We start from the raw sequence: 72,089 nt of genomic DNA, 5'->3' as shown, positions 1-72,089 counted from the left end.
GGGTTAGGGTTGAACCGGGATGGGGACATGAAGTTAGGGTGTGGGTTGTGGTTGAGGTTACGGTTTGAACTAGGGCTGTGGAGGTCTCGAAATTTCGTCAGCCGGTGATTGTCAAGCAAATAAATGTCAGTCTCACGGTAATTGACCATTAATTAACATCAACACATTTAGCATCTCCTGGCTTCCACACATAGCCTACACGCCATTTTAAAATGTATAATAAATCTGTGTAATATAGCCTACACAATAAATCCATTATTTATTTTAGACAGGTCGAAAGAAGTATGATATAAAGAAAATGTAGTCTATTTCAGAAGAACAGAATAGCATACTCTGAGTTGTCCTTATGTTGGGTCCTGATGTGGCTATGCAGAATGGATGTGGGCTACACTAGTTCATTTAGTAGACAAGATTTGCTTATAATTCCGTGGCATTATTTTATAGTATGAAGAATAAAATTGAACAAAGCTGAATAAAATATAAATATTTGCACATGCAGATATTCTGTGTTGAGCAGTTAACAAATAAATAGGTACTCCTATATTTTAGAGTTATTAATGTAACTTTAGTTGTTCTACAAACGTTGGGCTATATATTTTGATTTGTAATAAAATGTAAGGCTGCATGATGAGACTAATGATGATTTGAAAAAAGTTGCTCTGCTTAGTTTTTTGCGCAAGCCGTATTTGACAAGCACTTGATAATGCCTCGAAATTCACGGCGGCATCCCCTTTGTGGCCGTAATGCACCCCCCAAAAATCCATGCCTTTTGCGGCCCAGAGTGCTGCGTTGTGCCCTTCTCCCTGAGTGTGCTGCGCAATACAAAGCATCTCTCACTCACACGGCTCTCCGTCACGTGATCGGGTCTTTCTCACAGGCTACAAGTTAAGACAGACACATCGGGTATGGAAAGCAAAAAGGTTCAAGTCGTCTTAACTGGAACACGTCTTAACACTTGTAATTATCATTTTTATTTTTTGTACACATGATTTTTTTCACCTGTCCAGTGTGTTTACAGGTGATTTGAACACATGTTATGATCATTTTTAAGTGTCAAGAGTCATTTTTACATGTGTTCTTTACACCTCTCCAGTGTGCATTTACAGGTGATTAGAACGCTTGTTATGTTCATTACACCTGTCCAGTGTGCATTTACAGGTGATTAGAACGCTTGTCATGGTCATTTTTACACGTGTTCATTACACCTGTCCAGTGTGCATTTACAGGTGATGTTAACACTCTAACCCAAAGACTCTGTCTAGAGTATCGCTCCACAGACTTGGTGGGCCCACCCCCGAGGACGGGGCCTAACACCCACTACATCCAGCCAGCTCCCTTCCCCAGGGATATGGGAAGGGGGAGAGGAGGGGACACTGAGATGATTTCCACTGTTTCTGTTGCCTATGCATCCAGCCAAATAGTCTACAGTAGTTGCTTTGTGTCTTCCAATATCTGGAAATGTTGTTCCAAAACCATACATTAGAGGGATTTATTTGCTTGTATCTACAAATGTCACACCCTGGCCTTAGTTATCTTTGTTTTCTTGATTATTTTAGTTAGGTCAGGGTGTGACATGGGGAATGTTTGTGTTTTGTCTCGTTTCGGGTGGTTTTATGGAAAAGGGGGTGTTGGGTTTAGTGTATGGGTTTGTGTTGAGTGAATGTTTCTAGGTATGTCTATGGTTGACTGAATGTTTCTAGGTATGTCTATGGTTGCCTGAGTGGTTCTCAATCAGAGACAGATGTCTTTCATTTGTCTCTGATTGGGAGCCATATTTTAGGCAGCCATAGGCATCATGTTTTTGTTGGGTCATTGTCTAGGTCTGTGTCTGTGTCTAGGTTGCATGTTTGCATTTTGTTCGGTTATAGCTTCACGGTCGTCTATTTGTTGTTTTGCTTCGTTCGTTCATCTCCTAAATAAAGAGAAGATGTATTTTTTACACTTGGTCCTCTCTCTCTCCCTTTGATGTTCGTGACAGAATGACCCAAACATTCAGGACCAAGCAGTGTGAAAGGAGGGAACCAGAGCCAGTTGTGCGGATATTGGAGGTGAGCAACGGGAATGATACAGAGACTGTTAAGGATTTATTGAGGAGTTTGGAGGAGAGTGAAATGAGGGAGCTGCTGTGTTGGTGCGTGAGGCACGACATCCACCCGACAGAGCGTGTGCGGGATGTGATGTTACCTGAGTCAGTTCTCCATGCTCATCCTGAGTTGCGTGCTAACCGTCTGGGAATGACAGTTCCACGAACTAGGTCTCCTGTGTGCCTCCCTAGTCCTGCTCCTCCTGTAGCACCTTCCCGCTCCAGCCCGGTACCACCAATTCCGGCACCACACACCAGGCTTCCAGTGTGTCTCCAGAGCCCTGTTCTTCCTCCACGCACTCGCCCTATGGTGCGTGTCTCCAGCCCGGTACCACCAGTGCCGGCACCACGCACTAGGCCTAAGGTGCGTCTCCAGAGCCCTGTACGCACTGTTGCTTCTCCCCGCACTCGCCCTGAGGTGCGTGCCCTCAGCCCGGTACCACCTGTGCCGGTACCACGCACTAGACCTATAGTGCGCTTTGAGAGCCCAGTGTGTCCTGTTGCTGTTCCCCGCACTAGCCCTGAGATGCGTGTCCCCAGCCCGGTACCACCAGTTCCGGCACCACGCACTAGGCCTAATGTGCGTATCCAGGGTCCAGTATGCCCTGTTCCTTCTCCCCGCACTAGCCTTCAGGTGCGTGTCCCCAGCCCGGTACCACCAGTTCCGGCACCACGCACCAGGCCTATAGTGCGCCTCAGCCGGCCAGAGCTGCCCGTCTACCCAGCGCCATCTGAGTCATCCGTCTACCCGGCGCCGTCTGAGTCATCCGTCTGCCCGGCGCCGCCTGAGTCGCCCGTCTGCCCGGCGCCGCCTGAGTCGCCCGTCTGCCCGGCGCCGCCTGAGTCGCCCGTCTGCCCGGCGCCGCCTGAGTCGCCCGTCTGCCCGGCGCCGCCTGAGTCGCCCGTCTGCCCGGCGTCGCCCGTCTGCCCGGCGCCGCCTGAGTCGCCCGTCTGCCCGGCGCCGCCTGAGTCGCCCGTCTGCCCGGCGCCGCCTGAGTCGCCCGTCTGCCCGACAGGAGCCGCTAGAGCCTTCCGCCAGACAGGAGCCGCTAGAGCCTTCCGCCAGACAGGAGCCGCTAGAGCCTTCCGCCAGACAGGAGCCGCTAGAGCCTTCCGCCAGACAGGAGCCGCCAGAGCCTTCCGCCAGACCGGATCCGCCAGAGCCTTCCGCCAGACCGGATCCGCCAGAGCTGCCAACCAGACAGGATCTGCCAGAACCGCCAGTGAGCCATGAGCGTCCAGAGCCGCCAGTGAGCCATGAGCGTCCAGAGCCGCCAGTGAGCCATGAGCGTCCAGAGCCGCCAGTGAGCCATGAGCGTCCAGAGCCGTCAGCCAGCCAGGAGCGTCCAGAGCCGTCAGCCAGCCAGGAGCGTCCAGAGCCGTCAGCCAGCCAGGAGCGTCCAGAGCCGTCAGCCAGCCAGGAGCGTCCAGAGCCGTCAGCCAGCCATGAGCGTCCAGAACCGTCAGCCAGCCATGAGCGTCCAGAGCCGTCAGCCAGCCATGAGCGTCCAGAGCCGTCAGCCAGCCATGAGCGTCCAGAGCCGTCAGCCAGCCAGGAGCGTCCAGAGCCGTCAGCCAGCCAGGAGCGTCCAGAGCCGTCAGCCATCCAGAACTGCCCCTCAGTCCAGAGCTGTCTCTCTGTCCGGAGCTGCCCTTCAGTCCGGAGTTGCCCCTCTATCCTGAGCTACCTCTCTATCCTGAGCTACCTCTCTATCCTGAGCTATCCTTCTGTCCTGAGCTACCTTGTCCCGGGGCTGCCCCTTAGTCCGGTGCTGCCCCTTAGTCCGGTGCTGCCCCTTAGTCCGGTGCTGCCCCTTAGTCCGGTGCTGCCCTTTAGTCCGGTGCTGCCCCTTAATCCTGTGGGGTTATGTTGGAGGGTGGTCATTTGGAGGAGGTTACGTAAGCGGGTAGTGACTATGGTGGGGTGGGGACCACGACCTGTGCCAGAGCCGCCACCGTGGACAGACGCCCACCCAGACCTCCCCTAGACGTTATGCTGGTGCGCCCGGAGTTCGCACCTTAAGGGGGGGGTTATGTCACACCCTGGCCTTAGTTATCTTTGTTTTCTTGATTATTTTAGTTAGGTCAGGGTGTGACATGGGGAATGTTTGTGTTTTGTCTCGTTTCGGGTGGTTTTATGGAAAAGGGGGTGTTGGGTTTAGTGTATGGGTTTGTGTTGAGTGAATGTTTCTAGGTATGTCTATGGTTGCCTGAGTGGTTCTCAATCAGAGACAGATGTCTTTCATTTGTCTCTGATTGGGAGCCATATTTTAGGCAGCCATAGGCATCATGTTTTTGTTGGGTCATTGTCTAGGTCTGTGTCTGTGTCTAGGTTGCATATTTGCATTTTGTTCGGTTATAGCTTCACGGTCGTCTATTTGTTGTTTTGCTTCGTTCGTTCATCTCCTAAATAAAGAGAAGATGTATTTTTTACACGCTGCGCCTTGGTCCTCTCTCTCTCCCTTTGACGTTCGTGACAACAAATGTTTGCACACACTGGGAGGTATACACTGGGGATAAATACACTTCTTACACGGAAACAGTTATAGCCTGAGGCACCTGTGGTTGATTATGGGATATGGTGTTAAAACTCACTTTCTTCCGGAAATGCATGTGTCTATTTCAAAAGAGGTTTGAGATTTGATTATCATAGCTGTTTTTGATTCAATATTGAAGGAAACAAGTAACTTGTTAGTTGTTGTACAAATAGCTTTCATTTATTTTTTATTAAAATAGATATAAGACTAGGGACTATTTCATACTTGCTGATAACTATTTCACTTAGTGTGTAAAATAAAAAATGTGTTCAGAGCTAAACATGTGTTGCCAGAATGAATAATATGTGAATACTTGTCCAAATAGGGAAAAAAATGCTCTAAGGAACATTAGCTGTCACGCCCTGATCTGTTTCACCTGTCCTTGTGCTTGTCTCCACCCCCCTCCAGGTGTCGCCCATCTTCCCCATTATCCCCTGGGTACTTATACCTGTGTTTTCTGTCTGTCTGTTTCCAGTTCGTCTTGTTTTTTCAAGCCTACCAGTGGTTTGTCTCAGCTCCTGTTTCCCCTAGTCTCTCTTTTTCCTTGTCCTCCTGGTTTTTGACCTTTGCCTGACCCTGTACCCGCCCACCTGACCACTGCCTGTCTCTGACCCTGCCTGCTGGCCTGTACCTTGGGCTCTGCTCTGGATTATCGACCCCTCGCTGCCTTGACCTGTCGTTTGCCTGCCCCTGTGGTTACAATAAACATTGTTACTTCACACAGTCTGCACTTGGGTCTTACCTTGATAGCTAATAGTACGAACTGGCCATGACTGACCCACCGCTCAAAGAGAGAGTACATTATTATGCTGATGCCCGGGAGGGCACTCACCTGGGCCACGGCGGTGTGGGAGCAACAATCTGCCGTCTGCCTCAGTCTGGAGGTATTCGTGGTGGAGGGAAGGGTTTTTGAAGCTCCGGTGTCCTGGAGAGAGGCTGTCCGGAAGTTACTCCAGCTTCGGCTGAACACCCTCCGTGTGGCAGACTATGCGGTGGTGTTCCGCACGCTGGCAGCGGAGGGCACCTAGAATCCGGAAGCGCTGTTCGACACGTTCCTGCACGGATTATCGGCGGGGGTAAAGGACGACCTTGCAGCCCGGGAACTACCAACGGATCTCGACTCACTCATCGCCTTAACCATTCGGATCGATGGACGGTTACGGGAATGTAGGAGGAAGAGGTCTGATTGCGGTCCCAATCGCTCACTCAAGGATCCCACCTTGCATCTGATGAACTCCGGAAGTCCCCGAGAGGATTTGAGCTTACCCGAGTTCCTCCAAGAGCCTCCGAAGACTGCCGAGTTTCCTCTTCCTGAGTCGATGCAGCTCGGCAGGGCTAGGCTGCCTCTAACCGAACGCATACGCAGACTTAACACCCAGAGTTGTCTGTATTGCGGTACTGCCGGTCATTATGTGTCTACCTGTCCCTTCAAGAGACCCAGCTCATTCGTTGGAGTGAGTACTCTAGTGGGTCTTAAAGCTAATTGTTCTTCTCCACTTACTCGTCCCCCCCTCTCCATGCCACCTTGCTGTGGTGCCACCAGTCCAAATTTCTCCAGGTACTCATCGACTCAGGGACCGATGTGAGTTTCATGGACATTACCCTGGCGTGCGAGCTGGGCATCCCCACTCAACCCCTCTCCCTTCCCATGGGTGTTAGAGCGCTGGACGGGTGCTCTATAGGCCAGGTCACCCACCAGACCACCCTCGTCAACCTACGAGTGTCGGAACCACATGGAGACGATCCAATTCCTGCTGGTTGAGTCTCCGCAGGTTCCTGTGGTATTGGGGTTCTCTTGGCTCCAGCGACACTATCCCTCTGTTGACTGGGCTACTGGTGCCATCGTGGGCTGGACCCCGTCCTGCCACACTCATTGCCTGAAGTCAGCTCTGCCTATCCCGGGACATCTTCCTTGGGGCTTGGAAATTCCCCCGGACCCTCTCCGTAGAGTACCAGGACCTCCGGGAGGGGTTCAGTAAGGCCCGGGCCACTTCGCTTCTGCAGCACCGACCGGTATCCAAGAAGGTCAAGCCTGAGGCGCTTCCCCAGAAGCTGAGACCCTCCGCCGCTCTAAGATCATTAGCCCCTCTGCTGTTCGTCCTCTGTTGCCCCATACCCTCTGTATTTTTCCTACCTTTTCTGTGTCTAGAGTTAAAACCATGTCTGACTGCACCTTGTCTCTTGTTTCCAGGCCCACTCCTCTCCCTCGTCTCATCTATGGCTGACCGGCGTACATGGTGAGACACCACCTGAAGGTTCAACCTAGGGGTAGGGGATACCAGTACCTGGTTGACAGAGGGTTATGGCCCGGAGTAGAGGTGCTGGGTCTCCGCTAGGGACATCTTGGACCCAGGCCTTATCTGAGTTCTAGCGCCGGGACCCCGCTCAACCAGGTATGCACCCAGATAGGACGCCAGGTGGTGGGGGGGGGGGGGGTGTACTGATTCCTGATAATTACCTATTGTCTGCACATTGTCCTAGCCACCAGCCCTTATACCACACGAATACATAATATACACTGTGTACAAAACATTAAGGACACCTTCCTCATATTGTTTTGCTGTATGAGCAACAGCTAATGGTCTTTATAATAAACTGAACTATAATGTATACCTTTAACCACTTATTTCCATATTTGTGTTTACCTGTTTTAATCAAATATTTGCCATGCATTTGCAGAATACACATCGAACACTTAATTCTATAGGTTAGATGCATAATAACAAACAAATTACATTTCCCCGTTATCTATGGGTAATTATGAATTTAAATTATGCAGAAATCACTCACGCCATTTCCTGTTGCAAAAATAATACTTAATAAGTATTAAATAAAAATAATACTAAATAATAAGAACATCTCACTCTCATCTTGAAGAAAACCATGCCTGAGTCTGAGCAAGCTTGGGGCTGTTGTCCGGTCTTCCCCAGCTCCAGCTGTTCTTCCACTTCCTGCAGGCCACCCTTGAGGTTTTTTTCAGCTCTTCATGGGGTAATGCACATTGTGTATGATGGGGAAGAACAGGCGTAAGATGTCAAACAAGTCCACTTCTTCCGTGGGCAGGTCAGTTGGATAGAATTGATCAAATATCCAGTCATAGCCGCTGTGGAAAGACAGCCACTTGACGCCCTCTTACAGAGAACCACACCTAAGTTCATGAGCAATTCAGCTAAGTAGAACGGCTAAATCCCCTCCTCGTCCTTCTTGAGTTAGGGTGATGGTTTCTCCCCCCTCCTCTTCTGGCTCGATGAATGCGTCGCTCCCTACACAAGAAAAATGATAAATGAAGCCACCATTCAGTCAGTGTAAAGTACTAAGTGTTTTTGAGGTACAAAACATTTGATATGTTTTTTGAACACGTCGCTTGCAGTCAATATCTCAATTACAATCATGTGTCGCATGGCTGAGACACAACTCCAAACGATCTCCCAGTCAGATTTGTGTTGTATTAAATATACCTACTCCCTGCCTGGTACCCTGGCCTCACTCAAACCGTGACTGGTCAACTGGAGTGGAATAATAATCCACACACCAGCTATCGTGAAGCCCTCGAAACCCAATCATATCCTTTTAGAAAAGATGGAGGAGCAGATCTGCCTCACATTTTTAAATCCCTGCCTAGTTCCCCAGTTTGTAAACTGTCTTTCTCCAAGCAGACAATAGGTCTCTGGACTGATAACACGCAACAGCCACAAACTGAACACTCCCATAACACGGACAGGCCGCTATCAGAACTCTCCAATCCCATACATCACTAAACTGATCAAAGCACACACCATTTACCACAGGGGTTTAAGAAATGCAGGTAGCCTAGCAGTTAGAGCATTGGGCCAGTAACAGAAAGGTCACAGGTTGGAATCCCTGCACCGACAAGGTGAAAATCTGTGTATGTGCCCTTGAGCAAATCTCCTGTAAATCGCTCTGGATAAGAGCGTCTGCTAAATGACAAAATGTTAGGTAAATGTCTAACCAAGTAATCCTGTATTTTCCAAACCTTGTCTTTGTGATATTGTTTTGTATATATTGCTTATTTTAAACTGTATTATATTAAAGAGATTCATTGCAATTTGCATACTTTTTCGCCAGTAGTTCTGAAGTACCACCCAGGAGCCTAAATGTGTCCCTGGAAAATGCGCACTGTCATATCTGTTCAGATATATGCAGGAAGTCATTGCTCTCTCTATCTCTCTGCTGTGTGTGCATCTTGCTAACTGTTACTCAAATGGCGTGGGGCTGAAGCTCATTGGATGAAACGCGAATTGCTGGGGGCTGGCCCACAATGTCAAAATGTATTAAAAATTGCACAGCTTTCCGAAGGTAGTCCCTTTTAAACTAGGGAATTCATGGCTGACTGAGCTAAAACAATCATTATCCTCATAGATGATACATGTATGGACTACACATTGACACATCCAGCCTAAATCCAGATGTTTAAAAAGTACTTACGTAGTCACAAGTCCAATTAAATTTGTTTACAAGTTTTGTGCTAGTGTACAATTGTACTATTATCTATGATTGTAAATTGGTTTCTAAATTGGTTTCTAATTAAGTTCATGACAGCAAACTTGACAATAAAACCTACTACTTGTAGTAGGATAGGATGGCGCTGGAGAGAATGGCTGCCGTTTTACAGTCTCCTAACCAATTGTGCTGTTGTGTCGGGTTTTTTTGCGTTATTTGTAACTTATTTTGTACATAATGTTACATTTTTATGGTGAAAAATATCTTCCCCAAACGTGAAACTCACGTGCTGCTTATACAGTATATGCCAGTTAGGCTCTACACCCCTTGTATTGTAAAGTGGATTAATGTGCTTAATTTTAAATAGTTATTTGACCACTTTAGTTGTGATACAAACCTTATTAGGACATATAGACCTATGGGCTTGGCTACATGAGGTGTGTGACTATGATTCGGTCAAGTCGCAAAAAAAGGCATTGTTTCTTATGCTGGGCATCATTCACAAGTGATAATATTTAGGTCACAAGTGATAGGCTAATATTGTCACCCATCAGACTATTCTTGATTTAATATTTTATTTACATATACAAAATAATATATGTGTGACATTTGTTAGGATTTAGAATGGACCATTATGATGCACCTGTATGGGAACAGGGACAGCGGGAAAAAAGACATGTAATCTATGCACTTCAATAGCGAATGGAGAACGCTTTTCCCCGTGGTTTATTTTCATGCCAGCCAGGTAGGCTATATTCCTGCTGTAAATATAAGCAATGTGCTTAATATTAGGAAAGTTAACAAATAAATATAGTAGGCCTAGCCTATAGAAAGCTCATGGGATCTGCGTCTTTTTATTAGCGTCCATCACTGTTTTCTTCAGCAATTGCATAGCCTATAGAAATGTTGCGCAACATGAGCTCATGGGCTCTCATGAAGTGTTTGAATACATTTGCATTGTTGTCAGAGTGATTAGAGGGACAATAAAGTGCTGAGTACCAGGCAGTTAGCAAGTTTAATAGGCTACTAATGACCAGCAGCAGCATCAGAGCTTGAAGCCTAATTACCGTGACTAAACGGTCATGTGGAATTTGACTGCCTTCATATTACCGCCGGTGTGGCGGTAATATGGTCACTGCAACAGCCCTAGGTTGAACTGATCCTAACCTTGTGTGCTCTCTAGGTCTCAAGGAACTGCTCGTTGTAAGAATAGGAACACTTGTGTATGTGGTCCTCCACTGTACCAGCCAGGTAGATGTTGGAGTCCTAAATACACAGAACCAATAAATAAACTATTAACAAATAGTATTAACACAGAAGTTAAAGTTGGAAGTTTACATCCACTTAGGTTGGAGTCATTAAAACGCGTTTTTCAACCACTCCACACATTTCTTGTTAACAAACTATAATTTTGGCAAGTCGGATAGGACATCTATTTTGTGCATGACACAAGTAATTGTTTACAGACAGATTATTTCACTTATTCACAATTCCAGTGGGTCAGAGGTTTACTGCCTTTAAACAGCTTGGAAAATTCCAGAACATTATGTCATGGCTTTAGAAGCTTCTGATAGGCTAATTGCCATAATTTGAGTTAATTGGAGGTGTACCTGTGGATGCATTTCAAGGCTTACCTTCAAACTCAGTGCCTCTTTGCTTGACATCAATGGGAAAATCAAAAGAAATCAGCCAAGACCGCTCAGGAAGGATACTCATTCTGTCTCCTAGAGATGAACGTACTTTGGTGCGTAAAGTGCAAATCAATCCCAGAACAGGACCTTATGAATATGCTGGAGGAAACAGGTACAAAAGTATATATCCACAGTAAAACAAGTCCTATATCGACATAGCCTGAAAGGCCGCTCAGCAAGGAAGAAGCCACTGCTCCAATACCGCCATAAAAAAGCCAGACTACGGTTTGCAACTGCACATGGGAACAAATATCGTACTTTTTGGAGAAATGTCCTCTGGTCTGATGAAACAAAAATATAACTGTTTGGCCATAATGACCATCATTATGTTTGGAGGAATAAGGGGGTGGCTTGCAAGCCGAAAAACATCATCCCAACCGTGAAGCACAGGAGTGGCAGCATCATATTGTGGGGGTGCTTTGCTGCAGGATGGACTGGTGCACTTCACAAAATTGATGGCATCATGAGGAAAGAAAATTATGTGGATATATTGAAGCAACATCTCAAGACATTAGTCAGGAAGTTAAAGCTTGGTCGCAAATGGGTCTTCCAAATGGACAATGACCCCAAGCATACTTCCAAAGTTGTGGCAAAATGGTTAAGGACAACAGTCAAGGTATTGGAGTGGCCATCAAAGCCCTAACCTCAATCCTATAGAAAATTTGTGGGCAGAACTGAAAAAGCGTTTGCGAGCAAGGAGGCCTACAAACCTGACTCAGTTACACCAGCTCTGTCAGGAGGAATGGGCCAAAATTCACCCAACTTATTGTGGGAAGCTTGTGGAAGACTACCCGAAACGTTTGACCCAAGTTAAACAATTTAAAGGCAATGCTACCAAACACTCAATTAGTATATGTAAACTTCTGACCCACTGGGAATGTGATGAAAGAAATAAAAGCTGAAATAAATCATTCTCTCTACTATTATTTTGACATTTCACATTCTTAATATAAAGTGGTGAGCATAACTGACCTAAAACAGGGAATCTTTACTAGGATTAAATGTCAGGAATTGTGAAAAACTGAGTTTAAATGTATTCGGCTAAGGTATATGTAAACTTGCGACTTCAACTGTATGTAATACATCTCGAATTAATGACAGAATGGGATGGACACTGTTCGTCGATGGCCTATGTTCCAAAAGGAATTTGAAGGCCTAGCTAAGTAACTAAAGCAATACATGTGTAACTATCCTTTAGGAAAACGTAAACATGAAAACACTCTGGCCGCTCACCGTGGGATGAGCGGCCAGAGCGAGGCGTGATATCATGCCTCGCTCTTCCTCTCTAGCTTGCTTATTGGCTTTCTCATTCCTTGTCCTCTTCAGCTTCATCAGGTCTGGGGAGGCACAGGTTAAAGGACATTACGGTTATGCTTATTACTAGAAGGTTATGCGGGGAAATGTCTTCAAGAGTTGTCTGCAAAAGGGTCTACAAAAATAGGACGAATAGTCTCCAGTGAGTGGATATTTGGAGGGGGCACACTTTTTTGGAAACACTAAGATAAAGGTTTCCCACAACTTTCAGATATAAAAGTAAATCTGTACCTACACAGTCAAGGCATTTCCACAGGAACCACTTGCTGATCCTGCCATCTGCAGACACAGAGTCTCTTCCTTATCCTCCACTGACGGACCCCTCTCATGGTCTATCCACCTCACCTGCCAAACTGGGCTAGAGTGTTTGTAGGCACAGTCACAGTCACTACACAGGGATAAACACACACACACAAATAAGTGCGTCAACTAAGAACCAGCCTAGTTAAATAAAGGTTCAATTGAAAAATAGAAAAATGATTTTAAATGAATATTTTGAGGTTCTTTACAAATGTAGTGAACCTCCCGTGCAGGGTTGGCGTTTTTCTAGGCGCAGTCACTATGCAAGTTTCCTGTAGCACTCTCACAGATGCCAGTTCTACCAGCTTTGTTACGTCTGTGTAAGATGAGATCAGTATATATTTCAGTGTCTACTGGAAATGGGGATGATTAAAAATAGATACAGTAACTCTGTCATCCCAGCTTAGGTAACCAGCCATAACAACAACAGACATACAGATGGATGATGAGAAACGACGGGGAACAAATGTACAGGAGATACTGTAATAATTAATTGTGTTTCAAAGATAAACTCCACTGAGTAATCATAAAGGTATAGCCTATGGATGAAGCAGAAATGTTGGTGGACGTGGGCTATGCTTTGTAAATCATTTAGTCTGTCTGTCTTTGAGTGCCACCTGCTGTATATGAGAAATAAGACATGTAGATTTTGTCTCGCTTTCTCTGAGGACACACAGACCTGCTGTCTTCTCTCTTGTCTCGACGTTGTAGGTGGCTATTCTGCCGTTATGCATCCCCACAGCTAGCTGACTGGCGTTGCTAGCAGAGAAGTCCAAAGCAGTCACTCCACTCTCACAGGTAAAGATCCTCTCAGGCCACTGTAGATCCAAGACACAAGACTTATTAGCTTAGTCACTAGAAAACTATTCTCTAACCTGGCACAGGTACAGTAGTCTGGTTTCAGATCGGTTTGTGAGGTCTTGCCAAATGTTTGTCATTGTAAAGACCATAGGGGTTGGCTATACAGCACACACAGATCTGGGACCAGGTTACAGGCACAGCACTATTGTGGAAGCTAATGATATTAACTGAGATGCAAAAAAAACAGGAATGTGAGAGGTGTCAGTGACATCCCGTGGGTTTCTTCAGAGACCAGCAGTAGACCAGGCCTGATTTCTGGTCTTTGAAATCAAACTGTCCATACCCCACTGCCAGAAGGTCCTGGAGACAGAAAGAGACATTTTAATGAAGTTAAGGTTATTTTACAATTTGATCACACATATCAAAAGACAACACACTAAATAAAATCATTACCATCATTGTCGTCTTCTAGAGCAGGGTTTCCCAAACTTGGTCTTGGGCCCCCCCTTGGGTTGGCCGCCGTGCCTGGACACCGGCGCAGAGCGCTCCGACCATGGAGCGGGACTAGACGCCGTGCCTGGACTCTCCGGACCGCTGACCGTCGCGGGAAGCTCCGGACCGCGAACCGTCGCTGGAAGCTCCGGACCGCGAACCGTCGCTGGAGGTTCCGGGCTGTAGAGGCGCACTGGAGGCCTAGTGCGTGGAGCCGGCACAGGACGTACCAGGCTGGGGAGGCGCACTGGAGGCCTGATGCGTGGAGCCGGCACAGGTGGCACCGGACTGGAGACACGCACTTCAGGGCGAGTGCGGGGAGCAGGCACAGGACGTACCGGACTGGGGAGGCGCACTGGAGGCCTGGTGCGTGGAGCTGGCACAGGACGTACCGGACTGGGGAGGCGCACTGGAGGCCTGGTGTGTGGAGCTGGCACAGGACGTACCGGACTGGGGAGGCGCACTGGAGGCCTGGTGTGTGGATCCGGCACAGGTGTCACCGGACTGGTGACACGCACTTCCGGGAGGATGCGGGGAGCTGGCCCATGATGCACCAGGTCAAATGTTGTGCAGAACACACCTGACCAACATCTCTATCTCCCAACTTCTCCATTGCCTCCCTGACGGTTTCTGGCTCTTCAGGATGAGTGTGGGGATCTGGCACAGGACGTACCGGACTGGGGAGGTGCACTGGAGGCCCGGTGCATGGAGCCGGCACAGGTTTCACCGGACTGATGACACGCTCCTCCAAACGCCTGCGTTGCCGCATACTCCTAGCTAACCCCTCTCTCCGGTATCCTTCCTCACACTGTATCATCGACTCCCAGGCGGGCTCTGGCACTCCCCGCTGCTTAGTCGACCACCCCTCGTGCCCCCCACGCCAAGATTTTTGTGGCCGCGGTCCCCGGCGTCGTCGGTGTCCGTCCTGCGTCCTCTGCGACTCCCGCCAAGGAAGGGTCTCGTGTCCTCCCATGATCTCCTCCCATGTCCAAAACTCCTTTCCCTCATGAACACGCTGCTTGGTCCTTGTGTAGTGGGATATGCTGTCACGTTCTTCAAAAGGACAGGACCAAAGCGCAGCGTGCGTATAGTTCCACATATTTTATTTCAAAGTGAAACTTAACAAAAAAACAAAGACCAAAATGAACGTGCTGTTCATAGCACACAATGCACTAAACAAAACAATATCCCACAAAACACAGGTGGGAAAAAGGCTACCTAAATATGATCCCCAATTAGAGGCAACGATTACCAGCTGCCTCTAATTGGGAACCATACAACTCACCAACATAGAAATACATTGACTAGAACACCCCCCTAGTCACGCTCTGACCTAAACACCATAGAGAACCAAGGGCTCTCTATGGTCAGGGCGTGACACTAGCACTACACAGCTGATTCAAATAACCAACTCATCATCAAGCTTTGATTATTTGAATCAGCTGTGTAGTGCTAGGGTAAAAAACAAAACGTGCGCCAGGACCGGGTTTGGGAAACCCTGTTCTAGTGGACACATAAATAAATCATTGTTGGGGTGCGACTGGTACATACTGGGTTCCCCTTGTTCCAGGCCATGCCGCCGACGTTCCGTCTTGCAGTCAGCTCACGGCTGAAGGACCAGAGTCACTCCGGGGTGGGGGTCGGAGTGCTCTCCTTATCCAGGGAACTCTTCTGCTCACCACCGTAGGAACAGAGTTGGGCACATTGTCAGGGTCTGGATAGCACCCATTGTTGTTTATCAGTCATAAAGCATTCAATATGTAACATTATAAATGTCTCCGACCGCAAACTGAAATTATAATCTCAGAGATGCTGGCCTTGTCTGTGTCTGGGGGCAGCCTCCCCCAGCCCTGTGCTACAGAACGAGTCGTACATGTCCCAAGTGGTGGCTGTGGAGAGGACACAGTACACATTTAAAACATCAGGGGCATCATTTCTGAAAGGGGTTTGCGCACAAAAAAAGATTTATCCATTTTGAACATGATGGGAAAGTGTGCGTACATCCACGCAAATCTTGGACCATGTGTACGCACAACTTCTAGTGGTTTATCAACTGTATTGCAAGCAAATAGTGTTATTTTGGAGGAAATGGAGGTGTTTGATGCACAGGAATTATAATAATGTTTGGCTAATAAAAACATTAAAACGTAGGCCTAGTGATAAAACAGACACATTTGCCGTTGATAAGGAGATTGCATAGCAGCGGGTCGCCTAACATATTTATTTTATTATATTGCAGGACATGTCTCTCTTTTTCTGACATGACTGGTTTATTCCCGCTATGCATTTAACCATCGCTCATTAAATAGCCAACCATGCTCAAAAGTAAATAGGCCGGTAGCCTCTTTACAATATTTGACAGTAGGCTATGGGTAGGCTACAGTATTGCTGTGCGATAGGAGCGCAACATCATAGCCTAATTAATCTCAGAACCTATACCAAGGCAGGAGATAGAAACACAAGTATGTATTTATAAAAAAACATAAAATGCATAAAGATTGCATAGAAGTGTGGACTGTAGCATTTACTTGTAAATTGTTAGATTAGACAATCTTGCAGAATGTGCGGCCAGTTTTTGGCACTCGCTATAGGCAGCATGCGTTTTTGGGAAAAAAAGTAACTGCAAAAGACTAAAATACACTTTGCCCAAACCTCAAATTTGCCATTGCGCTTTCATTTAGAAACTGTCATGGCCCAGTTCCAACATCTTCAAATCATACAGCAAATGAGGCCGTTTTTATTACCATAAATTGTGAATGGAGGGCGTTTTCCAGGCAGGGTTGTAACGCTCGCTCACAAGCGCAGAAATATAGTATGGCTCTAATTGTTGTTTTGAAAGTATTGGAAAGTTCTTAGTAGCTAGCTAACTTTTTAGTTTGGATCCTGCGACGCAGTTGGCATCAGTTGCTGGGACTGCTAGTCTCTATCCAGTGATCCTGCCGACCAAGGACGGGTCAGAGGAGCTATTTGGCGTAGCAGCTAGCAGGGTTTTCTTGAGGGCTTGAATGCAGCCCGCGACACGGTTAGCCATTGTGGCTGGGACCGCGGATTGTCCCGGATCTGTGGCTGTCTAGATCCCTGCTGTCTGTTGTTTTCAATCTTCCCTGTGACCTGCCCTGTCTGGAACTGCGAGGAGTAACAGCGTAACCTACGTTGCTAGCTACCATGACAAAGACCAAAGCCGGTGGGAGTACTGTTGAGGACAGTTGTGTCTCTCTTACACACGTGAAGGATCTTTAAGCAAACAAAAATTGTTCTACAAGTAGTTGTTACATCAACAAGAAAATAGCTTCAAGTGTTTTGTCCAAATACTGGTTGATTCAACTAATAAAAGAATGGATGACCTAACCGAGAGGTCCAAGACCTGAAGAACAGTTTGCAGTTCTCCCAAGGTCAGCTCGATGAGTTGAAACAGGAGAACGGCAAGATGATAGCAATCTGTACGTCATTGAGGGAGGACATTAGTTCTGCGTGTGAATCCATGATAACAATGACGGAAAAAGGAGCCCATGGGTTTGTAGCTTTAACCCCGCAGCACACACACACAAATTGATTAATGGACTGCTGAATAGATATTTTCTTCTCTTGCTTTGTTTGCTATTTTCAGTATTATGTCCATCTCTGAGAAGCTACCCAGGAAAGGGCTGAAAAAAGCCCATATTAATATACAGTTATGTAGTCAATAACTTTCTAACATCAGATAACATTCATATATTAGCCATTCCTGAGACTCACTTAGATAATTAATTTGATGATACAGCATGTAAGCCTTTTCTTTTGGGGTGTTGCTATAGGCAACCAAGTGCTAACAGTCAGTATCTAAATTATGTGTTAAATGCCTGATAGTGTATGTGATGTAAACAGAGAGGTCTACTTTCTTGGGGATCTGAATATTGACAGGTTTTCATCAAGCTGTCCACTCAAGAGGAAGCTTCTCACTGTAACCACTGTCTGTAACCTGGTTCAGGTTATTAATCAACCTACCAGGGTGTTTACAAACACTACAGGAACAAGATCACACACGTATCGATCACATTTTTACTATACTGTAGAACTTTGTTCAAAAGCTGTATCCGTACCCATTGGATGCAGTGATCACAATATAACATGCACCTGTTAAGAAACTGACTGTTAGAACTGTTAAGGCTCCATGGGTTGATGAGGAATTTAAGAACTGTATGGTTGAAAGGCATGGGGCAAAAGGAGTGGCTAATAAGTCAAGAAAAATATGAAGAAACTGTATTATAAAGCCAAGATCAATGATATAAAGAATAATGGAAAAACCTTTAAATTAATTATGGGCAGAATGACAAATTCAACTCCATTTTTCATCGAATCAGATGGCTTATTCATCACAAAACCATTTGATATAGCCAATTACTTTCATGATTACTTCATTGGCAAGGTGGGCACACTTAGGCAGGAAATGCCAACAACGAACAGTGAGCAATCGTATTCATGCATAAAAAGATAAATAATGAAAGAAAAGCATTGCAAGTTTGAATTTTGTAAACTTAAAGTGTGAGAGAGATGGAAAAAATTATGACAAACCTACTGGCATTGACAACTTAAATGGAAAGCTACTGAGGATGGTAGCCACTCGTATGTGTCATCTCTTTCATCTGAGCCTAGATGAAAGTCTTTGTCCTCAGGCCTGGAGGGAACCCAAAGTAATTTCGCTACCCAAGAGTGGTAAAGCGGCCTTTTCTGGTTCTAATAGAAGAACTGTAAGCTTCCTGCCAGCTCTTTGCAAACGGTTGGAACCCAAAGTAATTCCGCTACCCAAGAATGGCAAAGCGGCCTTTACTGGTTCTAACAGAAGACCTATAAGCTTGCTGCCAGCTCTTTGCAAACGGTTGGAAGAAATTGTGTTTGACCAAATACAATACCATTTCTCTGTAAACAAATTAACAACAGACTTTCAGCTTGAGAGAAGGGCACTCAATATGTACTGGACTGACACAAATGACTGATGATTGGTTGAAAGAAATTGATAGTAATAAGATTGTGGGAGCAGTACTGTTAGATTTCAGTGCAGCCTTTGATATTATTGACCATAACCTGTTGTTGAAAAACTTATGAGTTATGGCTTTTCAACCTCAGATTGCCATATCGTGGATTCAGAGCTATCTAATAGATAGCAAAGGGTTTTCTTTAATGGAAGCTCCTCTAATGTCAAACATGTAAAGTGTGGTGTACCGCAGGGCAGCTATCAAGGCCCTCTACTCGTTTCTACCAAAGACCTGCCACTGGCATTAAACAAAGTATGTATGTCTATGTATGCTGATGATTCAACCATATACGCATCAACAACCACGGCTAATGAAGTCACTGAAACCCTTAACAAAGAGTTTCAGTCCGTTTTGGAATGGGTAGCCAGTAATAAACTGGCCCTGAACATCTCTAAAACTAAGAGATTTGTATTTGGTACAAATCATTCCCTAAGTTCTAGACCTCAGCTGAATCTGGTAATGAATGTTGTGGCTGTTGAACAAGTCGACGAGACGAAATGACTTGCCGTTACGTTAGATTATAAACTGTCATGGTCAAAACATATACAGTACCAGTCAAAAGTTTGGACACACCCACTCATTCCAGGGTGTTTCTTAATTTTTACGTTGTAGAATAATAGTGAAGACATCGAAACTAGGGACCAAAAAAGTTTTAAACAAATAAAAACATATTTGAGATTTGAGATTCTTCAAAGCAGCCACCCTTTGCCTTGATGACAGCTTTGCACACTCTTGGCATTCTCTCAACCAGCTTCATGAGGAATGCTTTTCCAACAGTCTTGAAGGACTTCCCACATATGCTGAGCACTTGTTGGCTGCTTCTCTTCCACTCTGCAGTCCGAATAATCCCAACCCATCTCAATTGGGTTGAGGTCGGGTGTTTGTGGAGGCCAGGTCATCTGATGCAGCACACCATCACTCTCCTTCTTGGTCAAATAGCCCTTACACAGCCTGGTGGTGTGTTGGGTCATTGTCCTGTTGAAAAACAAATGATAGTCCCACTAAGCGCAAACCAGATGGGATGGCGTATCGCTGCAGAATGCTGTGGTAGCCATGCTGGTTAAGAGTGCCTTGAATTCTAAAGAAATCACTGACAGTGTCACCAGCAAAGCACCCCCACATGCTTGCTTCCTCCATGCTTCATGGTGGGAATCACACATGCGGAGATCATCCGTTAACCTACTCTGCGTCTCACAAAGACAAGGTGGTTGGAACCAAAAATCTCAAATTTGGACTCATCAGACCAAAAACCAGATTACCACCTGTCGAATGTCCATTGCTCGTGTTTCTTGGCCCAAGCAAGTCTTTTCTTATTATTGGTGTCCTTTAGTATTGGTTTCTTTACAGCAATTCGACCCTGAAGACCTGATTCACGCAGTCTCCCCTGAACAGTTGATGTTGAGATGTGTCTGTTACTTGAACTCTGTGAAGCATTTAACTCTAATGAACGTATCCTCTACAGCAGAGGTAACTCTGGGTCTTCCTTTCCTGTGGCAGTCCTCATGAGAGCAAGTTTCATCATAGCGCTTGATGGTTTTTGCGACTGCAATTGAAGAAACTTTCAAAGTTCTTGAAATATTCCGGATTGACTGACCGTCATGTCTTGAAGGACTGTCGTCTCTCTTTGCTTATTTGAGCTGTTCTTGCCATAATATGGACTTGGTCTTTTACCAAATAGGGCTATCTTCTGTATACCACCCTACCTTGTCACAACACAACTGATTGGCTCAAACGCATTAAGAATGAAAGAAACAAGGCACACCTGTTAATTGAAATGCATTCCAGGTGACTACCTCATGAAGCTGGTTGAGAGAATTCCAGGAGTGTGTAAAACTGTCATCAAGGCAAAGGATGGCTGCTTTGAAGATTCTAAAATATAATTTGATTCAACACTTTTTGGGTTAGTACATGATTCCATGTGTTATTTCATAGTTTTGATGTCTTCACTATTATTCTACAATGTAGAAAATAGTAAAAATACAGAAGAATCCTGGAATGAGTAGGTGTGTCCAAACTTTTGACTGTAGATTCAATGGTTGTAAAGATGGGGAGAGGTCAGTCCGTAATAAAGAGATGCTCTGCTTTTTTGACACCACACTCCAAAAAGCAAGTCCTGCAGGCTCTAGTTTTGTCTTATCTTGATTATTGTCCAGTTGTGTGGTCGAGTGCTGCAAGGAAAGACCTTGTTAAGCTGCAGCTGGCCCAGAACAGAGCGGCACGTCTTGCTCTTCATTGTAATCAGAGGACTGATATAAATACTATGCATGCCAGTCTCTCTCGGCTAAGAGTTGATAAGAGACTGACTGCATCACTTCTTTTTATAAGAAACATTAATGTGTTTAAAATCCCAAATTGTTTGCATAGTCAACTTAAACACAGCTCTGACACACACACTTACCCCAACAAACATGCCACCAGGGGTCTTTTCACAGTCCACAAATCCAGAACAAATTCAACAAAGTGTACAGTATTATAAAGAGAGATTATTGCATGGAACTCCGTTCCATCTCACATTGCTCAAATAAACAGCAAACCTGGTTTCAAAAAACAGATAAAGCAACACCTCACGGCACAATGCCTCTCACCTTTGACCTACGGTATATTGTTTATGTGCATGTATTGATATGTAGGCTATGTGTGCCTTTAAAAAAAATGTAGTTCTGTCCTTGAGTTGTTCTTGTCTATTAATGTTCTGTATTATGTCATGTTTTGTGTGGACCCCAGGAAGAGTTGCTGTTGCTTTTGCAACCTAACAAAATTGCAAATACCAAATGTATCAATGAAAACATGCGTATATGTTGTGTGCAACAGTTTGATAAATCACAATAATTTGTTGTGCATGCAAATCCTATGTGTATGTGACCAATAAAATTAGATTTCATTTGAAATCGTAGAATTTCCACGTACGCCAGAACTTAATGAGAAATTTACACACAGTTGATAAATAAGGCACCTGGTATAGAGGCATGAGAGGCTACTGCCCTCTCAAGCTAGAGAGGATTAGCTGCTCTCCATTTTATTCTTCAGCTAGAGCTTCTTCGGGCTAGGCGTCCCACTAGTGGGACAACTTCCGGTGAAAGTGGAGGGCGCGCAATTCAAATAAATAATCATAAAAATGATGGATATTAAACATGTAGGTACATACAAGTGTCTTATATCGGTTGAAAGCTTAAATTATTGTTAGTCTAACTGCACTGTCCGATTTACAGTAGGCTTTTCAGCAAAAGCATGCCATGCAATTGTTTGAGGCTGGCGCCCCACATCAAAATATTTCTTCACCGGCACAGTTTTCATAAATTCACAAATAGCGATTAAATATTCACACACTTTTTGAAAATCTTCCTCTGATTTGTCATCCAAAGGGTCCCAGCTATAACATGTAGTGTTGTTTTGTTAGATAAAATCCTTCTTTATATCCCAAAAAGTCAGTTTAGTTGGCGCCATTGATTTGAGTTATCGACTCGTTCAACATGCCATGATAGGAATCCAAAAATGTACCCCTAAACTTTGCTTCAACAAGTCAAAATAATTTTCTATTTAATCCTCAGATATCCTAAAATGTAATCAAACTATAATATTTCATACGGAAAGAAGTATGTTCAATAGGAAACCAATATTAGCAGGTGCGCGTTGTCTTCATGGCGCTCGCACAAATTAATTTCTAAGACTGTGTCCCTGTAGTAAAACTCATTATGCTTACTCGTTTTGGAAGAAACAAGCCTGAAACCTTGAACATTGAGTGCTGACACCCAGTGAAAGCCATAGGAATTGCATACTGGGAGCTAGATTTAATTATTTCCCTATACGTTCTATTGTAATAGCATGGGCTCTAAAAATAAAAATTCTGGTTGGTTTTTCTTTGGATTTTCTCCTACCATATCTATTGTGTTATATTCTCCTACGTGATTTTAACATTTCTACAAACTTCAAAATGTCTTCTTTCCAATCGTACCAATTATATGCATATCCTGGCTTCAGAGCCTGAGCAACAGACCGTTTACTTTGGCCACGTCAGTCAGGCGGAAATTAAGAAAAAAGGACCCTAGCCTGAAGAAGGTGAGATTTTCCAGGAGCAGCCAGGCACTCTGAAGCTAGAGATAATTATTTGCTCTCCATTTTTTTCTTCAGCTAGCTAACTGTTATTTACTTTTTCCTGTATACTGCAATTTAGCTTTTAGCATTGAATGTGTCCAAGACAGCCTAACCAAAAATAAATATATTGGTATAAGAACAACAGACATAGCAAGGAGAGTTGAGGAGGAAGTACAAAGTGCATTCTGACCTGCCTTGGGCTTGGGCGCTCCATTAAACGTCTGCATGGAATGCTCCATGTACTTATCATTCCCCATTCTGTTCTTACAGAACTTCATGTACAGATTTGTCCTCTTTCTATCAGACAGGGTGAAGGAAACAAGTTGCATGCAAAGTTATCAAAACAACATTTCAAGCGTGGATCTATTTTACATTATGCGTTACTGAGGCCTGAGCCTGGAATCTACAGTGGCTTGCGAAATTATTCACCACTAATGGCATTTTTCTTATTTTGTTGCCTTACACCCTGGAATTAAAATGGATTTTTGGGGGGTTTGTATCATTTGATTTACACAACATGCCTACCACTTTGAAGATGCAAAATATTTTCTATTGTGAAACAAACAAGAAATAAGACAAAAAAACGGAAAACTTGATAACTATTCACCCCCCCAAAGTCAATACTTTGTAGAGCCACCTTTTGCAGTAATTACACCTGCAAGTCTCTTGGGGTATGTCTCTATAAGCGTGGCACATCTAGCCACTGGGATTTTAGCCCATTCTTCAAGGCAAAACTGCTCCAGCTTCTTCAAGTTGAATGGGTTCCGTGGGTGTACAGCAATCTGTAAATCATACCACAGATTATCAATTGGATTGAGGTCTGGGCTTTGACTAGGCCATTCCAAGACATTGAAATGTTTCCCCATAAAGCACTCAAGTGTTGCTCAAGTGTTGCAGTATGCTTAGGGTCAATGTCCTGCTGGAAGGTGAACCTCCGTCCCAGTCTCAAATCTCTGGAAGACTGAAACAGGTTTCCCTCAACAATTTCCCTGTATTTAGCGCCATCCATCATTCCTTCAACTCTGACCAGTTTCCCAGTCCCTGCCGATGAAAAACATCCCCACAGCATGATGCTGCCACCACCATGGCATTGGTGGTGGCAGTTGGCGTTCTCGGGGTGATGAGAGGTGTTGGGTTTGCGCAAGACATAGCATTTTCCTTGATGGCCAAAAAGCTACATTTTAGTCTCATCTGACCAGAGTACCTTCTTCCATATGTTTGGGGAGTATCCCACATGCCTTTTGGTGAACAGCAAACATGTTTGCTTATTTTCTGGCCACTCTTCCGTAAGCCCAGCTCTGTGGAGTGTATGGCTTAAAGTGTTCCTATGGACAGATACTCCAATCTCCACTGCAGAGCTTTGCAGCTCCTTCAGGGTTATCTTTGGTCTCTTTGTTGCTTCAGGGTTATCTTTGCTTCTCTGATTAATGCCATTACTATTCCCTCTGCTAAAATGTACTGGAATGCAGCCCTAGGACAAGTGAACTGGAACAAAGTTTTGTTGTTGTCTGGTAAATATTGTATATCTAATAAGGTGAAAGAAGTATCATACAAACTCATTCATAGAATCTATCCTGTAAAGACCTTTATACACAGATTTAAACCCAGTCTCTTTCACTCCTTATATTCTATGCTTCGGATCTATCATGTCTTTAATATCTCAATGTTCAACGTTTACCCCGAATCCAACAGGCCTATATTATTATAATAATTTTTTTCGTTCTTTGAATTAGTTAATTCTATTCATTTAAATATTTTGATTATTCATATCTTAATTTTTTCATATTTTTATAAATAGATTCGTCACTTCTGATATGTGAGCCGGCTCCAAACGTTCACCTGCAAGAGCCGGCTCTTAGAGCCTACTCGTTCGCGAACGACCAATCACTATTTCAGAGTGGGTTTCTTTAGTTTTGCTGTGGTGGTGGACATTTTGGTGGTCTTACGTCGTCATAAGTACAGACGAAATAGTGGTGTTTATACGGTGTTGTTTTACTTCGTTAGTAAGCTAGCTAGCTATGTTTACACATTTAAAGGCGCAAGAAAGCTCGCTTCAGTCTCTTATTTCATATTACCATAGAAACATACTCCTCCCATAACCTTTTACATTTTAACATCCATTGAAACGGATAAGATCCTGATTGGACATTTTTAGCTAACGATAGCTACTCCAGCACAGTAGGTGGCAGTACACTGTGAATAGTTATCCAGGGAGATCTACATTTCTCATAAGAGGAAGCATGGCTAGCATTGAATCAAAATACTAGCTCATCGTTTCACTTTCTTACACAAGGTGAGTTGCCCGAATTGCTGTAGAGAGCTTAGCTAGCTAAATTGCCTGTTAACTAGCTTTACAGACAGCAACTGTTACACCTGCCTGGCTAACGTTAAGGTTGAATCAAAGATAACGTTACTGGTTTGTGGTTTCCCCTTTTATTTGAACGCATCTAGCTAGCAACCTGGTACTGGCAATGGTTAAATATTTTACCATTGGAGGATGTAATGTTGTTATGGTATTGCATTGCCCAACAAAAGAAGTGTCATGATGTAACTGGGTGGGTATAATTTGTGGTGCGTTCCAACAGGAATCTGTTCCAAAAACTTCGTAAAGCACAAGGTTGCTAACAAACAATGCATACAAAGTAACATGATCAAGTCACCTAGTTAACTAGCTGCCGAATAGGCATCAACTCAACCCGTAGCTTATTATTAATGTTTGTCCATATGCTACCAGAGAAATTTTTCGGAATAAACGTGGTGAGTGAAAACTTAATGAAATAGCCCACTCCCTACTCGGTATCTTATTCGGCCACTATACAACTTTGTATGCGTTGTTTGTTGGCAACCTTGTTATTTACGACGTTTTTGGAACATATTCCTGTTGGAACGTTCCGCAAATTATACCCACCCTATGTAACTTGGCTGACCTTCGGTTTATTTTCTCATAACATCTAAAGGTACTTTTTAAGAGAAATGTCACATCTGTCAAGCAATTATATGTATTTTTCTTAATTCAAGGATATTGACACCAGTCTGCTACAATGGAAGTGCTTACGCATCGCCTTTGGCAGAGAGTATTGCCCCGCCTACCCAGAGCCATGAGCACTCCCTGTAAAAGCAAGTTGAGCTGTGCTGCTGGACATGCCCCAAAGCCAACCCCCACTGACTCCATCTCCCGACCTAGCACACACCTTCCCCTAGTCTCCCGTCTCTTCCAGCCCTCCAACCTGCGTGATGTGGACCAGGAGAAGCGTGCTAAGGGGGATATGACCTGCAAGAGCCAGAGACTGATGCAGCAGGCAGGTCTCATCCACCCCTCCAACCCTGGCTGCTACTACTACCTCCCGGCCACCGTGCGCTCCATGGAGAAGCTGGTGAGGCTGATCGACCAGGAGATGCAGGGAATCGGTGGGCAGAAGCTGGACATGCCCAGCCTGTGTTCGGCAGAGCTGTGGAGACGCAGTGAGCGCTGGGACCTGATGGGGAAAGAGCTGTTCCGCCTGAGGGACCGCCACGGGGCGGAATACTGCCTGGGCCCCACCCATGAGGAGGCTGTGACAGAACTGCTGGCCTCTCAGGGAACCCTGTCCTACAGACAGCTGCCTCTGCTACTCTACCAGGTATAGGATACAGTATGGCACCCAATTAAGCCTGATTAATTAGTTTATTCAGAGTGTGGCTTCTTTCTTCTCTTCATACACTTGGGTTGATATTATAATGGTAATAAACTGATGTGTGTTTCATTTGTATATGCAGATCACCCGCAAGTTCCGTGATGAGCCAAAGCCTCGGTTTGGGCTTCTACGCGGGCGGGAGTTCTACATGAAGGACATGTACACATTTGACATGAGCGAAGAAGCTGCATACCACACATATGAATCTGTGTGTCAGGCTTACACCCGACTTTTCTCTCGGTTAGGCCTGTGCATTGTCCAGGTCCACGCTGATACAGGGAACATCAGAGGTAAACTCTCCCATGAGTTCCAGCTCCCCGCAGACATCGGAGAGGACAGACTACTGGTCTGTGGTAGCTGCTCCTTCTCTGCCAATGTGGAGACCATGGAACCAGGCCGGACAGACTGCCCACAGTGCCAGGAGGGAACGCTGGTGGAGTCTAAGGGCATAGAGGTAGGCCATACGTTCTACCTAGGCACCAAGTACTCCCACATATTCAACGCCGCCTTTAACAACACCCAGAACAAGCCTGCTGTCACTGAGATGGGCTGCTTCGGGCTGGGTGTGACCCGGATCCTCGCTGCTGCCATCGAGGTGATGTCCACGGAGGAGGCTATCCGCTGGCCTGGGCTGCTTGCCCCCTATCAGGTCTGTGTTCTTCCCCCTAAAAGGGGCAGTAAGGTGGATGAGGTGACTGGTTTAGCTGAGGAGCTGGCCCTCACTCTGGGGGAGGCTCTGCCTAGGTTAAGAGGTGAGGTGGTTCTGGATGACCGGACACAGATGACCATTGGTAAGAGGCTGAAGGACGCCAGTCGGCTTGGATACCCGTACGTGGTGGTAGTGGGGCAGAAGGCTGCCGAGGAGACGCCCAGGTTTGAGGTGATCTGTCAGCAGACTGGTGAGACAACGTTCCTCAGTAGGGATGGGCTGGTAGACCTACTCAGATGTGTGGAGACCGTCTGAGTTGGACTGATCTTGACATGGAACTGGACTACTGAGGGCATGACAAAATCTATTCCCCTCAGGAGGCTGAAAAGATTTGGCATGGGTCCTCAGATCCTCAAAAGGTTCTACAGCTGCACAATGGAGAGCATCCTGACCGGTTGCATCACCGCCTGGTATGGCAACTGCTCGGCATCTGACCGTAAGGCGCTACAAAGGGTAGTGCGAACGGCCCAGTACATCACTGGGGCCAAGCTTCCTGCCATCCAGGACCTATATAATAGGCGGTGTCAGAGAAAAGCCCATAAAATTGTCAGAATCCAGTCACCCAAGTTATAGACTGTTTTCTCTGCTACCGCACAGCAAGTGGTACTGGAGCGCCAAGTCTAGGACCGAAGGGCTCCTCAATAGCTTCTACCCCCAAGCCACAAGACTGCTGAACAAGTCATAAAAATCGCCACCGGACAATTTACATTGACCCCCCCCCCCTGTACACTGCTGCTACGCGCTGTTTGTTTGTTACCTATGCATAGTCACATCGTTCCCACCTACATGTACAGATTACCTCAACTAGCCTGTACCCCTGCACACTGACTCGGTACCGGTGCCCCCTGTATATAGCCTCGTTATTCTTATTGTGTTACTTTTTATTTTAGCCTACTTGGTAAATATTTTCTTCTTGAATGGCACTATTGGTTACGGACTTGTAAGTAAGCATTTCACGGTTAAGTCTACACTTGTTGTATTCGGCGCATGTGGCAAATTAAAGTTTGATTTGACTAAACTATTGAACTACGTGGAACTCTATTGCACCTCTGAAATGGGCATTCTTGTGGTTGGGTGGGATGATGACATGTAGCAAGAAGGCTAGTGTTCAACAGGCCTATACCTACTAACACCAATCTTTGTCTGATATGGACTGAAATTAAATCTATTGTTACACTGAGATGGACATGCAGGTGGTTGGGTAGGTTGGAATAGGAGACAATAAATATATGGTTCAGTAGCCATATAGTTGTCTGTCGTGAAAAATATAGTTTATTGATCTCTCCACTCGAGTCAGATGCACACGTTGCTACAGAACAATCTCAATCAAATTTCTGTTCCCTCTACGGAAGCATTTTGATGTGGCACCGCAACATTCACGTGTAAGCAACTTGTATGATTTTGTTCTGCATCTTTTCATACGTGTCGCTTCAGTAGTCAATACTAAGAAACTGTAATTCAACAACTAGTTTAATCTAAACACATCCACCTTATTTTGGAACAAATATGGCTTCACTAGCACAACAGCGCGATGATAGCGACGATGGCATGGATGACTTTATGAAGAAATGATATACCATTATGTGCATTGCTACTAAGTAAACCTCCAATTGGTCCTCACTATTCCACCCGCTAAAACTCCCAGTGACCGGCAGACTACCCCCGACCACCCCGGATCCCATGGCCCCCGAGAGCACGGGACCCATCCTTTGAAAAGAGCACATAGCTAGTGCCACCCACAGAATAGAAGCAGATCAGCCGCCAAAAGCATTTCCATCGCCCTCATTTAACAATTCATATTTGTAATAACGTAGGTAGTTTATGCAAAGGATTGTTACTACTTACCAGTATTGCCGTTCCAAAAATTACATTTTGGCAAGCAATTATTATTTTAGCGAACAATTGTTGTTTCATCCTATATTGTCCTTAACATCTTTACTCCCTAGCAACAGTTGTGGGATGCACACACACACACATACAAAAAAACACACTCAACCCCTTTCCTCCACAAACAACCATACACTCAGATGCTCAACAGTTGTTCCATCCTAGAGCCCAACTCAAGAAAGGCCTAGATTTACGAATGCATATACAGTTGCAGCTGTATGAGAAGGCATGAGAGTCTTGGCAAAGAGCCCTTTGACTTGGCACATACGCTGAGATGAGGAACAGTGTGCAGATCCTCCAAATGTCAATAAACTTGATAATCTATCTCTCAACACTGATAATATTTTTTTGTTGTATTACGATCTGTACAGTATAGATTGGGAGTATTTTTTTTTATTCTTATGATAACACCAGTTGTTTTCTCAACCATTTAAGTGTGAGTCCTCTTCTCACCACCAGAGGGTGAACATGCATTAACATACTGTTTGACAAACTCAGATTGACTGTGTTCTGTGTTGACACAATAATGTTGATGTAAAACGGAAACATCTGACTATAGCGATGAATTAATGTTAAATGTGATAAAATAGTTTCGAATATATTTTGGAAGTTCTCTTTTATCCTCTAATTGCTTCAAGAGCAGGAATTGTGATCTTTGCGAACCCTTTGAGACAATAGTACCATTTCTAAGAGGCCAAGGTTGTAAAGTGTGTTAACAGACATCACATCAGAGCCCTTTCTCTCCTGGTCAGACAATTTATCTTTAGTCAGACTCCCTCCACCTCTACTGCCAAATAGATATTATGCTTACTTCAGCTGGAAAATCTGAGTCTATTGTGTTTTTTCCATCTTATTTTTGCCTTCCTTTTTCTGTTCTTTTTCCCTCATAAATTACTTTAACAGGAGGGAACCCACCATTGTGCTGTCTGCAGCTGCTTGGTGATGTCACCAGCCCAGAACAAGGACCAGGGAGAACACCAAGGTTAGTGTTGATGGAGAGAAAATCTCAATTGCATACTCGTGTCCTCTCTCCTCGCCTCCATCTCAAAACCCATTGGATGAGAAAGTCCCCTCCAATGGTTTTGACAAGGAGGCGAGGACTCAAGGTGTATGCCATTGAGATTCAGAGAGAAGGAGGGAAGAGGGAAAGAAGGGATGGGGAAGGAGGGGAACACACGTCCCACTGGGCACAGACGTCTATTCCACATTGGTTCAATGTAATTTCTTTGAAATTACGTGGAAATAACGTTGTTCAACCAGTGTTTGCCCAGAGGGATGTGTGCATGAAGTCATTCTGAAGTCAGTTTGATCCTTAGTCTGTCATGTAACTGGAGTCAGGGTTTCATGGGGATCGTTTGTGTACTGTAGCGATCTGCTGTAAATTACCTGTTATTAGTCTGTTGAACAGATGTGCATGAAGTCATTTCTGTTCCTTACTTAGTCATGTAATCTGACAGAGTCAGTTTTCTTGGGTTTCTAAATGTATGTCTGTGTTATACAGTTGTAAAACCTCAAAGGTACAGTTTTTTGGTGGGCAGATTTGTAACTGTGACGGTGTGGGGTTGAATTATACACTTTTACATTTTCTAATTTCTTTGTACTTTCCATTTGTATTCACCCATCAAGTGCCAGTGCAATTACTAAAATTGCACATTATAGTTTTTGAGTAATCAGTACAGTTTTAACATGAGATTTTCTACTTCATCAGCCCCAAAGAGGCCTCCTACAAACCTAGACAAATGGGAATGGCGGAGGATAGGAGAGATGTTAACCCAGCGTTTCCTAAACTCGGTCCTCGGGATCCCAAGGGGTGCACGTTTTGGATTTTGCCCTAGCACTACACAGCTGATTCAAATAGTCAACGCTTGATGATTAGTTGATTCTTTCAATCAGCTGTTTAGTCCTAGGGCAATAACCAAATCGTCCACCCATTGGAGTCCAGAGGACCGAGTTTGGGAAACCCTGTGTTGACCCCTAATAATCCCAAGAGACTTTCCCAGTATTGGAGGATTATGACACGTGTCCAACATACTGTAAATGTTAAAGGCCGGTGTTGGGAAACTAAGGCCCAGTTATCAATCGTATTAATAACTAGGTCTGTCCTGACTCCTGACACACACACAGCTCTCCAGAGGCACTGTTTGACTGCAGATTAGAGATCTAAAGGTCTCTCTAGTGCCAACTGGCTTTCTGCCTGTTAGTGGACTGGACCTTTAAGTATGAGACTACCTAAACATGTCCATTAAGAAAGGCGTGTTATCACTTTCCATTGCAAAACATTTTGCTATGGTGTGCTCTAATGAATACGACCCTGTTGAGTGTGTAGGCACTAAACTGCCTAAACACCTCACCCATAAAATGTTGGACAGTGGGTGTTGTAGGAAGATATGTAGCTATAGCTAGTGGCATGAAGTCATCTGGCCAGCAGCTGTCTGTGTGTGTTTACACAAATACTGTACATTTGTGTGAGTGCACACATTCTTGTGATTGTGAGATAGATGTGATTTGATGGTCCAATTTAGCAGAATGGCATATCAGATGGTGAAGAGAAAGATCAAGATAAACCAGATGAATGACTGAGTCAGTCTTAAATTACATTGACATACTGTATGTCCCACTAGATTAGACCCAGATCACCCTCTCTCCCACACTGCATCAAATTGCTGTACATTTTCAATAAAACAATTACAGTTAGCTACTGTAATTTGTTTGTTAACATATTTTGAGGTGTGCCTTGTAAATGGCTAGCTATATTTGTTTCACCCGTTAGTGAGAATGCTGTACCAATTTAACTGATATGTGATAGTAGTGCCTAATCAGGTTAATGTGTAAATGCGACAGATCAGTGTGGCAGCAAGTCTTAAATCTTTACTGGTTGAGTATTTTGCCAAGTCCATTTGGTGAGCTTTGCCTTGTAATCACGGCCAGTTTGGAAGCCTTTGTTTAGGCCTGTAGCAGTACAATTGATATAAAACACCCAATATTCATAAATATGCTGTAATATACAAATACCTAGCAGCCAACCTGCTTGCACCAATCCCATGTATTAAAGTAAAATAGCAATATTACGATTACAGTAGCATTTACTTTCTTACAGTATAGTAGTCAAATTTTGCGATATTATACTGTGTCTTTGCTCTGATATTACAGTAACAGCAAGCTGGTGGTAAGTTACCGTGAATATTGCAGTAACATACTTTGCACTAGCCAGAGATGTATCAAAAGGTATCTTGTTACAAACACAAAATGCCTTGAAGACCAATGTGTCCTTAACGACAACAACATTCTCTATGTTGTTATGTTGCAAATAAAAAAGTCATTTTTCAACTAGTTTGTGACCAGAATAAGAAGTCATACTGATGTCTTTTCAACCAGGTTTTGCCCGCTGGGATGTATTTGATGAAGGTATTTCAATAGTTTCAATACCCTATTTTGTCATTTGTATTTCATTGGCCTGAAGTACAATTAATGTATTTTGTAATAATAAAATAAAATTGCAAGTAGCCTGTTTAACTACAACAACATTCTCAGTAACGGTTACATAAACGTTCTAGTTGCTTTGACTGTGATATTTTTCTTTTTTGTGACTATGTGTCATGAAAAGCCAGAAAACTCATTAGAATAATACCCAGCAGTGTGATTTGCAAGTGATCATTTTTACATTTCGGTCATTTAGCTTGTCCAGAATGACTTAAATGTAAAAATGAACACTTGCAAATCACACTGCTGGGTATTATTCTAATGAGTTTTCTGGCTTTTCATGACACATACTGGAAGCATAAAAAGAGAAGAAAATAAATTAACAATTGGCATAATGTGGGCATGCAGGACACGACAGAACATTAACATATATTTGATGGTCAGAATCTACTAAAAATGTCTCATTGTCTATGTCAAATGTCTCAACTGCTCAGATTTACTTACCAACTACAACGGAGCACACGAGTGGTAGCAAAGGCATGTTTGCTCCTCTGTCCCTTATATTACAGTGGGACATTAACTAATTGGTCATCAATCTCAAACATTTTAAGAAAGAGGATATCAAAATTAGACAGTAGTTGGATAATGTTTTTTTTTTTTTTAATTCATCTCTAAATGGTAAAGTTTTGCTTAATCCTAATAAATGTGGTAATATTCAAACAACATTTTTATAATCAGCACCGTCCATAATCCTGAGAAGATTGACCCGGACAGAGGTTCCTCCAATTGAGGACAGCTTGGCAGTCTTAAAAGAAAAGTAAATGCAAAAATGTAAGTGTAAAGAGGCAATAAAGAGACAATAAAATTAGATATTTTTAAAAAGTTGTCTGTCATATCATTCCTGCAACAAACATTGTTAGAAAACTGTTTTTGTCAAATCTCTTCCTCTTCTCTGCAACTGCACACGTGTTTGAGGGACATGGAGAATGAGCAAGAGAGAAATGATTCACCAAGGGAGGTGTCTGTTGAATGGGTTTGAACCTGGAAAAAAAAGGCGAGTTAAAATCCTTTTTTATTTGCTTTACAAACGTATATTATTTAAAGTGGTGCTGTTTCAATTGGATCTAGTTACACTACACTCTTAGAAAAAATGGTTCCAAAATGGTTATTCGGCTGTCCCCATAGTTCTACCCAGAACCAAAAAGGGTTCTCCTATGCGGACAGCGGATGAACCTTTTTAGGTTCTTGATAGCAAGAAAGGTGCTAAGAGTGTAAGATCAGGCAATCATGGGCAGCTGAATATCATGTATCTTGAGGAATCCAGTCTGTGACCTGATGCAGAGAAAAAACATTAATGATCATCAGCATAGCTAGTACAAACCTAGCTCTTACAAAGCTAGTTAGAAGGAATCAATACACATTGAAGATAAAAAAAAACAACATTTTGCACACTAAACTTAGTCAATACTATGGATTTAAGGAGGGATGGTTATGCTCTCTCCTTTCCCTGCGATATGGCGGAATAGGTCACTGGTAACTTGGCCAAGTACTGCTATAGAGGCCATGCATGAGGTCATTGACATGTTTCAAGAACTGTAAGGAAAGAAACAAATCATGATTAACCATTACCTAAGGTCTTTACTAAGTCAGACGTAGCATAGCAAGGACATTGACTATGCTGCCCCTCAGCAATCTGGTAGTCAGGCTGACATTCAGAGAGATATAGACAGCAAAATATAGGCTATTTACATTTCTTAGTCAGCAGGCTGGATAACTACTGTACTCCTTCCATTTGTTCCCTCCTCCCATTTGTTCCCTCCTCCAATCTTACATCCAAGCTAGAAGATCCCTGGGGAAAAAAGAATTGAAATTGAAAAAAGCAGTTGAGAGTTGTAACGTTAGAATGAATGTTGATGGGGAGCAGGGACAGGCAAAATGTATTAGATTATCAAATACAAAATACACAAAAGTATAAGGATCCAACCATCTCCCTCTCTCTCTCTCTCTCTCGCTTGCTCATTTACACACAAAACTAATAAATCCAAATCAATGAATCAATGTTTTTCTCTCCATCCAGCCATATTTATCTCTCTCTCTCACACACACATACACATTTACTGTCATTAACTAAACAGATATCAACATTTCAAAACGTTAGCTAGCTAGCTACAACCAATGACTACAACAGGTAAAATTGAAAACGTACTATGTCCATGGAGGATTAGCCAGTGGGCTAACGTTAGCTAGCTAAAATTAGCCAGCTAAGTTAGCTAGCTAGAAACATTTTCCTTGACGTTCTTCTCCCCAACAAACCACCGCTTTACGTACAAAAGTAAAACAAGAATGAAGGAGAACAGGGACTACCACTTAGCAGTCAAATCTTTTCGAAGTTTAGAGAAATTGTCATTGTTTTCCAGCACTGTTGTTGTGTAGCCTACTGGGCGCTCTGTCCAAACTGTTGTATGGTGTTTTGACCGGTGCACTTGAACAAGCAGGCTGCCTGCACACAGAGATCTAATTGCTCCGTGTGAAGAACCGATTCCAATCCAAGTTTTAGCTGGAGCTGATATGCCTACCTCCTTATTTAGCTACCGAAATAAAAATACAATTACTACACACATTATGTTAGTTGCTAAAAGTTTTAAGGGAAAATATAATGGTAATATTTAATGTAAAATTCAGGTGTAATAATTTTTCAATAATTATTGATGGAAATACATGCGATTAAAAATTGGGTTCTGTAAATCCTGGTGGACTGTAATAGGATATTGAAATAAATTACATACTGAAGGCCTACGTGTTATTTGTCAAATTCTCAAAACAAATTGAGTTAGTCATAATAGAACATCAAACAAGCATTCAGTGGAACAGAAGAAAATGTGCAGCACAATAAACAGTGCAGTTAGCTAACACAGACGCAAGATTACCATGAGAAGCAAACACACACAGCAAGCTACCAGATACCATTAACTAAACAACCATTATTTCATTGTCCTGCAGTTTTATTGTGTATGTTTATCTTACATGCTGGTAGCCTCGAACAAATGTTATGCAAGTGAATGTGCACTTTGCAATTGGGTGGACTGCAACTACGAAAAACACTGCCATAGCCTGTAGTAAAAGCAAAAGCATTTATAGCATCGGAGAGACTCTAAATTAGGGACCATCTCTGATCACTATAGGACCTCAGAGACTGTCACAGATTTGAGCTTTTATTGACCTAGCAAATTCGATGACTTGGAGGTGAAATATATCAAATTCATTCATTTTTTGAAATTGGTATTTCATCACCTGCCGAATAAAAACCTCAAATGGCCCTACTCCTGAAAAAGTTAAACAGCCAGACAGGGCCGGTTCTAGCCTTTAGGGGACCCTAAGTGAGATTTGGTTGGGAGGCCTGTCATGCCAAATAACGTCCCCCTCTAAGTCACAATGGGATTCAATGAGTTCTACCTTCTGTTGCTAGGGCTGTTGCTAGAACTTGCAACATTCTGACCGGATTACATAATGAACCAAAGTGTCCGTTGCTATGCTGGTTGCTTGGCTCTATTTTACCTCATAGCGGTTGCAAAGGAAGGAGGATGCGGGCAGTTCTAGTTCTATTTCACCACATAAACGCTCGCTCAGTCCGCGCAAAATTATTACCTCAGAATTGCTCTCCAAGGACGGTGTTTTCGACAGTGACAACCTGCCTACTACCTGCTGCTTCAGAGGGCTGAAACGACTGGAAAGATAACACTTTCTTTACCATGTATTTGTCTTTATATAAGTCCATATTGTTAAATAGGAATAAATAATTGAACCTATATGGGATCGGTTTTTGACCAGGTTAAAATGATTGCCCGCTGTTCATTTATTTTCTTGCCCTCCAAGAGATATGTAAGAAATGTATTTGTAACATGACATATAATTGCATGTATTCCTGTCATCAATCAAGATGAGACTGAACATGGACAAGGCGCAGGAGAAACAAAAGGAGAGCTACCGGAGCAGAATCAAGAAGGGGACCAAGTGCTACGACATCCGAGCGAATGAATGGTTTGGAAGGAGGACGAAAGGAAGGCGACACCTGGGAAACACTGCTGCTTTTTCTCTCCTAGCTGAGGTCACCATCTGTTAAAGTGAATATAAAAGATCTTGATAAAAACTATTTGCATTTGCACACAAAATAACCTGGAGCTAGTTTTAGTTTCCCTAACACTGATATTTTTCTCTTTGTCTTCCTACAGTTCTACAGTTGGAGCAGTGGGACGGTCGACCACTGGAAGCACTGACGCCCTACACTTCGGTGAAGCCCAATAGACAAAGTATGTTAAGCTTTGGTTGACATTTGAGAAAGCAAGAAATGGTAGTTATGTTAAGCTTATAAAAATGTACCTCTTCAATGTACCTCTCCAAATGACTTTAGGACCATCGACTGTCCGAGCCCCCCAGGAGGTAACCCATCCACCAGAACCAGTGAGTTTGGATCAGTCTGATTCTCTGTGCTCTGAGTCGGAGGGGGGACCAGCTTGAGGTAGGCTATACCTTCCAAATGTGTTGAAAAGTACATATCTACCATTTATAACACTGCACTAATCCATCACATTTTCTCACAGTAAAGTGTAACCTGTGTGTTTGCTTGTTTACGTATCTGTTTCCTACCCTGTTCCATTTAACTCTGCTCCTGTTCTCCAGGACCTAGGGGTTCTGCCCAACACCCAGACGTGAATCCACCTGATGTCCTCCATTACCAACCACCCTCCAACTTTTCATTACATCATCTACAGCTACTGTTGTTGTCATTATCTGCTAAGAAAGAGCAAGAAAACTATCATACTGGGCACATAAAATGTGAGATACACAAATGAACTAAAAACACTAGCACTGCAAACACTCAGAACAAAGAGAGCAGCCGTGCCTGGACTTTGCAGTCTCCCTCTTCAAGTCCCCCTTCTGAGACTGACTGCCTGTGGAGAACAAGTGACAGGCAGAACCTCCCACCCACACAGCAACCACCTCCTCTATATTCCACACAGCAGAATTCAGTATTTTAGTCCACGATTGCCATGTGAGTGCACAGCAAATCTGTGAAAAAATATTAATGACATAACTGCACCAAAAACAATCAAAGTTTATGTATTAAATATTTTAAATATTGCCAGGTTGGTTCTCACAGCTGTTTCACAAGGTGTTCATTATTGTAAGTTGTAAAGTATCCTTTGATGGTATTTATTTGTTCCACATTATTCCTTGTTGTAGCCTAGAACCTACAATAGATACATACTGTATATATTCAACCACAAGGGTCTAATAATGAGCTATGCCAGACAGGAAAAAATGATCATAATAGAGGACTACTGAAATGATAGTATTTCAGTGTAGATAAGGGAAGGACAGGTTAAAATAAAAACATGACAGCCAGACAAGCCAATGTATGAATCAAATGGATTTGCATATGAATGGAGTGGAAATTAGCTGACTTCCTGATCTGTAAGGTAAGTAACTTTAATATATCAAAAAGATTACACATATTCTTTGCCATTTCTGAAACGTAGCAATGTTTAAGATATGGATTTCATGTTGTAAGGTTAACAAGGAACCCAAAAGTTGTTCGAATTAATGTTTTCATTTTGTTAGCTCAACAAAACTTGTTAAACAGTGAAATTGTTGCGGAAATCAGCCTTGTTTGCATAGCGATGATGAAAAGAACGTAATTTAGGCTGAAATGATCTCCAAAATTCTAATCATTAGGTCATCCCACAACGGACGCTGAACAGTTTATCCAATCCCATTGTGACGTAGAGGGGGACACTATTTGGCCGGGGGACATTATTTGGCATGACAGGCCCCCCACCTCGCTACAAAACATTTTACTGGCCCCCCTCTTGACAGTGGAGAGAAAATGTCATGTTTTAAAATACATTTCCTGCAATTCTACACATTTTGCCGTGGGGCGTAGAGAATGTTACAGTTTTAAAGGTACAGTGCAGTCAAAAACTATTTATTTCCACACTATGAGGTTAGAATAATACTGTGAAATTGTGAACATGATAATGCCATCTTAGTGTAAAAGCTGTTTGAAAAGGCCGCCTAAAATGTCATCCTGTTTTGGAGTGATGGAGTTTTGGCCTTCCGTGGTGACATCACCATGCGGTAAAGTAGTTCATAGACCAATAAGAAAGAGAGTTCCAAACCTTTCTGCAATAACAGCTAATTATTTGTTTTCCCCTGCCCACTCAGACCACTCCCAGACAGTCCTAGCAAAATTATTGCTTGAGGAATTGCTCTTTGCTAAGAAGTGTTATTTGTTTATTTTTGAATTATTTTAATTGAAAACAATCACAGTAAGGTACTTAATTGAGTAACAGTGACTAACGAAATCAATGGGGGGGCCACTGGAGGTCAGGGCCCCTGTGCACGTGCCCGGTCGGTATTCCACCACGACTACTAATCTAAAAATTGTTAGCTGACATGGCTAATTGAATCACTGTCAGTGTATGACATAACAAGAGAAAAACTGCTAATGCACAACCAAACTTCGAAAATTGCACCTGGTGCATTCTAGTAGTATTATTCTCAATAGTAAATTGAGATCCCGACAGTTCCCAAAAAATAGGCCCGCGTTCAGCGTGTTGACTGGGTACAGTATGCCACAAGACCCTAAACCGCTTTGGTGTGCTCTGCCAGGTGTTGTTTGCCAAGTGTGCTAAGCTGAATCATGCAAACCCTGCTGAAAAAAGAACATTACTCCAATTTGTATTATTGTAATGGTTTTATTGTCTTTACATGCAATGGGTGGATTGCCAACAAACACTATGCACATGTTTATATAGATTGGCGTCTATTAATTGATTAGCACTTAGATAACTGGTCAGTAGTTCAATCAGATTTCAACCCAAAAAACTGATATCAACCAATGTCAAAAAGACTAACTGAAAAATATATCATAATATGGTTGTAATCTGGTTATAAGACGTCCCGACCAGATTTCATCCGATAAAATACGTCTTTATCACATCGTATGCCTACTGGGATGTAACAAAAACAGGGGTGCAACTTTCACTGGGGATAGGGGGATCATGACAGAAATGATCTGTTAATATGAAACCCATCCAATTGCCTAGCTAGAGCTTCACTGGTGCTGCTGCCACTGAACAGATAAATCTCTTCTAGAAAAGTAGGCTATCAACATCAGCCATGTAAGAAGGCTTTTAAGTAGGCTATTACGTCCAACCAGCTCTCACAGTCTCACGTCAGAATTAGACGTTCATCCATGTTTCTCAAACATCAAAAATATACGTATTTCTAAATGTTTAATTCTAGGCAATAACTCAAAATGTTCAAGGTTAGGCATAACCTCCGAATTGATAAGGAGTGAGATGGGCTTAAAATATTAAAATAACTTTCTATTGCTGGATTTGAATTTGCAACCTTTGGAATCAAAGGTAGATACTGATGCCCAACCGTATTCCCTATCCTCAACATCCTAGCAAAACCAAAACCAACTTGAAGGTAACATTGCTCATTGTTGCCCCTAGTGGCCGGTTTTCACGTCATCTCACGACGTTCTCAGACATGGATGGACGTCGAATACTGTCTTGTATCACGGGTGAACTGGCTAATTACGTCGGTGTTAAAGTGTTCTATTACTGTAGGCATATTGTCCGGCACAATGGAAGCTTCATAATACCTATAACACCTAGCAGTAAAACCTGGTAACGGTTCCAATCGTTTTTTCTCCATTAATTTTTGCATCTGGGATTTTAGAACTACTTCATATTAGGTCTGTGTTTAGTGTAGGAGAGAAGACCTCCGCAAGACTACAAATTCCTGCAGGAAGCTCCTTCATGTCATCTCTAGCCAACACTGACAGCTGCCATTCACCAGTGCGGTCGGAGGCCGTGTCCAATCCATGAACTCCAGTTTGGTCAGAGCCAACATGAGGGATAAAGTTTATCCTGTGTTGGTGAGTTTAGCTATTAAGTTTGAGCATTTTAGCAATACAATGTTCTATACAGCTGTCAACATTCTACAAGGAAAAAGCCACTTAATCAATTATATAATCATTAACCAGATTACCCCGGATACCAGACTTAGATGAGTGATAACTCAGTTGTAGAATGTTGTCATTGAGGAGAATTAATCAAAAAATCTATTGACATTCGGACTCGGCCTGGAATCAAAATGAATGACTGCCCATTATTGGCCCAAGTACATCGGGTCGTTTCCGTCTACTGGAATTCAGCCGACTCCCCCCAGAAGCCGAATCCCCCCAGAAGCGGCCAGATGCAATTTTAAATACATTTATACAAAATTACCCGATTTAGTAATTTTAAATATTACTATTATACATTTTATACATAGACATTTTTTACCCCCTTTTCATCATATCCAATTGTCTTGTCTCATCGCTGCAACTCACGTACGGCCTCGGGAGAGGCGAAGGTTGAGAACCGTGCGTCCTCTGAAACCCAACCCTACCAAGTCGCACTGCTTCTTGACACAATGCACGCTGAACCCGGAAGCCAACCGCACCAATGTGTTGGAGGAAACACTGTACACCTGGTGACCGTGTCAGCGTGCATGTGCCTGACCCGCCACAGGAGTCGCTACAGCGCGATGGGACAAGTACATCATGGCCGGCCAAACCCTCCCCTAACCCGAACGGCGCTGGGCTAATTGTGCATCACCTCATGGGTCTCCTTGTCGCGGCCGGCACGGGTATCGAACCAGCATCTGTAGCAATGCAGTTTGCACTGCGATGCAGTGTCTTAGACCACCGTGCCACTCAGGAGGCCCCATCCACAAAGTTTTTAATGCTTATCAATTTGCCTTGCACAAAGTATCAAAATACTAAACTACTACTTAAACAGGACTCTTAAACAATTTAATTTAAATGTTAATTTTTATCACGGAAACAATGAGAAAATATGGATAAATAAATAAATAATGAAATGTTAATTATATAAAGCAGCCCGTGTAATCATCTGCCAGAGAGTAGCCACAATCGGCCGAGGCCCAAGTAATACATTAGGGCCAGATAACTTACACCAGAATCGGCCCGAGCTCAATCCCCGCATCCTAGCCATAGGTAATACTGCCGACGGTGGCCAAGACTCGGGCCACATGACGTCGGCCGAGTCTGACTCTCAGCCGAGTGCCCCGACTCTCAGCCGGAATCGGCCCAGATCCAGATGTGCTAGCTGGGTTCAGATCTACGGAGAGACCTAAGGTTAGCTAGTTCGGCTACACGGCCAGATGGTAATTCTAGTAATTAAATGTTTTTAAGGTAGCTAGCTAGGTAATTTGAAAAATTCTAAACAAGAATACACAAAAGAAATACACGATATCAAACTAAAAAGGCTATAAAAGCTACTTGACAGGTTACTGCATGGTGAAGCTTGCGACAGGATGTGTAGTTCTGTATGATAGCCACATTAGTGGCTAATTAGTGTTTCATTTTTGTGGGACAATTACAGACAAATATATTGATATAAGTTACCTTGTCCGAGAGAGATTTGCACGGTTATCAATACGTCACTCCAGGGTAAGCCTATACGAAACACAGACCTTATATGAAGTAGTTACAAATTCCAGACGCAAAAATGAATGGTGAAAAAACGATTGGAACCACTTCCGGGTTTTACCGCTAGGTTTTATGGATATTAGGACTCATACTGTGGTACTCAATAAAGATGTTTTACAGTAGGCTACTTATGGCAGTTAACTTGTGCGCTCCCTTCCCTCTGCGGCTGTCTCTGTCATCATGCAGGTGGAATCTGGACTCCTGGATTCAGCTCTCCGTTGCATATTTCATGAATAGCCTAACTAATTACTAGCCTTACCTATAAAGGACTATTCCTTAATGAGAACTGAAGCAAAACCAATCGTCTGGACTCCAGATAAATGTATGCTATTATTTCATAGGTTTATGCGACTGTTTTTTCTGAGGAAGCTTCACATTATTATAGATATACCTCCACCGAGAAGCAATGTACTTTTTGATCAATTCCAGTGGGAATTTAACATAATACAGTCCAGTGAAAGTGTATTTATTTCAGCTGATGGGCACATCAATTCAACCCACTAAGCAATTGACTTCAGGCAACGTCTTTTGGCCGTATTTTTGGGTGTGATTAGGACCGGCCTTGATTTAGGCCAAATATATATGTCTGTGTTTCACAAGTTTGGACAGCACAGTACAGTACAGTAGAGAACAGCAGATTACAGTACATTAAAGAAAAGTATAGAGTATAGTACAGTAGAGCACAGAGTACCGTAAAGAAACGTAAAGTAGACTGTACTGTACTCTTCTGAACTAAACTGTACTGTACTAAATTAAACTCTACTATACTGTACCATACTGTGCTCTAATGAATAAAACTACTGTCCTGTACCGTATCATACAGTGGTTCTTCCTGTAAAAGTTGCGTCATACTGCATCACACTTTGCGGGCTGCCGCAGAATTCTATGGCACATTATTTAATTGTCAGCCATCGTTGCCATTAATGCTAGTTTGTGCTAGTGTGACCATCAGAGGGCATCTTTGAGAATCATTTAATCGTCTTCAATATTGGCTGTACTAGAAAATGTAAGACCTTTTTTTGTAAGAATGGGATTGATTTTAAGGGATTGATTTTAAGAAATGTAGCTTAATTAATTAGATTAATATTATGGTGTTTCTATTCCACGAAAAACGAACCCCTCAGGGTTTCCGTTAGGAAAATATGGCGCTGTATAACGTGACGGTAGGGGGTAGGCTACAGTACTAAGAGCATAACATTTCCACACCCTAATTGTAGTCTAACCAAAACCCAAACGGAGATTCAGTGAAAATAAAATATCATTGATTTATCAAGACCAGTCCCCATGCTTGTCTCAGAGCAGCACGAAACGGTGCTGAAATAGTTGACCACACGCAGGTAGGCTATTGCTTCAAATCATATTGCTTCTAACTTCAATATGCTTTTTAAATAAATAAGACCTACACCACTTTTAACAGCATATTACTCAACACTAGTGAGACTCATGTCGCCTACGGTAGGCCTACAGTATATGTACAAATATTTTTTTCAAGGGCGTGACTCTCCGCCAATAATTACGTTTAGAGAATGGAGGATTCTAAATTAATATCTAAGGGGAATTATTCCTAAGGGCAAATCTGATCTGTGACAACATCTGAGGCGCTTTTATATCATTCTAAATGAATTACTAATAATAATCACTTTGTTTAAAAAATGACGATATTTTGGAGATGATTTCATTTTCAAATAACCGAAAGTGAGCGATTGTAATCTGAATAAAGGCCAAAATAATATTTATAAAAGCCAAAATATTTATTTCTGTTTTTAGAGGGAGAGAAACCAAAGCCCACCGTGCCTATTTTTTGGAAAAGGACATCCCTGCCGGCCAAACCCTCCCCTAACCTGGACAATTGTGCACTGCCCTATGGGACTCCCAAACATGGTCAGATATAACACAGCCTGGATTCAAACCAGGAACTGTAGTGACGCCTCTTGCACTGAGATGCAGTGCTTAGACCACTGCACCAATCAGGAGCCATGACTAATATGACCAGTATATATTGTCCTGCTAACAGCACCTCCTAGCAATGTTTTTTTCAGAATTCACAGCCTGCTATGCTTGTGAAAAACAGGGTTAATAATAATAATAATACTTTTCCCCCCTTCCACTTGTTAAAGGTTCCAATTGATAAAGTTTTTTTAATCAACTAGTATATTTGAGTTTAACCACAATATTTGTTTATTATTTGTTCTGTCTTTTCTAGTGGATTAAACTGAAATTGCAACCAACTTTCTATGGCTTGTTTAAAAAATAACGATATTTTGGAGATGATTTCGTTTTCAAATAACCGAAAGTGAGCGAGAAAAAGGCCATTCTTAAACATGAGGTGAGACATTCTTACTAATAGTGTAAATAAAGCCAGTTTGTTATTTAGAATTATTTCTGTTTTTAGAAGGAGAGAAACCAAAAGCCCGTCGCCACATAAACCTTTTTTGTAAGAACATAGTATATGGGATTGATTTGAAGAAATGTAGCTTCATTAATTTGGTTAATATTATGGTGTTTCTATTCCAAGAAAAACTTAAAACGAAACCCTCAGGTTTCCGTTAGGAAAATATAACGCTGTACAACGTGACCTTTAGGCAAGTCAGTTAAGAAAAAAATCTTATTTACAATGATGGACTACACTGGCCAAACCTGGACAATGCTGGGCCAATTGTGCCGCCCTAAGGGACTCCCAATCATGCCCGGTTGTGATACAGCCAACCTAACTAAGACATACATTTTACGATACAATTCTCCCCATACGCTCCTTCTTGGCAAGAGTCCATTGTCCTGCTAATAGCCCATTATGGCGCTGTACAACGTGACCGGTCGGGAGTAGGCTACAGTACTACAGTAAGACCAAAATAATCCTAACATTTCCACACCCTAATTGTAGTCAAAACCTTTACCCAAACGGAGATTCAGTGAAAATAAAAATCTGGTTGATTTATCAAGACCAGTCCCCATGCTTGTCTCAGAACAGCGCTGTCTTGACCTCTGAATGCTGTCTGTTCCTCCTTCCACTTGCCTCTTCCAATTATTTTGAAAGAGTATTTTCCAGTAAGCAACAATTTGTTTACCTTCATTAGCCTACTTTGTTCCAATATTTCTGTCATTCAGGGATATTTATTCCCATAGTAATTCGTTATGGATCCATATGGAAAATGACATTCGCAAGAGACGGTGGTAATATTTTTCCTTTCAGAGACATGGTGTCCAAGTCAGGATAACCAAAACATTTCTTTATTAAAGACTATCGGAAAGAGTCTTTGTCCTTATTTATTTTGATCCAAAGCAATGAATGAGTGAGTCACTCAGCTTTATGTAAGTGCCAAGGCTATTACTGCACCATCAACTTGATTATTTAGCAGACATCACTTGCTTATATTCAGTCAACACATAAGAATATCGTGGAATATAATTGAACATTTTAGTTTCTCTTAGTATAAAAACCTAAGTGTTACAACAGTTTTAGTAAGTAATACTGATGAGTAGAAACAAAAAGAAATGTGTATTTTTCCTGGGGTGCGCGTGCAGGACAGAGGAATAGCAATTCTTACACTATTGTTCTAAATTCAATCACCTTATTCATCCTCATCATTCAGTTCATTGAAATTACATTTTGAAGTTGTGCACAATTATCAGTTTCCATTTGGTTTATGTCGCCCATTCATTGTCAGTTAGTGACATATTATTTGGGACCCAAAAACATAATCAGTGCTCTAACTCCCCCTTGCGGTGGTCTGGAGCAATGAAGCAGTGACGCAGGGTACCGTACTAAACCACAAATTACCTCTGAATCCCGCAGCATAATCTCAAAACTTTTAGTTGAGCAACCACTGTACCGTATTGTACTGTACATTGTCTTCTGTGTTCTACTATGCTCTACTGTACTAAACTGTGCCGTACTGTACAGTGATGTTCCAACTTGTGAAACATAGCCGAGGTCTATGATTAGTTCAGATTTGGATCTGGTCCGCAACAACCAAATTTGTACTTGTTTGGAGGCGGAACTCATTAGAATAATACCCAGCATGCTTTGCAAGCAACAACAAAAACACATTTAGATTTTTGTCATTCAGCAGACACTCTTGTCCAGAGTGCCTTACAGTCAGTGCATTCAACTAAGCTAAATAAGTATCAACATTTCAGCCATAGCAAGAAAAAAAATATCTGTAACCGTTACTCAGAATATTATAATATTATTGTAGTTGAAATGGTCTGTTAGGTTTACTGTGTTGTTTGGACTATTTTGAACATCATTGCTGCATGTTTCAAAGGTTTTGAAAAAGCTAACATAAGTGCATGCAATAGATGGTAGCAATCTTCAATTGGATTCTCTTTGCTATTAAGTATAGAAAATTATTGTTGTGATAATTGAGAATGTATAGTAGTTCAAATTTGGCCATACGATCAATAATGGAAAAATACTATTTTCAATATCCTGTAGATGACATATTTTCGACGTCTGGAAAATATGTATTTTTGACATCCATATAAGATGTATTTTCGACATCTGGAAAATAGGTCTTCTAGCCTTTAATTCAGCATCTGAAATGCACTTGATGTCAAAGTTCTGGAACGTCATTTTGCATACTGGGAATAGGCTATAACAGCGCACTAACTTCACCATATCGACGTGTTTGCAATGGTAATAGGTTATGTTCTACATCCATGAGCTCAACAGCAGAATAGTCTATTAATGTTTCCCAGTGTTCGGCATATTTGAAAAAAACTATAAAAGGACCTGGTGCATTATTTATCCTATTATCTCTCTGGCGCATTGATTGTGGAGGAGTTGTGTAGGTCATAGGATGCCAGACATTACAATTAGAGATTTCTGTTATTGCAGTTTAACAGACAAGGATATCCAAGAAACACAGCTGAGGACGTAGTGTACTTTTGATTTGACAAAGAACGGAAGATTATGGATGAAGGCACAGTTTCCAACGACTCTATTCCAGATTTAAAAGATTTGGAGGTGAAAATCGGACGGAAGACACCGGAGGGTTTGCTAAAGTGGATGCGGGAAGAGGCGTCAACGCAACGCGGAGATGCCAAGTTGAACTCGCTGGAGACCAAAGACGGAGACATCACAGAGAGGAAGAGCCTAGATGAGAAGATTCGAAAATTAAAAGTCGATATGGTAAGAATTTGTATTGGGGCTATGACTTTTGTAGGCCTATCTATATAGTTATTTACCTGTTGTTTTATTTTTCTGTTAGATAGATTATGAGGAGGCTACAACAGTTGCTCTGCTTTTGGCATGTAAGATTAAATATCCCCTAATAACGCAGAAGTATATTGTTCGTGGTCCGTAGGCATACGGTGAACAATATATTTATTATTGTTAATCTTAGTCCTAAATCCTCTTCCTGAAAATAAGGCATCCATCCAATCAATAATTCAGCTGATCTTTAACCTAACGTCGCCTGAGTAGAGACCCCAAATACGTTTTCAGGGTAAACGGAAGTTAGGTTGTAAATACTGTATCCCTGAAAACCGGAAACAATCAGCTTTATTACGACTGAGGAGAGTGGCCCTTCACCATGCTAACAGCGGCAGTTGGCTGAAGTTGCGAGGAAACAAAGCGACAACTTGGCCCTTGGGCTACAGACCTACGTACTGCTATGAAACATGAAGTTGTGGTTCTATTCATTCTTGCTGGCAGGTCATGATTGTTTGAGACCTGGCCTGTTAATAGGTCCAAGGATGGAGTTTTATTCCTGGTGAATTACTATTCTATTAGATAATGGCAACCATCTGTCAGTCTATTTAATTTACAATCTAACTATCGTTCATTTAGCCTATTACTCCCAAGCCTATTACAGGCCTGGCCAGCCATCTTTCATTGATAGGATACATTCCTGGTTTACCATACCAGATGCCATCACAGCTCTCCCCTTGGTGCAAAAACAGGACTCTAGCGGAGAATTTTGGGCTTGCTGTTGTTTTCCCCTGTCTCGCATTCCTATGGTAAGGGGCCAGGGTTCCGGTCCTATAGTTTTGCTTCGGTACTGCAGGTTATCTGACGCCCGGTCCAAAAATACAATTTCCACACAAGGCCACATGGAGAAGGCAGATTTGGAAATTCCTAATAAGACATTTTGGTCATCACTTTTGTGCGTAAAATATAAATTGAACTATTCAAATAATTGTCCCTGAGGCCGATTTGTTTTTCTTCATCACTTACAGCTGAAGATATTTTAAATTAATCGTTTTTGGATGACGTGATGACGTCGTCGTTGCTCGCGCTTCTCCCTGTGCGCAGTGAGTGCAAGTGCGCATGTGATGTTGGCCTGTATAAACCGGATGCAAACCGGATATAGACGGTCCATGGATCAGCGTATGCGATCGTGAGTAGATTACCTTGAAAACAACAATCGGATATCTTGGACCGGTCTCCTCTGCTATGTATTGGCCAATGACAGGCTTTGAAGCAATTGGTCGGCCATATTGGCACCCCTCAGAGAATCAGTCCTCCATAGGAATTAATGGAATTCTACAGTATTTCAATTAAATGTTTCAAAGACAAAATTACATGTAACATTAGTCCTTAGTACTTTCAAAAATATATATACTTTCAGGATTTAAAAAAATATATATCATTTTTGTTTTATTTGTATGTTTAGCTCCCATAATGTAATGTAAAAATATTCTGTATCCAGAAGAAAAGTGGCAAAAACAAATGTAGAAATTATACTGAACAAAAATATAAACTCAACATGCAACAACTTCAACAATTTTACAGTTCATTTTAGGAAATCAGTCAATTAAAATAAATTCAAAAGGCCCTGATCTATGGATTTCACATGACTAGATAGGGGCGCAGCCGTGGGGAGCCAGGCCTAGCCAATCAGAATGAGTTTTTCCCCACAAAGGGATTTATTACAGACAGAAATGCTCCTCAGTTTCATCAGCTGTCCGGGTGACTGCCAGGTGAAGAAGCCAGATGTGGAGGTCCTGGTCTGGCTTGGTTACACGTGGTCTGTGGTGGTGAGGCCGGTTGGACGTACCTCCAAATGATCTAAAACGATGTTGGAGGTGGCTTATGGTAGAGAAATTAACAATAAATTCATTGGCAACAGCTCTGGTGGACATTTATGCAGTCAGCATGCCAATTGAACACTCCCTCAAAACTTGAGACATCTGTGGCATGGTGTTGTGTAACAAAACTACATATTTTAGAGTGGCCTTTTATTGTCCCCAGCACAAGGTGCACCAGCTTCTTGATATGCCACACCTGTCAGGTAGATGGATTATCTTGGTGAATAAGAAATGCTCACTAACAGGGATTATAAGAACATTTGTGCACAACATTTGAGAGAAATAAGTATTTTGTGCATATGGAACATTTCTGGGATATTTTATTTCAGCTCATGAAACATGGGACCAACACTTTACATGTTGCGTTTTGATTTTTGTTCAGTGTGTATATACAGTACCAGTCAAAAGTTTGGACGCACCTACTCATTCAAGGGTTTTTCTTTATTTTACATTGTAGAGTAATAGTGAAGACATTAAAACTATGAAATAACACATATGGAATCACATAGTAACCAAAAAAGTGTTAAACAAATAAAAATATATTTTAGAATTCAGACTCTTCAAAGTAGCCACCCTTTGCCTTGATGACAACTTTGCACACTATTGGCATTCACTCAACCAGCTTCATGAGGAATGCATAGTCACTTTAACTCTACATGTACATATTACCTCAATTACCTCGACTAACCGGTGCCCCTGCACATTGACTGTACCGGTACCCCCTGTATATAGCCTCGCTATTGTTATTTTACTGCTGCTCTTTAATTATTTCTTACTTTTATTTTTTTACTTAACACTTTTTTTCTTAAAACTGCATTGTTGGTTAAAAGGGCTTGTAAGGACAAAAAAATTGATAGCCGTGCCATATAGATTGCAAAATAGTTGGGAAGAGATTTTTGACTTACCGATTCCATGGCACATGGTTTATGAACTGATACGCAAAAGACACCTGATTCAAAACGTAGGATTTATACATTTAAATTATTATACAATATTTTTGCAACCAACAGAATGTTATTTATATGGGGGATACTATTATGACACAAGGCGAGACCCAGATGCAGATGGTTGGAGTCTTACAATATTTATTCATCCAATAGGGTAAGGCAAGAGAATGGTCGTGGACAGGCAAAAGGGTCAAAACCAGTTCAGAGTCCAAAAGGTACCAAAGGGCAGGCAGAATCAAGGTCAGGGCAGTACCCCTACTTCCCCTCAGTACCCCTACTTCCCACGGCTGTGCTCTTTCGTGACCCTGCTGCTCATTCTGAATAGTATAATCTAATCTGTTTTAAACCAGTGGCAGCATGTGCAGCAGTGGTCATTCGGTTTTTGACATGCAAATGTGAAATGGGTGTATTTATGCTGTTGTTCAAATGCACAGATTGCTTTATATATGTTCTCAGAGAAACTACCGGTAGTTCGAAAATGTGGTGTCATATTTCTGTCATGCTGCTTTGTTGACAACTCCAACCACCCTGCGCCCCAGGTATTCAACCAATTAGAGGCCATCACTGGTTCTGACAGCACATCAATGTGGCATTGGAAAGTTTTTACACAAAAGGCCCCGATGGATGTGTCCTTCTAAAAACCAAAACAAGACACGTTTGGTGCCTTGGTTTGAATTGAAAACACACAAAGCAGTTTATATATACAAAGGATCTTAATTTGATCAATCTTTCGTTGCCGAGAGTTTTCCTGCACCACAGGAAAAGCAGAGCGGAGCTTCGTGATTTACATAAATTCACTGAAAATTTGCATTTACACAAGGCTATATTAAGAGTGTTGCACTTTTCATGTGGCCAGATTTTTGGCAGCTAATAGCCAAACCAAAGATCAAGCAACATTATGGACTAAACGTTCAAATGTTGCTCCAACAATACTGGTCAAATTAACATCTGTACCACCCATGAACAGACTGGTCTTCCCTCAGGTGTCATTTTGTCATCTGCTCTGACTGGCCTGACAATGATCACAGACTACCGCCAAGATACTTGCAAAAAAAACTTCATAAAATGCCATATGTTGTAGGAAATGTACCCATAACAATCCAGTCTATAATGTTAATCCAAACTTTCTTGCTTTGCCAGCAATATAGTCAATAGGCCTACCTAAAGGGAATAGACAGCCATTGTATGATTTGAGTGCTGATGGTACTTTACACAGTGCTGACATGGTGGACCAATAGTGAGTGATTTGATCAAACTAAATAGGGAGGGTTTGGAGGTTAGAGGGCATGAAGGGGGTCATAAATCTATGGGCCGCCAGCATCACATAACAACCCCTTGATTTCATCAGCCCTGCTGAGCCAGAGGATGCAGACAGAGGCTATGTCCTAAATGGCATCCTTTCCCTATATAGTGTACTATTTCTAACCAGAGCTCTGGTCAAAAGTAGTGCACAATATAGGGAAAGGATGCCATTTGGGATGCAGCCAGAGGCTCGAGTGATTAAGAGCTAGCGTACCTCTTAGCCAGTACAGGGCTGGGCTGCTCGGTGTTGGACCAGTATTTCATCTCTCTGAGCGGGGATGGGTAGCAGGAGAACAGAGGGGTACCGGACATTGCACTCTCATCAGAATTCTGCATACACAGAATAGGCTACACAGATGCACATACATGTCTGCTTGCACATGCTCGTGCACGCTCTCACCTTCTCACTGGCGACGGTGTCCTTTGTCCTTTGCCATTTTTCACCTATGTTCCTGCCCGCTGATGGTCTTTTCACACAGATCATGCACGCACGCACGCACGCACGCACGCACGCACGCACGCACGCACGCACGCACGCGCACACACACACACACACACACACACACACACACACACACACACACACACACACACACACACACACACACACACACACACACACACACAGGGCGGTGGCGCCGTCCTTTGTAACTTTTTCTCACCTTCTCTAACTGCCCTCTGATTATGTGCCCAGATTTAATGCAGGGAGCTAGCTGTCACTGAATCTCACCTGTCTCACTGCATGTGTGCGTGCCTGCTCGGGCATGTGTGTGGACAGAACACATGGATGGATGGACAATCAATGAGGACTCACAAGATACTACCACCAGAGCAGTAAGAACTGCTAACACTTTAACACAGGGCTCTGTTATGAGCAGACAGTTAGGGAATCTTTCCTTAATAAAGACTATTCTGTTTATTTCACCCAAGTATCAGAGAGACTCCTAAAAGTCTCTCCATGATGGAGCATCATTCAATACAGACTGATTTCACAGATGGATTTCAGTTAAACACTCTGAAATGGCCTGTTTTCCACGATAGGATTATAAATACGGTGCATGTGTGTCCGTCCGTCCGTCCGTGTGACCCTCTGCCGCAGAGATGAAGCGTCTGTCTGTTTCGTTTGGAGGTCATAGGGAGGCTAGCTAGGACAGTTAGAGAATACCACTCCATAAATATTTACATTCCTATGTGGGAACTTTCTGTTATGTCTCAATAAATTAGACACAACACGAGGGATCTATTACCATGCGAGTCTTTTGCCCCCCTCCACTTCAGTCGAATAGTTATTTTGAACGTACGTCATCAGTTGATCATATTGTTCAGACACAAATGGCTTTGTTGAGACAGACTGCGACACACTGGAAGGTGAAGACAGACCGAGACACAGATCATTCTCAGAGTCTGGTCTGAGACTGTTATGTGCTCAGTGTCAGGCTGTCTGATTACTGTCGGACTACTTTCCCTCCAGAAGTCCACAGCTGCTGCCGAATCTCAGCTGTCTTTCTGAACAGCTTTATTGAGTTAAAGTTAACGGACAGCTCCCTGTCATAGGGATTAAGACACATAGACGAGCCTCTTGTCTATTTATCAGACAGCTACATAGCTGCCTGTTTGGCTTCGACTGTATTTTCAGTCTGGAGCTCAACTGTAATGAAATAAAAATAATTATTTCGACGTTTATGTCCACGTATAGGCTACTGTCTGCCAACTGTACCTGTGTGTGTCCTATTAAAAGGACAAGTCCTGTGAATGTTAACGCTACAAAGCGTTGTAGCCCAGTGGATGACTCACTCCTTCTCCCTCCCTCTCACTGACTGCTGCTGTGCTGCACAGATGGAAGTCACTGGGGAGAGACGGTCTGCAGGCAAAATAAAACAGGACAGGAGGAGGGCTCTTTCAATTCAAAGGGCTTTGTTGGCATGGGAACCATATGTTTATATTGCCAAAGCAAGTGAAATTGACAATAAACAAGGGAAATAAACAATCAGATATTAACAGTAAACATTACACTCACATTTTTGATATTTTTTAAGTATTTAGACATTTCAAATGTTATTTTATTGGATAAATATAGGTTGTGTTGTAACAATGGGCAAGTAGTTGAAGTAGGAAAGGGGAAATAAAGTAACAGATCCACTGGTCTGCTCCAGTGGTAGCCCTTTTCTTGTGGCAACAGGAAATGCATCTTGCTGCTGTGGTGGCGCATTCTGGTATTTCACCTAATAGATATGGGAGTTTATCAAGATGGGATTTGTTTTCATTTTTTGATGTTGTGGATCTGTGTATTCTAAGGGAAATGTGTGCCTCTAATATGGTTGTACATTTGGCAGGAGGTTAGGAAGTGCAGGTCGATTCCCATTTCATTTTGTGGGCAGTGGGCACATAGCTTTGTCTTCTCTTAAGAGCCAGGTCTGCCTATGAGCCGCTCTCCATGACAAGGCCATGCTCACTGAGTCCGTATATAGTCAAAGCTTTCCTTCATTTTGGGTCAGTCACAGTGGTCAGGTATTCTGCTACTGTGTATTCTCTGTTTAGGGACAAATGACATTCCAGTTTGCTCTTTTTTGTTGTTGATTCTATCCAATGTGTCAAGTAATTATCTTTTTGTCTTCTCATAATTTGGTTGGGTCTAATTGTGTTGCTGTGCTGGGGCTCTGTGGGGTCTGTTTGTGTTTGTGAACAGAGTCCCAGTACCAGTTGGCTGAGGGGACTCTTCTCCAGGTTCATCTCTGTTGGTGAGGGCTTTGTTATGGAGGATTTGAGAATCACTTCCTTTTTAGGTGGCTGAAAGAATTGAATTGCTCTTTTCTGTATTTTGATCATTAGTGGGAATCTTCCAAATTCTGCTCTGCATGCATTATTTTGTGTTTTAAGTTGTACACGTAGGATGTTTTTGCAGAATTCTGCATGTAGAGTCTCAATTTGGTGTCTGTTCCATTTTGTGAACTCTTGGTTGGTGAGTGGACCCTAGACCTCACAACCATAGGGGGAAATGGGTTCTAGAACTGATTCAAGTATTTTTGGCCAGATCCTAATTGGGATGTCAAATTTTATGTTCCTTTTGATGGCGTAGAAGGCCCTTCTTGCCTTGTCTCTCAGATCGTTCACAGCTTTGTGGATGTTACCTGTGGTGCTGATGTTTAGGCCGAGGTAGGTATACTGTAGTTTTTCTCTTCCCTTTGTCTGTCTGAGAGAGCGAGAGAGAGATGGAAAAATAGGATGACATTGTGCAGACCAGAAGGTTGGCTGTGGAGAGAGGCCTGTTCAGTCTCTAAGAGCCACTGGTTTTCACAGAGATGGAGCGAAAGAATGCGATAGAGTGATGGCAGGACAGACAGACTCAGAGGAAGCCCGAGTGTTTAGAAGGGAGAGAGTCAATGTATATTGAGTGGTGCAAGTCTGTTGAGACTGACTTGTACTTTTCCATGTCAGAGAGAAAGTGGGAGGTATCGATAGAGGGAGAGAAAGAAACAGAGCGGAAGGGAGTATGCAAACAGATGGAACAGCGGGAGGGCTGGGTTGAGAGGTCACCCTTCTGCTGTATCTGAACGTGCTCTTATTAGAAAGAAATAGAGGGAGAGAGGTGGATGGAGTTAGATAGAGATAGTATCCCCCTGCTCAAGGATGTGTTCACTTCACTCTGTTTGCAGGACAATAGAGAAAGAGAGAGAGAGAGGATGTTTTTGCAGAATTCTGCATGCAGAGTCTCAATTTGGTGTTTGTTCCATTTTGTGAACAATCCCCACCTTCTTCAACATATATATATATATAAACGAATTGGCAAGAGAGTGAAAGAGCCCACCCTCTTCAACATATATATCCATGAATTGGCGAGGGTACTAGAACAGTCTGCAGCACCCGGCCTCACCTTACTAGAATCAGAAGTCAAATGTTTACTGTTTGCTGATGATCTGGTGCTTCTGTCCCCAACCAAGGAATGCCTACAGCAGCACCTAGATCTTCTGCACAGATTATGTCAAGACTTGGGCCCTGATAGTTCATCTCAGTAAGACAAAAATAATGGTCCACTTGCCAGGAACGTAATTACAAATTCCACATAGACCATAATTATGTTTACATGCACAGTAATAATTTCATATTAAACTGCTTATGGCAGCAGGCAGATTATGCAATAGTCATGTAAACACCTTACTCTGCTTATCTTAATTGGCATAAGGTCAAAATCGAAGCAAGCATACGCCAATTAAAACACCATAATTATCTGAGCAATCTTTCTAGTTATTAGGACATGTAAACACCTTAATCGGCGTTCCAGCACATGTGCTAGCACCAACCGAGCGAGCTTCCTCTCTAGCGTGAGTGAAGTGAGTTCAGGACATCTAAATGTATGCGTCTTAGAAGCGGTTTTCACACACAAACTTTATATGTCCGAACTCAGAATCGCTGTGGTAGAACATTTATTTTGATTGGCCATTTTCTGCATTTATCAGCGTGCCATCAGGTTGCCTTATTTCAGAGGTGTCCATGTAAACAGGATTATTAGGGAAGTCATTCGTCTTGCAAAGCATGTAAACGTTTTAATGAAACTATTATATTCATCTGATTATCCACAATAATCACATCATTGTGTGCATTTAACCATACTCACTGTTGCATAGAGCACATAATAAGCTATACCTACCTCGGCCTAAACATCAGCACCACAGGTAACTTCCACAAAGCTGTACATTTTTATTTTACTAGGCAAGTCAGTTAAGAACAATTTCTTATTTACAATGACGGCCTTGGAACAGGGAGTTAACTGCCTTGCCCAGGGGCAGAACGACAGATGTTTACCTTGTCAGCTTGGGGATTCGATCTTGCAACCTTTCGGTTACTGGCTCTAACCACTAGGCTACCTGCCGCTACAAGATAAGGCAAGAAGGGCCTATGTCATCAAAAGGAACATACAATTTGATACTCCAATTAGGATCTGGCTAAAAATACTTGAGTAGGTTATAGAACCCATTGCCCTCTATGGTTGTGATTTCTGGGGTCCACTCACCAACCACGAACTCACAAAATGGGACAAACGCCAAATTGAGACTGTATGCAGAATTCTGCAAAAACATCCTCCGTATACAACGTAAAACACCAAATAATAATACATGCGGAGCAGAATTAGGATGATTCCCATTAATTATCCAAATCCCTTCAGTCAGCTGGTATTGGGACTCTGTTCACAAAAACAAACAGACTCCACAGAGCCCCAGGACAGCAATACAATTAGACCCAACCAAAAGAAAAATAGAATCATTTGTAACATTGGAAAGAATCAACAACACAAAAACAGCGCAAAGTGGAATGTTATTTGGTCCTAAACAGAGAATACACAGTAGCAAAATACCTGAGCACTGTGACTGACACAAAATGAAGGAAAGCTTTGACTATGTACAGACTCAGTGAGCATGGCTATTGAGAGAGGCCGCCATTGGCACTCCTGTTTCTTAAGAGAAGACAGGCTATGTGCACACTGCCCACAAAATGAGGAGGAAACTGAGTTGCACTTTCTTACCTCCTGCCAAATGTATAACCATATTAGAGACACATATTTCCATCAGATTACACAGACCCACAAAGAAAACAAGGTTTGATTGAAAACAAATCAAATCTTGAGAAACTCCCATATCTATTGGGTGAAATACCACAGTGTGCCACCACAGCAGCAAGATGTGTGACCTGTTGCAACAACAAAAGGGCAACCAGTTGAGCACAAAAGCCATTGTAAATACAACCTATATTTATCTGTTTATTTATCTTCCCTGTCATACTTAAGCTATTTGAACATTATTACACTGTACATAGCCAATAATATAACATTTGGAATGTCTAAATTCTTTTTAAAACCTTTGTTTAAACTTTTTTTAGTTCAATGTCTACTGTTAATTTCTGATTGTTTATTTCCATATTTGTTTATTGACATTTCACTTGCTTTGGCAATGTAAACATATTTTTCCCATGCCAATAAAGCCTGAGAGAGTGAGAGATTGAGTTTGTTGTTTTATTCCCCTGCAAGGCTACAGCAGTGCGTCACGGTGCCTGTTTGCAGTGTGACATTGCCAGACTGGTCTCAGCATTGGAGCGTGTCTATGGCTCACTGGTCTGTAGGGTCAGCTGTGTGCGCATTCAAACTAAATCATAACACCGTGTGTGTTTGTGTGTGCGTGGGAGTGGCGTGCGCGTCTAGATTTCTGCTTGTTGAAATGGCACATCAAGCCTGGAAATCTGATTTTCCCCTCGAGTAAGAGGTTCTATCCCTGGCCCTGTCGATAAAGTTACATCTCAAGAAGCATCGAGCGCTAGCTTGTCATTTTGTGATGAAGGCTGAGGATACTAGACTGCTATAAAAGTGCTGCGCGCGTACACACACACACACACACACACACACACACACACACACACACACACACACACACACACACACACACACACACACACACACACACACACACACACACACACACACACACACACACACACACACACACACACACACACACACACACACAGAGTGCTGTTTATTCGGTGTGAGTTCAGCTGAGCACGGCATGGTGCATGAAATACAAGCCAAATGCCGGTGAAAGAATTTCCAGAATCCTGTGGATTAGCCGGGAGCTGTCTGGCCCAGCGCCTCCTTCGGAAAACTGGAGTCTTTTTGGCTGTGAAAACAGCTCTACCATCCTCAAGGCCGCTGAGGGCTAAACTCCAAAGGCAATAAACTCCCTTCTCCCCATCCTACTGCAGACTGTCCGTAAGACAGGCCTATAGGAAGGTTGGCGTTGATACTGGCACACAGACTGGCATTGAGAGAGCATACAGATGGACACTCAGCCAGACCTGAGCCTCTTCAGCGACATAGCATGGTGTGCCTGCCACCGCAAATCAAATCAAAAGTGTATTTCAGATTTGCAGACGTTATTGCAGGTGCAGCGAAATGCTTGTGTTTCTAGCTTCAACAGTGCACTAAAACCTAGCAATAGAAAACAATGCACACATAATCCAAAAAGTAAAAAGAAAGAAATTAAGAAATGTCGGAACGAATATAAATAATATACACTGTATGTATGTGAATAGAAAATGTGTGTATAGCGGTAGTTATATAGGATGAGTCAAGACTAAAATACTCTATATAGAAATAAAGTGGGGGAAACAGTATGTAATCATTATTAAAGTGACCAGTGTTCTATGACTCTATGTTCATAGAGCAGCGGTCTCGAAGGAGGCCTGGAGACAGAAGCTATTCATTAGCCTCTCGGTCCCAGCTTTAATGCACCTGTACAGTCTCCGCCTTCTAGATGGTAGCGGGGTGACTAAAGCGGGGGGGGGGGGGGAGACACACAGGCCGTGGCTCAGGTGGCTGGGGTCTTTGAGGATCTTCTTGGTCTTCCTGTGGCACCAGGTCCTGTAGATGTCCTGGAGGGCCTCAGTGCCGAGCCATGAGAATAATATTTACAGCTATGCTCAGCAGTTTATCACTCAGCTTCTCGAGAAACCGCCGGCTAAAACCCCAAACCTCAATAACCTCGATCCTGAACAAAACCCAGCCCTGCTGTCTACACTTACAAAAAAGTGAACCATAGCTGGCAGGAGTACATACATTTTATATTGGAAAGTATAGGGCCAAAGAAGTTGACTCTAAGGCAATGTTATCCCACTTCCAATCCCTTTGTTTCCCTGGATGGAGAATAGTTCACTGAAAGGGCACTCAGTCAGTCACTCAGTGGACGGTTGATTGATGAAACAATATCCATTGTGTTTTATATTATCGCCAGAGACGAGACGTATGTGGCAGGGTCTACAGACAATCACGGATTACAAAAAGAACATCGACGTCTTGCTCCCAGACAAATTAAACAACTTGTTTGCGCGCTTTGAGGGTAATAGAGTGCCACCGACACAGCCCGCTACCAAAGACAGTGGGCTCTCTTTCTCCGTGGCTGACATGAGTAAAACATTTAAACGTGTTAACCTTCGCTAGGCATCCCCAGCCGTGTCCTCAGAGCATGCGCAGACCAGCTGGTGTGTTTAAGGACGTATTCAATCAATCCCTATCCCAGTCCCTATCCCAGTCTGCTGTCCCCACATGCTTCAAGATGGCCACCATTGTTCCTGTTCCCAAGAAAGGTAACTGAACTAAATGACTATCGCCACGTAGCACTCACTTCTGTCATCATGAAGTCCTTTGAGAGACTAGGATCAAGGATCATATCACTTCCACCCTACCCGTCACCGTAGACCCACTTCAATTTGCTTACCGCCCCAATAGATCCACAGACGATGCAATCGCCATCACACTGCCTGCCCTATCCCATCTGGACAAGAGGAATACCTATGTAAGAACTCTGTTCATTGACAACAGCTCAGCATTCAACACCATAGTACCCTCCAAACTCATCATTAAGCTTAAGGCCCTGGGTCTCGACCCCGCCCTGTGCAACTGGGTCCTGGACTTCCTGACGGGCCGCCCCCAGGTGGTGAAGGTAGGAAACAACATCTCCACTCCGCTGATCCTCAACACTGGGGCACCACAAGGATGCGTTCTCAGCCCTCTCGTGTACTCCCTGTTCACCCACAACTGCGTGGCCATGCATGCCTCCAACTCAATCATCAAGTTTGCAGACGACACTACAGTGGTAGGCTTGATTACCAACAACGACGAGACAGGTAAGAGGTGAGGGCCCTCAGAATGTGGTGTCAGGAAAACAACCACTCACTCAATGTCAGAAAAACAAAAGAGATGATCGTGGACTTCAGGAAACAGCAAAGGGAGAAGGCCCCTATCCACATCGATGGGACAGCAATGGAGAAGTTGGAAAGTTTTAAGTTCCTCGGTGTACAAATCACAGACAAACTGAAATGGTCCACGCACACAGACAGTGTGGTGAAGAAGGCGCAATAGCGCCTCGTCAACCTCAGGAGGCTGAAAATGTTTTGCTTGTCACTGAACACCCTCACTAACTTTTACAGGTGCACAATTGAGAGCATCCTGTCGGGCTGTATCACCGCCTGGTACGGCAACTGCACCGCCCACAACCGCAGAGCTCTCCAGAGGGTGGTGCGGTCTGCACAACGCATCACCAGGGGCAAACTACCTGCCCTCCAGGAAACCTATAACACCCGATGTCACAGGAAGGCAAAAAAGATCATCAAGGACAATAACCACCCGAGCCACTGCCTGTTCACCCTGCTTCCATCCAGAAGGCGAGGTCAGTACAGGGTCATCAAAGCTGGGACCGAGAGACTGAAAAACAGCTATCTCAAGCACACCAGATTGTTAAACAGCCACCACTAGCACAGAGAGGCGGCTGCATACCTACAGACTTGATATCATTGGCCACTTTAATAAATGGAACACTAGTCACTTTAATAATGGCACTTTAAGAATGTTTACATATCTCGCATTACTCATCCCATTTGCATATACTGTATACTGTATGTCCTTCACTATCTATTCTTTACTATCTATTGCATCTTAGCCATTCTGTCACTGCTCATCCATATATTTTATACTTATATATTCTCATCCCATTCCTTTACTAGATTGTGTGTATTAGGTTTTATTGTGGAATTTGTTAGATATTAGGTTCTGTTGTGGAATTGTTAGATATTAACTGTTAGATACTGCTGCACTGTCAGATCTAGAAGCACAAGCATTTCGCTACACTCGCAATAACGTCTCTTAACCATGTGTATGTGAGCAAAGAAATTGGATTTGATTTGATAAACAACATTGTCCTCTATTACGTCCGTGCTTCCCATATTACTCATATGATCACATTTCTCTCGTTTCCAAATGAGTGTTTTGTGGTTGTAGTTATGATGATGCAGCCTGACCGAGATGAATGGCTGATCTATATCCACACGAGTGATGTACTGCTCTACCTAAGGGATGCAGAGACCTGAAGGTACAGCCATTTATACTATGCAGTGACCATGTTTTAAGGCTGTAGAAATCCATCAATAGGCTTTTTCATTGACTTGACCTGCAGGGTCATGGTGGGGGGTACACAAAGACTGCAAAAGATCAGAGATCTTGTGTGCTTTAGGTGTACGCGCTTAATCCACTGTACTGGAACTGTGGACTTTAGGCAATGAGACTCACAGTTGCATTCTAAGAGTGTGATGTATTCAGTTGGCAGTTGGTTCTGCTATCCCTGGGGCCAGTCCAGAAAGCAGAGTATACTTTGGAGGGTCTGCAAAGACAGGGAGGCACTCATTACTACAGCAAAGCGTACAGTCAGTGTGACTTTGCCATCAGCAGAACAACTCTTATACATGTAACTCATTGAGAGCGAGAGAGAGAGAGAGAGAGAGGCCCTAGCTCCTGACTGGACTGGAGCACATCTCTGCTATTGTGTTCTGTTGGATTTCCCATCATGCACTGCTTTTTCTCTTCTCTCTCCATTTAGCTTATTCAACATCCCTCCTACACACATTAAAAAAGCAGTGGTGCCTACTTATTTCCATAAGTAGACTCGTAAAATAAACACTTTAAAAAAAGAAAGTAATTTACTGCTGTTGGCAACTTCTTTTGTCTGTGAGGAATGAAACTTACCCCTAATTATATTTTCTCTTCTTGCTCCCATCACCCTGCTACTACATTCATCTTCCACCCTTCACTTTATACCTTTTTCCCTCTTTCACATTATTTTAATTAAAAAAAAAGTATATCTCCCCCAGAGGAGGCTGGTGAGCTTTAGGAGGAAGGGCTCGTTATAATGGCTGGAATGGAATAAATAGAACGGTATCAAACAGAAGTGTTTTCAAAGTTGAGAGAAGAGGGGAGGAGGAACAGATGAAGCCAGGAGAGTAGATCAGATGAGGCTGGTGGGAGGAGCGTCTTTGACTCCTTTCCATTGATTCCATTCCAGCCATTACAATGGGCCCGTCCTCCTATAGCTCCTCCCACCAGCCTTTTTCACGTCTTTCCATAGATTTTCAAGCCGATTTAAGTTAAATCTGTAACTAGGCCACTCAGGAACATTCAATGTCTTCTTGGTAAGCAACTCAAGTGGATACATGGCCTTTTGTTTTAGGTTATTGTCCTGCTGAAAGGTGAATTTGTCTCCCAGTGTCTATTAGAAACCAGACTGAACCAGGTTTTCTCTTGGATTTAGCCCATGCTTTGCTCTATTCCATTTTTTTTATCCTAAAAAACTCCCTAGTCCTTGCTGATGACAAGCATTCCCATAACATGATGCAGCCATGACCATGCTTGTAAATATGAAAGTGGTACTCAGGGATGTGTTGCATTTGTCCTAAAGATAACTCTTTGTATTCAGGACACAAAGTTCATTTCTTTGCCAAATTCTTTGCTGTTTTTCTTTTGTGCCTTATTGTAAACAGAATGCATGTTTTGGAATATTTGTATTCTGTACAAGCTTCCTTCTTTTCACTATGTAACTGTTTTGGCCTCATGGGGAAATCCCTGAGCGGTTACATTCCACTCTGGCAACAGAGTTAAGGAGGAAGGACGCCTGTATCTTTGTGGCTGGGTGTATTGATAGACCATCCAAAGTGTAATTACTAACTTAACCATGCTCAAAGGGATATTCAATGTCTGCTTTTTTTACCAATAGGTGCCCTTCTTTGTGAGGTATTGGAAAACCTCCCTGGTATTTGTGGTTGAATCTGTGTTTGGAATTCCCTGCTTGACTGAAGGAATTTACCGATAATTGTATGGGGTAAAGAGATGAGGTGTCATTAAAAAATCATGTTAGACACTATTATTGCACACAGAGTTCATGTAACGTATTATGTGACTTGTTAAGCACATTTCTACTACTGAACTTATTTAGGCTTGCCATAAAAAAGTGGTTTAATATTTATTTTCTCAAGACATTTCAGTTTTTCATGTTTTATTAATTTGTAAAAATGTTGAAAAACCTAATTTCGACAAAAAATCTCAATATAATACTTTTTTAAATCAGGCAACAACAATAACATTTGGAAAAAGTCAAAGGGTGTGAATACTTTCTGAAGGCATTGTATATATCCCGACACTTTAATCTCTACTCTCTTCATCCTCTTCTCCCTCTGTTATTCTCTCACCTCTCTCTTCCCTCACCTTGCTCCTCTCCTTGTCTTCCTCTTACCCCTCCATCCTAACCCATACCTACCCCTTCTATCTCTCCCCTAACTCTCACACCTCCCTCACTCCAAAAATTAGGGGTTCAACAACGGTTCTTCTAAAATCCTCAAACTTCCTTGTAGAACCTTAGTTTTTGGCACTGAAAAATGCCCCCAAAAGGTTCTTCCAAGAACCCCAGAGGAGGTGGGGTTCATCAAGGAACTTCTTTAGTTCTTGGGGATTCTTGCTGGAACCTAACTGCCCATCTGAAGGACAGCAGGTGCAGGCACTTAACAGAAGCATTTTAAGATCTCCTCAATTTCAGGTAAGGTTCCTCCCTTTACGATCTACATTTATATTGTTTTATGATGATACCATCTATCTTTTTATATTTGTGCAGATGGTTGTGTTATTTGAGACTTTCTCCCTTAAAAAAAATAAATTCTAAACCAGAAAATGAACACAATTCAATGGATATGAATCAACAAAGAGGTAAGAATATGTTGAAGGCTATAGCTGCAATGGGCACAGATAAGTGAACTGCTCACTTATTTGTGTGTCTGTGTTTGCAGGTATACTGACGAGGAAGCACACAAAGGTATGAACAATTGGTATTGGTTTGTCTGATAATGTTATGCACATGTATCATCTACAATTCATTTCAAATAATGGTTTCTCTAAAACCTTATAGGACTCAGTCACAGCAGCCATCTTCCTCCTCCGTTACCTTTTCAGTGAAGATCCCAGAGGCCTTTACATCATGGACAAGGTATGTGTATGAAAACCGTTGTCAAAAGTGAAGTTTTTTAATTCACATCATTTCTGACTACAAAAATCAAGATATTAATACTGTCATGTGCACATTTTGTTAATCGTCTGTGTAATTATATATATTTTTGTATTCACAGACTTCACCCTGCCTACACCTCTGATGAATATAACAGGAAACCTGTTCGATCACCATGCACTGCTAAATCATTGTGGCTGTGGATATGGAGAACATCAACACATTAACGTCAACACACCAGAGGAAATACCCATTGGACTTGGGGCTCTGCTGGAAGTTCACCTCATATTTAGATTTTTTTATTCTGCTTTGCCACTAATATCTAAATAAACACTGAGAACTAAAATATTGTGTTATTGTTGTTATTTTTGTGCTGATTGTTATTATTATTATAATAATAATGGGGGAGGGGGTGGTTAGAAAAAGGAACCCCAAAAAGGTTGTTTGTGGAACTGTTAATGGGGGTTCTTCAAGGAAATTATAGGGGTTCCTCCCTAGTTTCAATTTGAAGAACCCGTAAAGGATCCTCCAGGAACCTTTTCTTTTTAAGGGTGCTCCTCTCTCCTGGGTCCATTGATTTCCTCCTACCCTCTCCTCTTTTCTCCCACCCTCTCTCCTCTCTCCTCTCTGCTGGATCAATAAAGTACAAAGTTGTCTTCTTCTCCATAGGCCCACCTGCGCTCGGTGGATGTGAAGATCCTGCAGCAGCTGCTGGCGGTGCACGAGGGGATCGAGGCATGTAAGTGGCTCCTGGAGGAGCGCGGCACCCTGGCCAGCCGCTGCAGCAGCCTGACCAGCAGCCAGTACAGCCTGGGAGAGGGCCCTGGAGGAGACACCTCCTGGAGAGACAGCTGGAGCAGCCTGCAGGACCCCCTCAACGACAAGCTAGATAACATCTCTATAGGTAGCTACCTGGACACCCTGGCGGACGACATGGATGAGTACTGCCCCTCTAGTTCTGAGTATGCGCTGTGTTCTACTCCACTGGGGACTGAGATGCCCACTCGGACTGGCGGAGGGACAGGTTCTGGGGTAGGGGCGGGGAGAGGTGCTGGAGCAGGGGCAGTGTCTGGGCCAGGGGTTTTGGCCGGAACAGGAGGGGCAGGAGCTGAGTTAGGACCAGGCACAGGGGGCAAGGTAGTTGTTGGGCCTGGGGCTCCCCAAGTCAAGCCAGAGATCCCCAAAGAGGAGCCTCCCATTTGGACTAAGGCCAAAAAGGTAGTGAAAGGAACCACCATCACCAAGGACACCAAGGACTCCAACCAAACGCAGCAGCCCAGTAAGAGCAATGGCGTCCTGGAGAAGGCAGTCAGGCAAGCAGGAGGACTTGCTGACTCGGCCCGGGCCTGCCTGGCTGAGAAGCTGGGGAAAAACCAGAGCCCCAAACTCAAACCCTATAAGAACGGCAAGATAGACCTGGATGGCTGCAAGATGAACGGCACGATGCACCTGGAGTATGACGCCCACTGGCGATGGGTGCAGTCGCAGGATGATGTTACATTTCTGTGAGGTGGATGAATTACGCCACCAAAGACGCTTAGCCCGCTCCCATGTGATGACCAAACAGGTCGAAGGTTAAGAGAGAGGGGGCCTTGGACTGGTGTTGTGGTTGATTGCAGTTATTATACAAACTTCTACCATTGCCGTTGTGCAAGACATCAGGTGTGGATGAGTAGGAGAACACAACATCATTACATTATGTTCTATTCACTCTAAATGTGACTGCACTAACTTTCTAGAACATTGACAGTATTATATTGTGGATAAAGTTGATATTTTTGTTTACCCTCTCTTCCTGTGTGCATTGTAACATATAGTACCATAGAAAAATGAACAATTTCCAAAAAGAAAATAAATATATTTGTTACACACACACATCTATAGAACCTAGTTAATGAACAAAGTTTGCCCTTATTGATCAATCCCATGTCGAAATGATTGTAAAACACCCTATCCATAGATACCTGAATCCTTCTCATACATACTATACCATAGCATGCAAAGAGCATCTAGAATGTTCCTACTGTTTGCACACGATTGCTATTGTGGATGTCCTAAAACTACCTAAAGTACTTAACCAGTCAATGCAATATGTATAATCAGTGAATCGCAATGCAATGAATCTGTGCATCAGGTTCTTATGTGGGTGGATGTGTTCGAAAAATGTGTCAATATGGCTGAGTATTAATATTGTTATTTTGTGGATTATACAGTATTTTCCATTTGGAAAGCAGATGTTGTCATTGGTGTAATCCTAAACTATTATGCCTGTATCTCCCGTTCCAAGATAACTGCACTGTTTTTCTGATAATCCTGATTGTTTAAATGACTGATTTGCCCTCTTTCAGTACTCTGCTGTCTGTGTCTTAATGAGTCGTACTGTCTCTGTTCTTTTACTCAGTGTTGAGTGGTGTGAAGTTAGTACAGTAATTTGGGTGGGTGAGAATTGCATGTCATGTGCTGACTGGTTTATTGGTAAAAATCGCCATGAAAAATGTGTGAAAAAGCTTAATACAATCATCAGGGAAGAAAAGCAATATTCCCTTGAAGCCTTTTGTATTCGCTTATAAACAACCCACTCTCACACAGAACCATCACCACTGAAAGTTAATAATATCTCAACCCTCCAAGGGAGGGGTTGCCAGGACAACTGAGAGAGAGAGAGAGAGAGAGAGAGAGAGAGAGAGAGAGAGAGAGAGAGAGAGAGAGAGAGAGAGAGAGAGAGAGAGAGAGAGAGAGAGAGAGAGAGAGAGAGAGAGAGAGAGAGAGAGAGAGAGAGAGAGAGAGAGAGAGAGAGAGAGAGAGAGTTCACGTGTGTATGTACATGTCTGCGTGTGTCCATGTGAGTGCACGTGTATGCAACACACACGTGTACGTGTGTGTGTGCACATATTTGTGTTTGCAACTGGCTGCTGTGCACAGCTGCTCTGCTAGATTTAGATGAGGATGGAAGCGTCTCAAGGGTCTGTTCTTCAGTAGGCTATCCCCTTCTTTTTCATCATGGGAATACAACACATTTCACTGCACCTATCTGGTGTATGTAAGAATAAAACATGTCAAATAAATAAATAATAATTGTCTCACCCCATCACCCTCTCCCATCCCATCCCATTCTACCCCGTCGACATTAGTCATATTTATGCTGGGAGAATAATGCACTGTATTTGATAGATAATGGATACCAGATAACATCATATAAGGCATGTGTATTGCATAAGCATTGTGAATGTTATCAGATCTATTATGCATATCATGGAACTAGATTAGTGTAACAAATCAATTTAGGAAGGACTGTTTTTAATTTAATTCAGTTAGGATTTCCCTTCATGATGTTTTGAATTCTGTATACTCATGCTTTTACTTCCTTGTTCGCTGTCTTAGTTCTATGGTTCTAGGGTGTCTGTCTCTGTGTGATGTCTTTGCTTGCGTGGCTCCAGTTCTGTACCCCTCAGCACTCTTATCAGAGCAACCTTTTAATATGTTTCAGATGAGTTTTCACTTAAAGACCTCAGCGAGACTCAGTGACGGGCACGCAGGGTAGGCAGTGCTTACCTTGTGATAGTTTAATTTAAAAAAGCTGTTATGAAATAATTATACACGCAATAAAGTCGAATCATTTCCTAAAACTGAATCAAAACCTCAGGAAAAGAACCAGGGTATTCCTGCCTTTCCATCCATCAAAGCCATTGAAATCCTTGACGTGTACGGCCTTTCCCGATTCCATCCCAGTCACTGTTAATGGACAGGTTCAGCTTTGCCTAGTTTGAAGTAGCTTTATTCAAGACAGATTTCATATTTTAAAATCAAAGTTTATTTGTCACGTGCGCTTACAGTGAAATGCTTACTTACAGGCTCTAACCAATAGTGCAGAAAAGGTATTGGGTGAACAATAGGTAAGTAAAGAAATAAAAACAACAGTAAAAAGACAGTGAAAAACAGTAGCGAGGCTATATACAGTAGCGAGGCTATATAAGTAGCGAGGCTACATACAGACAACGGTTAGTCAGGCTGATTGAGGTAGTATGTACATGTAGATTTGTGCATGCGTATTGCCTCAACATGTTGTGTGGGTATTGCCCTGGGGTAAGCTGTGCATATTTGGGCGTGTCTATGTAACGAGTGTTACATTTCATGTTGTATAATTATACAAAATCTGAAAAGTTCCCATGTCTGATATTAGTGTACATTCCATGTGTTGTTGTAAGTGTATTTTTAATGTCGCACACTTCCGTTTACTTCTGCATTCCCCCTCATAAACATCCCCTGGCCCCCTTACCTCTTCCCTGTCTACTGTATCTACAGTTGAAGTCGGAAGTTTACATACACTTAGGTTGGAGTCATTAAAACTCATTTTTCAACCACTCCACAAATGTCTTGTTAACAAACTATATTGTTACTAAGTCGGTTAGGACATCTACTTTGTGCATGAAACAAATAATTTTTCCAACAATTGTTTACAGACAGATTATTTCACTTATAATTCACTGTATCACAATTCCAGTGGGTGAAAAGTTTACATACACTAAGTTGACTGTGCCTTTAAACAGCTTGGAAGATTCCAGAAAATTATGTTGTGGCTTTAGAAGCTTCTGATGGGCTAATTGACATCATTTGAGTCAATTGGAGGTGTAGCTGTGGATGTATTTCAAGGCCTACCTTCAAACTCAGTGCCTCTTTGCTTGACATCATGGGAAAATCAAAAGAAATCAGCCAAGACCTCAGAAAGAAATGGTAGATCTCCATAAGTCTGGTTCATCCTTGGGAGCAATTTCCAAAGCCTGAAGGTACCATGTTCATCTGTACGAACAATAGTACGCAAGTATAAACACCATGGGACCACGCAGCCATCATACCGCTCAGGAAGGAGACGCGTTCTGTCTCCTAGAGATGAACGTACATTGGTGCGAAAAGTGCAAATCAATCCCAGAACAACAGCAAAGGACCTTGTGAAGATGCTGGAGGAAACAGGTACAAAAGTATATATATCCACAGTTAAACGAGTCGTATATCGACATAACCTGAAAGGCCGCTCAGCAAGGAAGAAGCCTGCTCCAAAACCGCCATAAAAAAAAACAGACTACGGTTTGCAACTGCACATGGGGACAAAGATCGTACTTTTTGGAGAAATGTCCTCTGGTCTGATGAAACAAAAATAGAACTGTTTGGCCATAATGACTATCGTTTGTTTGGAGGAAAAAGAGGGAGGCTTGCAAGCCGAAGAACACCATCCCAACCGTGAAGCACGGGGTGGCAGCATCATGTTGTGGGGGTGCTTTGCTGCAGGAGGGTCTGGTGCACTTCACAAAATAGATGGCAACACTTTTTAGGGATAGGGGGCAGCATTTTCACTTTGGATGAATCGTGTGCCCATAGTGAACTGCCTCCTACTCTGTCCCAGATGCTAATATATGCATATTATTATTACTATTGAATAGAAAACACTCTGAAGTTTCTAAAACTGTTTGAATTATGTCTGTGAGTATAACAGAACTCATATGGCAGGCAAACTTCCAAACAGGAAGTGGAAATTCTGGGGCTGGTTGATGTTAAAGTCATCATCTATTCACATCCCAGTAAGATATGGATCTGTTCGCACTTCCTACGCCTTCCACTAGATGTCAACAGTCAGTAGAACGTGGTATGAAGCCTCTAGTGTGATGTGGGGCCGGGTGGCAGCTATTTGAATGCTAGTTCCTGGTCATGCGCGCTAGTCATGATATGGCCATGTGTTCCATTACTCTGTAGACAAAAACGAATGCTCCGGTTGGAACGTTATTGGATATATATGATAACAACATCCTGAAGATTGATTCTCTACTTAATTTGACCAGTTTATTCGACCTGGAATATAACTTTTTGAAGTTTTCGTCCGAGTTCGCCTGGACCGGAGCCAGCGTTTGGACATGTGAACTAAACGTGCTAGCAAAAGTAGCTAATTGGACACTAGTAATGGACATTATCGAACAAAACAACGATTTATTGTGGAACTAGGATCCTGGCACTGCATTCTGATGAAAGATCATCAAAGGTAAGGGAATATTTATGATGTAATTTCGTATTTCTGTTGACTCCAACATGGCAAAGAAATGTTGTGGATTTCTGAGCGCCGTCTCAGATTATTGCATGGTGTGCTTTTTCCTAAAGTTAAAAAAAAATCTGACACAGCGGTTGCATTAAGAACACGTGTATCTTTAATTATATGTAAAACATGTATCTTTCATCAAAGTTTATGATGAGTATTTCTGTTATTTGACATGGCTCTCTGTAATTACTCCGGATATTTTGGAGGCATTTCTGAACATGGCGCCAATGTAAACCGAGATTTGTGGATATAAATATGCACATTATCGAACAAAACATGAATGTATTGTGTAACATGATGTCCTATGAGTGACATCTGATGAAGATTATCAAAGGTTAGTGATTAATTCTATCTCTATTTCTGCTTTTGTGACTCTATCTTTGGCTGGGAAAAATGTATGTGTGTTTTTTGGATTTGGTGGTGATCTAACATAAATATATGTTGTGTTTTCGCTGTAAAACATTTTAAAAATCGGACACGATGGGTAGATTAACAAGATGTTTATCTTTCATTTGCTGTATTGGACTTGTTAATGTGTGAAAGTTACATATTTCCCCAAAATATTTTTGAATTTCGCGCGCTGCCTTTTCAGTGGAATGTTGTGGGTGTTCCGCTAGCGGAACCCCTGGGCTAAAAAGGTTAAGGACAACAAAGTCAAGGTATTGGAGTGGCCATCACAAAGCCCTGACCTTAATCCCATAGAAAATATGTGGGCAGAACTGAAAAAGCGTTTTGCGAGCAAGGAGGCCTACAAACCTGACTCAGTTACACCAGCTCTGTCAGGAGGAATGGGCCAAAATTCACCCAACTTATTGTGGGAAGCTTGTGGAAGGCTACCCAAAACGTTTGACCCACATTAAACAATTTAAAGGCAATGCTACCAAATACTAATTGAGTGTATGTAAACTTCTGACCCACTGGAAATGTGATGAAAGAAATAAAAGCTGAAATAAATAATTCTCTCCACTATTATTCTGACATTTCACATTCATAAAATAAAGTAGTGATCCTAACTGACCTAAAACAGGGGATTTTTACTTGGATTAAATGTCAGCAATTGTGAAAAACTGAGTTTAAATGTATTTGGCTGAGGTGTATGTAAACTTCCGACTTCAACTGTATGCGGAAGAGTTAGGTTACTGTAAAACTGTCCCATGAAAATCATTATCAGTTGTATGTGTTAAAACACTTATAATGAGTTTATATGTTCACTGACAGTGTACTATAATGGTCTCCCACCAATATATTGTGGTATGTACAATACCGTTCAAAAGTTTGGGGTCACTTAGAAATGTCCTTGTTTTTGAAAGAAAAGCACATTTTTTGTCCATTAAAATAACATAAAATTGATCAGAAATACAGTCTAGACATTGTTAATGTTGTAAATGACTATTGTAGCTAGACATGGTTGATTTTGAATGGAATATCTACATAGGCGTACGGAGGCCCATTATCAGCAACCATCACTCCTGTGTTCCAATGGCACGTTGTGTTAGCTAATTTAAAATATATAATTTTAAAAGGCTAATTGATCATTAGAAAACCCTTTTGCAATTATGTTAGCACAGCTGAGTTGCAAAGAAAAAGCCATATCTCAAACTGGCCAATAAAAAGAAAAGATTAAGATGGGGGAAAAAACACAGACACTGGACAGAAGAACTCTGCCTAGAAGGCCAGCATCCCAGAGTGACCTCTTCACTGTTGACGTTGAGACTGGTGAGGACTTGTGAGGCGTCTGTTTCTCAAACTAGATACTCTAATGTACTTGTCCTCTTACTCAGTTGTGCACCAGGGCCTCCCACTCCTCTTTCTATTCTGGTTAGAG

General features: G+C 42.7%; 2 protein-coding genes, 2 long non-coding RNA genes and 1 pseudogene across 4 annotated transcripts; 3 read left to right on the top strand and 2 right to left on the bottom strand.

The window, feature by feature from the left end:
- Nucleotides 1–23,061, bottom strand: part of LOC139579692 (dynein axonemal intermediate chain 4-like) — a 25,431-nt pseudogene extending 2,370 nt beyond the window's left edge.
- A 1,915-nt stretch (nucleotides 23,062–24,976) lies between these two features.
- On the top strand, nucleotides 24,977–28,189 carry LOC139577543 (probable proline--tRNA ligase, mitochondrial). The gene is made up of 3 exons (XM_071404592.1): nucleotides 24,977–25,076; nucleotides 25,802–26,403; nucleotides 26,540–28,189. The coding sequence occupies exons 2-3, from the start codon at nucleotides 25,825–25,827 to the stop codon at nucleotides 27,419–27,421; spliced, it is 1,461 nt and encodes a 486-aa protein (XP_071260693.1). The 5' UTR covers nucleotides 24,977–25,076; nucleotides 25,802–25,824; the 3' UTR covers nucleotides 27,422–28,189.
- Nucleotides 28,190–33,111: 4,922 nt separating this feature from the next.
- On the bottom strand, nucleotides 33,112–35,011 carry LOC139577544 (uncharacterized). Its single transcript, XR_011675328.1, has 3 exons — nucleotides 34,680–35,011; nucleotides 34,223–34,322; nucleotides 33,112–33,278 (listed from the first exon to the last, which is right to left on the bottom strand). It is a non-coding gene; the product is annotated as an uncharacterized lncRNA (long non-coding RNA).
- Nucleotides 35,012–46,268: 11,257 nt separating this feature from the next.
- LOC139578715 (uncharacterized) lies at nucleotides 46,269–66,532 on the top strand. The gene is made up of 2 exons (XM_071406674.1): nucleotides 46,269–47,172; nucleotides 64,852–66,532. The coding sequence occupies exons 1-2, from the start codon at nucleotides 46,954–46,956 to the stop codon at nucleotides 65,689–65,691; spliced, it is 1,059 nt and encodes a 352-aa protein (XP_071262775.1). The 5' UTR covers nucleotides 46,269–46,953; the 3' UTR covers nucleotides 65,692–66,532.
- On the top strand, nucleotides 63,984–64,528 carry LOC139578716 (uncharacterized). Its single transcript, XR_011675600.1, has 2 exons — nucleotides 63,984–64,164; nucleotides 64,304–64,528. It is a non-coding gene; the product is annotated as an uncharacterized lncRNA (long non-coding RNA).
- Nucleotides 66,533–72,089: the final 5,557 nt, after the last annotated feature.

Source organism: Salvelinus alpinus, chromosome 6 (genome assembly GCF_045679555.1).
Source record: "Salvelinus alpinus chromosome 6, SLU_Salpinus.1, whole genome shotgun sequence".
Taxonomy (NCBI): domain Eukaryota; kingdom Metazoa; phylum Chordata; class Actinopteri; order Salmoniformes; family Salmonidae; genus Salvelinus; species Salvelinus alpinus.
Note: the sequence above shows the minus strand (reverse complement) of the source record. Positions and strands in the feature narration are given on the sequence as shown.

Coding starts and splice junctions, on each gene's coding strand:
- LOC139578715 (XM_071406674.1), top strand. CDS start 46,954: ATGGATGAAGGCACAGTTTCCAACGACTCTATTCCAGATTTAAAAGAT. Junction 47,173..64,851: donor GAAAATTAAAAGTCGATATG/GTAAGAATTTGT, acceptor TCTTCTCCATAG/GCCCACCTGCGCTCGGTGGA.
- LOC139577543 (XM_071404592.1), top strand. CDS start 25,825: ATGGAAGTGCTTACGCATCGCCTTTGGCAGAGAGTATTGCCCCGCCTA. Junction 26,404..26,539: donor TGCCTCTGCTACTCTACCAG/GTATAGGATACA, acceptor TTGTATATGCAG/ATCACCCGCAAGTTCCGTGA.